The 72,089-nt window shown below is 41.8% G+C and overlaps 2 protein-coding genes across 4 annotated transcripts; both read left to right on the top strand.

The window, feature by feature from the left end:
* Positions 1-28,921: 28,921 nt before the first annotated feature.
* Positions 28,922-62,061, top strand: LOC124257959 (general transcription factor IIE subunit 2-like). 3 transcript variants are annotated; one of them, XM_046692032.1, is made up of 8 exons: positions 28,922-28,946; positions 33,938-34,103; positions 45,102-45,187; positions 50,521-50,628; positions 51,276-51,470; positions 53,326-53,422; positions 54,176-54,291; positions 61,164-62,061. In XM_046692032.1, exons 2-8 carry the CDS (start codon positions 33,956-33,958, stop codon positions 61,281-61,283), a joined length of 870 nt encoding a protein of 289 aa, XP_046547988.1. In that variant the 5' UTR covers positions 28,922-28,946; positions 33,938-33,955; the 3' UTR covers positions 61,284-62,061. The 3 variants fall into 3 exon arrangements, with proteins under 3 accessions (XP_046547988.1, XP_046547986.1, XP_046547987.1); XM_046692030.1 differs by lacking the exon at positions 28,922-28,946 and adding an exon at positions 29,158-29,238; XM_046692031.1 differs by lacking the exon at positions 28,922-28,946 and adding an exon at positions 30,902-30,943.
* A 2,082-nt stretch (positions 62,062-64,143) lies between these two features.
* LOC124257956 (uncharacterized protein K02A2.6-like) lies at positions 64,144-64,734 on the top strand. The gene has a single exon (XM_046692019.1). The coding sequence runs from the start codon at positions 64,144-64,146 to the stop codon at positions 64,732-64,734; it is 591 nt and encodes a 196-aa protein (XP_046547975.1).
* The last annotated feature ends 7,355 nt before the right edge of the window (positions 64,735-72,089 follow it).

The following is a 72,089-nucleotide window of genomic DNA, read 5'->3' as shown; positions in this document are numbered from 1 at the left end:
TTGCTTAAAACAGATTGAATCACTCCACTCACTTATCTAACTTTGCATTATACATTGACTTAAAACAGTATCACTCCAAAACGTTTTTAACTCGGCTTACTCAATTTGCTTAAACAGATTAAATTACTTACTCACTTATCTAATGTTGTATTATACATTTACTTAAAACAGTATTACTCACAGACGTTTTAACACTGCCTTACTTGCTTACACAGATTGAATCACTCACTCACTTATCTAACGTTGCATTATACATTGACTTATAACAGTCTCTACTCACAAACGTTTTAACACTGCCTTACTTGCTTAAACAGATTGAATCAATCACTCACTTATCTAACGTTGCATTATACATTGACTTATAACAGTCTTACTCACAAACGTTTTAACACTGCCTTACTTGCTTAAACTGATTGACTCACTCACTCACTCATCTAATGTTGCATTACACATTAACTTAAAACAGTATGACTCTACAAACGTTTTAACACTGCCTTACTTGCCTATACAGATTGAATCACTCACGCACTTATCTAACTTTGCATTATACATTGACTTATAACGGTATTACTCACATTCGTTTTGACACTGCCTTTACTTGCTTAAACACATTGAATCACTCACTCACTTATCTAACGTTGCATTACACATTAACTTAAAACAGTATGACTCACAAACGTTTTAACACTGCCTTGCTTGCTTAAACAGATTGAATCACTCACTCACTTATCTAACTTTGCATTATACATTGACTTAAAACAGTATCACTCACAAACGTTTTTAACTCGGCTTACTCACTTGCTTAAACAGATTAAATTACTTACTCACTTATCTAATGTTGTATTATACATTTACTTTAAAACAGTATTACTCACAGACGTTTTAACACTGCCTTACTTGCTTAAACAGATTGAATCACTCACTCACTTATCTAACGTTGCATTATACATTGACTTATAACAGTCTTACTCACAAACGTTTTAACACTGCCCAACGTGCTTAAACAGATTGGAATCAATCACTCACTTATCTAACGTTGCATTATACATTGACTTATAACAGTCTTACTCACAAACGTTTTAACACTGCCTTACTTGCTTAAACTGATTGACTCACTCACTCACTCATCTAATGTTGCATTACACATTAACTTAAAACAGTATGACTCACAAACGTTTTAACACTGCCTTACTTGCCTATACAGATTGAATCACTCACGCACTTATCTAACTTTGCATTATACATTGACTTATAACAGTATTACTCACATTCGTTTTGACACTGCCTTACTTGCTTAAACACATTGAATCACTCACTCACTTATCTAACGTTGCATTACACATTAACTTAAAACAGTATGACTCACAAACGTTTTAACACTGCCTTGCTTGCTTAAACAGATTGAATCACTCACTCACTTATCTAACTTTGTATTATAAATTGACTTAAAACAGTATTACTCACAAACGTTTTAACACTGCCTAACGTGCTTAAACAGATTGAATCACTCACTCCACTTATCTAACTTTGCATTATACATTGACTTATAACAGTATTACTCACATTCGTTTTGACACTACCTTACTTGCTTAAACACATTGAATCACTCACTCACTTATCTAACGTTGCATTACACATTAACTTAAAACAGTATGACTCAAAAAACGTTTTAACACTGCCTTGCTTGCTTAAACAGATTGAATCACTCACTCACTTATCTAACTTTGCATTATACATTGACTTAAAACAGTATCACTCACAAACGTTTTAACTCGGCTTACTCACTTGCTTAAACAGATTAAATTACTTACTCACTTATCTAATGTTGTATTATACATTTACTTAAAACAGTATTACTCACAGACGTTTTAACACTGCCTTACTTGCTTACACAGATTGAATCACTCACTCACTTATCTAACGTTGCATTATACATTGACTTATAACAGTCTTACTCACAAACGTTTTAACACTGCCTTACTTGCTTAAACAGATTGAATCAATCACTCACTTATCTAACGTTGCATTATACATTGACTTATAACAGTCTTACTCACAAACGTTTTTAACACTGCCTTACTTGCTTAAACTGATTGACTCACTCACTCACTCATCTAATGTTGCATTACACATTAACTTAAAACAGTATGACTCACAAACGTTTTAACACTGCCTTACTTGCCTATACAGATTGAATCACTCACGCACTTATCTAACTTTGCATTATACATTGACTTATAACAGTATTACTCACATTCGTTTTGACACTGCCTTACTTGCTTAAACACATTGAATCACTCACTCACTTATCTAACGTTGCATTACACATTAACTTAAAACAGTATGACTCACAAACGTTTTAACACTGCCTTGCTTGCTTAAACAGATTGAATCACTCCACCACTCTATCTAACTTTGCATTATACATTGACTTAAAACAGTATCACTCACAAACGTTTTTAACTCGGCTTACTCACTTGCTTAAACAGATTAAATTACTCTACTCACTTATCTAATGTTGTATTATACATTTACTTAAACAGTATTACTCACAGACGTTTTAACACTGCCTTACTTGCTTAAACAGATTGAATCACTCACTCCACTTATCTAACGTTGCATTATACATTGACTTATAACAGTCTTACTCACAAACGTTTTAACACTGCCCAACGTGCTTAAACAGATTGAATCAATCACTCACTTATCTAACGTTGCATTATACATTGACTTATAACAGTCTTACTCACAAACGTTTTAACACTGCCTTACTTGCTTAAACTGATTGACTCACTCACTCACCTCATCTAATGTTGCATTACACATTAACTTAAAACAGTATGACTCTCACAAACGTTTTAACACTGCCTTACTTGCCTATACAGATTGAATCACTCACGCACTTATCTAACTTTGCATTTTAAATTGACTTATAACTGTATTACTCCACAAACGTTTTAACACTTCCCTAACGTGCTTAAACAGATTGAATCACTCACTCACTTATCTAACTTTGCATTATAAATTGACTTTAAAACAGTATTACTCACAAAACGCTTTAACACTGCCTAACGTGCTTAAACAGATTGAATCACTCACTCCGCACTTATCTAACGTTGCATTATACATTGACTTATAACAGTCTTACTCACAAACGTTTTGACACTGCCTTACTTGCTTAAACAGATTGAGATCACTCACTCACTTATCTAACGTTGCATTACACATTAACTTAAAACAGTATTACTCACAAACGTTTTAACACTGCCTAACTTACTTAAACAGATTGAATCACTTACTCACTTATCTCATGTTGCATTATACATTGACTTATAACAGTCTTACTCACAAACGTTTTAACACTGCCTTACTTGCTTATACAGATTGAATCATCACCACGCACTTATCTAACTTTTCATTATAAATTGACTTATAACTGTATTACTCACAAACGTTTTTAACACTGCCTCACTTGCTTAAACAGATTGAATCACTCACTCACTTATCTAACTTTGCATTACACATTAACTTAAAACAGTATGACTCACAAACGCTTTAACACTGCCTTACTTGCCTATACAGATTGAATCACTCACGCACTTATCTAACTTTGCATTATAAATTGACTTATAACTGTATTACTCACAAACGTTTTAACACTGCCTTACTTGCTTAAACAGATTGAATCACTCACTCACTTATCAAACGTTGCATTAAACATTGACTGAGAACAGTATTACTCACAAACGTTTTAACACTGCCCAACGTGCTTAAACAGATTGAATCACTCACTCACTTATCAAACGTTGCATTATACATTGACTTAAATCAGTATTACTCACAAACGTTTTAACACTGCCTAACTTGCTTAAACAGATTAAATCACTCACTCACTTATCTAACGTTGCATTTCGTACATTGACTTAAAACAGTATTACTCATAAACGTTTTAACACTGCCTTACTTGCTTAAACAGATTGAATCACTCACTCACTTATCTAACGTTGCATTAAACATTGACTGAGGAACAGTCTTTACTCACAAACGTTTTAACACTGCCTTACTTGCCTAAACAGATTGAATCACTCACTCACTCATCTAACGTTGCATTATACATTGACTTATAACAGTATTACTCACAAACGTTTTAACACTGCCTTACTTGCTTAAACAGATTGAATCACTCACCTCACTCATCTAATGTTGCATTATACATTTACTTAAAACTGATTTACGTATTTACTTACTCCACATTATTACACCCTTCTTTCACGCTGCATAATTTAGTTGAAATACAGCATTGCTCACTAACGTTTAACGCAGCATTCTTCACTTACTTAAGGCTAAGCGATGCTAAATAAATCATTATTAAGGAAGTTAAAACAGTGTCACCACTCACTTACTCAGCGTTGCAGTTCCCACTTTATGAAAACTCTTTCACCTCTTCAACGCTTCATTGCTCACTTACGTAAAACACAGTATAACGCACTTACATGAACCAGTATCTTTACTTCACGCTGTGTTACTCTCAAAAAAGACATTACTCACTTAAATTACGGTATCACTTATCACCAGCCGCCGCACAGTATCACTCCTCGCTTCTTTACCACTGAATTACTCAGTAACATTAATCAGCAGCCGTCACACAGTATCACTCCACTCACTTCTTTAACACTGGATTACTCAGTAACATTAATCAGCAGCCGTCGCACAGTATCACTTACTCACTTCTTTACCACTGGATTACTCGAGTAACATTAATCAGCAGCCGTCACACAGTATCACTTACTCACTTCTTTAACACTGGATTACTCAGTAACATTAATCAGCAGCCGTCTCACAGTATCACTCCCTCACTTCTTTAACACTGGATTACTCAGTAACATTAATCAGCAGCCGTCGCACAGTATCACTCCTCGCTTCTTTAACACTGGATTACTCAGTAACATTAATCAGCAGCCGTCACACAGTATCACTTACTCACTCGCTTCTTTAACACTGGATTACTCAGTAACATTAATCAGCAGCCGTCACACAGTATCACTTACTCACTCGCTTCTTTAACACTGGATTACTCAGTAACATTAATCAGCAGCCGTCACACAGTATCACTTACTCACTCGCTTCTTTAACACTGAATTACTCAGTAACATTAATCAGCAGTCGTCTCACAGTATCACTTACTCACTTCTTTAACACTGAATTACTCAGTAACATTAATCAGCAGTCGTCTCACAGTATCACTTACTCACTTGCTTATTTAACACTGGATTACTCAGTAACATTAATCAGCAGTCGTCTCACAGTATCACTTACTCACTTGCTTATTTAACACTGGATTACTCGGTAACATTAATCAGCAGCCGTCACACAGTATCACTTACTCACTTGCTTATTTAACACTGGATTACTCAGTAACATTAATCAGCAGTCGTCTCACAGTATCACTCACTCGCTTCTTTAACACTGAATTACTCAGTAACATTAATCAGCAGCCGTCTCACAGTATCACTCACTCGCTTCTTTAACACTGGATTACTCAGTAACATTAATCAGCAGCCGTCACACAGTATCACTCCTCACTTCTTTAACACTGGATTACTCAGTAACATTAATCAGCAGCCGCCGCACAGTATCACTCACTCGCTTCTTTACCACTGGATTACTCAGTAACATTAATCAGCAGCCGTCACACAGTATCACTCCCTCGCTTCTTTACCACTGGATTACTCAGTAACATTAATCAGCAGCCGTCCTGCACAGTATCACTCACTCCTTCTTTAACACTGAGATTACTCAGTAACATTAATCAGCAGCCGCCGCACAGTATCACTTCCTCGCTTCTTTACCACTGAATTACTCAGTAACATTAATCAGCAGCCGTCACACAGTATCACTTACTCACTCGCTTCTTTACCACTGGATTACTCAGTAACATTAATCAGCAGCCGTCACACAGTATCACTCCCTCGCTTCTTTACCACTGAATTACTCAGTAACATTAATCAGCAGCCGTCGCACAGTATCACTCCCTCGCTTCTTTAACACTGAATTACTCAGTAACATTAATCAGCAGTCGTCACACAGTATCACTCCTCGCTTCATTTAACACTGGATTACTCAGTAACATTAATCAGCAGCCGTCGCACAGTATCACTCACTCACTTCTTTTTAACACTGAATTACTCAGTAACATTAATCAGCAGCCGTCACACAGTATCACTACCTCATTTCTCTAACATAAGATTACTCAGTAACATTAATCAGCAGTCGTCTCACAGTATCACTTACTCACTTGCTTATTTAACACTGGATTACTCAGTAACATTAATCAGCAGTCGTCTCACAGTATCACTACCTCATTTCTCTAACATAAGATTACTCAGTAACATTAATCAGCAGTCGTCTCACAGTATCACTTACTCACTTGCTTATTTAACACTGGATTACTCAGTAACATTAATCAGCAGCCGTCACACAGTATCACTCCCTCGCTTCTTTACCACTGAATTACTCAGTAACATTAATCAGCAGCCGTCTCACAGTATCACTTACTCACTTGCTTATTTAACACTGGATTACTCAGTAACATTAATCAGCAGCCGTCGCACAGTATCACTCCCTCGCTTCTTTACCACTGGATTACTCAGTAACATTAATCAGCAGCCGTCTCACAGTATCACTCACTCACTTCTTTAACACTGGATTACTCAGTAACATTAATCAGCAGCCGTCACACAGTATCACTCCCTCGCTTCTTTACCACTGGATTACTCAGTAACATTAATCAGCAGCCGTCACACAGTATCACTTACTCACTTGCTTATTTAACACTGGATTACTCAGTAACATTAATCAGCAGCCGTCGCACAGTATCACTCACTCACTTCTTTAACACTGGATTACTCAGTAACATTAATCAGCAGCCGTCACACAGTATCACTCCTCTCGCTTCTTTACCACTGGATTACTCAGTAACATTAATCAGCAGCCGTCACACAGTATCACTTACTCACTTGCTTATTTAACACTGGATTACTCAGTAACATTAATCAGTAGCCGTCACACAGTATCACTTACTCACTTGCTTATTTAACATTGGATTACTCAGTAACATTAATCAGCAGCCGTCGCACAGTATCACTCCCTCACTTCTTTAACACTGGATTACTCAGTAACATTAATCAGCAGTCGTCGCACAGTATCACTCACTCACTTCTTTACCACTGGATTACTGGGTAACATTAATCAGCAGCCGTCGCACAGTATCACTCACTCACTTCTTTAACACTGGATTACTCAGTAACATTAATCAGCAGCCGTCGCACAGTATCACTCCCTCGCTTCTTTACCACTGGATTACTCAGTAACATTAATCAGCAGCCGTCACACAGTATCACTCCCTCGCTTCTTTACCACTGGATTACTCAGTAACATTAATCAGCAGCCGTCACACAGTATCACTTACTCACTTGCTTATTTAACACTGGATTACTCAGTAACATTAATCAGCAGCCGTCGCACAGTATCACTCCCTCGCTTCTTTACCACTGAATTACTCAGTAACATTAATCAGCAGCCGTCACACAGTATCACTTACTCACTTGCTTATTTAACACTGGATTACTCAGTAACATTAATCAGCAGCCGTCACACAGTATCACTCCCTCGCTTCTTTACCACTGGATTACTCAGTAACATTAATCAGCAGCCGTCGCACAGTATCACTCCCTCGCTTCTTTACCACTGGATTACTCAGTAACATTAATCAGCAGCCGTCACACAGTATCACTTACTCACTTGCTTATTTAACACTGGATTACTCAGTAACATTAATCAGCAGCCGCCGCACAGTATCACTCCCTCGCTTCTTTAAAACTGAATTACTCAGTAACATTAATCAGCAGCCGCCGCACAGTATCACTCCCTCGCTTCTTTACCACTGAATTACTCAGTAACATTAATCAGCAGCCGTCACACAGTATCACTTACTCACTTTGCTTCTTTACCACTAAATTACTCAGTAACATTAATCAGCAACCGTCACACAGTATCACTCACTCGCTTATCTAACACTGGATTACTCAGTAACATTAATCAGCAGCCGTGTCACAGTATCACTTACTCACTTGCTTATTTAACACTGGATTACTCAGTAACATTAATCAGCAGTCGTCTCACAGTATCACTCATTTGCTTGCTTCTTTAACACTGGATTACTCAGTAACATTAATCAGCAGCCGTCACACAGTATCACTCACTCACTTGCTTATTTAACACTGGATTACTCAGTAACATTAATCAGCAGCCGTCACACAGTATCACTCACTCGCTTATCTAACATTGGATTACTCAGTAACATTAATCAGCAGCCGTGTCACAGTATCACTCCCTCACTTCTTTAACACTGGATTACTGGGTAACATTAATCAACAGCCGTATCACAGTATCCCTCACTCACTATTTTTAACACTGGATTTTTACTCAGTAACATTTGAACACCAGCTGTTGCACAGTATCACTCACTCACTTCTCTAACGTTGCATTAAACATTGACTGAGAACAGTATTACTCACAAACGTTTTAACACTGCCCAACGATGCTTAAACAGATTGAATCACTCACTCACTTATCAAACGTTGCATTATACATTGACTTAAATCAGTATTACTCACAAACGTTTTAACACTGCCTAACTTGCTTAAACAGATTAAATTACTCACTCACTTATCTAACGTTGCATTAAACATTGACTTAAAACAGTATTACTCATAAACGTTTTAACACTGCCTTACTTGCTTAAACAGATTGAATCACTCACTCACTTATCTAACGTTGCATTAAACATTGACTGAGAACAGTCTTACTCACAAACGTTTTAACACTGCCTTACTTGCCTAAACAGATTGAATCACTCACTCACACTCATCTAACGTTGCATTATACATTGACTTATAACAGTATTATTACTCACAAACGTTTTAACACTGCCTTACTTGCTTAAACAGATTGAATCACTCACTCACTCATCTAATGTTGCATTATACATTTACTTAAAACTGATTTACGTATTTACTTACTCCACATTATTACACCATTCTTTCACGCTGCATAATTTAGTTGAAATACAGCATTGCTCACTAACGTTTAACGCAGCATTCTTCACTTACTTAAGGCTAAGCGATGCTAAATAAAGCATTATTAAAGGAAGTTAAAACAGTGTCACCACTCACTTACTCAGCGTTGCAGTTCCCACTTTATGAAAACTCTTTCACCTCTTCAACGCTTCATTGCTCACTTACGTAAAACACAGTATAACGCGCCCACATGAACCAGTATCTTTACTTCACGCTGTGTTGCTCTCAAAAGACATTACTCACTTAAATTACGGTATCACTTATCACCAGCCGCCGCACAGTATCACTCCCTCGCTTCTTTACCACTGGATTACTCAGTAACATTAATCAGCAGCCGTCACACAGTATCACTCCACTCACTTCTTTAACACTGGATTACTCAGTAACATTAATCAGCAGCCGTCACACAGTATCACTCACTCACTTCTTTAACACTGGATTACTCAGTAACATTAATCAGCAGCCGTCACACAGTATCACTCACTCACTTCTTTACCACTGGATTACTCAGTAACATTAATCAGCAGCCGTCACACAGTATCACTCACTCACTTCTTTAACACTGGATTACTCAGTAACATTAATCAGCAGCCGTCACACAGTATCACTCCTCACTTCTTTAACACTGGATTACTCAGTAACATTAATCAGCAGCCGTCGCACAGTATCACTCCACTCATTTCTTTAACACTGGATTACTCAGTAACATTAATCAGCAGCCGTCACACAGTATCACTCTCCCTCACTTTCTTTAACACTGGATTACTCAGTAACATTAATCAGCAGCCGTCACACAGTATCACTTACTCACTTGCTTCTTTAACACTGGATTACTCAGTAACATTAATCAGCAGTCGTCTCACAGTATCACTTACTCACTCTGCTTCTTTAACACTGAATTACTCAGTAACATTAATCAGCAGTCGTCACACAGTATCACTTACTCCTTCTTTAACACTGGATTACTCAGTAACATTAATCAGCAGTCGTCTCACAGGTATCACTTACTCACTTGCTTATTTAACACTGGATTACTCAGTAACATTAATCAGCAGTCGTCGTCACACAGTATCACTTACTCACTTATTTAACACTGGATTACTCAGTAACATTAATCAGCAGCCGTCACACAGTATCACTTACTCACTTGCTTATTTAACACTGGATTACTCAGTAACATTAATCAGCAGCCGTCACACAGTATCACTCACTCTTGCTTCTTTAACACTGGATTACTCAGTAACATTAATCAGCAGCCGTCACACAGTATCACTCACTCGCTTCTTTAACACTGGATTACTCAGTAACATTAATCAGCAGCCGTCACACAGTATCACTCCCTCGCTTCTTTACCACTGAATTACTCAGTAACATTAATCAGCAGCCGTCACACAGTATCACTCCCTCGCTTCTTTAACACTGAATTACTCAGTAACATTAATCAGCAGCCGTCGCACAGTATCACTCACTCACTTCTTTAACACTGGATTACTCAGTAACATTAATCAGCAGCCGTCACACAGTATCACTCCCTCACTTCTTTACCACTGGATTACTCAGTAACATTAATCAGCAGCCGTCACACAGTATCACTCCCTCCTTCTTTTTAACACTGGATTACTCAGTAACATTAATCAGCAGCCGTCACACAGTATCACTCCCTCGCTTCTTTAACACTGGATTACTCAGTAACATTAATCAGCAGCCGTCACACAGTATCACTCACTCACTTGCTTATTTAACACTGGATTACTTCAGTAACATTAATCAGCAGCCGTCTCACAGTATCACTCCCTCACTTCTTTACACACTGGATTACTCAGTAACATTAATCAGCAGTCGTCACACAGTATCACTCCTCACTTGCTTCTTTAACACTGGATTACTCAGTAACATTAATCAGCAGCCGTCACACAGTATCACTTACTCACTTGCTTATTTAACACTGGATTACTCAGTAACATTAATCAGCAGCCGTCACACAGTATCACTCCCTCGCTTCTTTACCACTGAATTACTCAGTAACATTAATCAGCAGCCGTCTCACAGTATCACTTACTCACTTGCTTATTTAACACTGGATTACTCAGTAACATTAATCAGCAGCCGTCACACAGTATCACTTACTCACTTGCTTATTTAACACTGGATTACTCAGTAACATTAATCAGCAGCCGTCACACAGTATCACTCCTCGCTTCTTTACCACTGATTACTCAGTAACATTAATCAGCAGCCGTCTCACAGTATCACTTACTCACTTGCTTATTTAACACTGGATTACTCAGTAACATTAATCAGCAGTCGTCTCACAGTATCACTCCCTCGCTTCTTTAACACTGAATTACTCAGTAACATTAATCAGCAGCCGTCACACAGTATCACTTACTCACTTGCTTATTTAACACTGGATTACTCAGTAACATTAATCAGCAGCCGTCACACAGTATCACTCCACTCGCTTCTTTAACACTGGATTACTCAGTAACATTAATCAGCAGCCGTCGCACAGTATCACTCCTCGCTTCTTTAACACTGGATTACTCAGTAACATTAATCAGCAGTCGTCACACAGTATCACTCACTCACTTCTTTTAACACTGGATTACTCAGTAACATTAATCAGCAGCCGTCACACAGTATCACTACTCACTTGCTTTATTTAACACTGGATTACTCAGTAACATTAATCAGCAGTCGTCACACAGTATCACTCACTCACTTTTTCACTTCTTTAACACTGATTACTCAGTAACATTAATCAGCAGTCGTCACACAGTATCACTCACTCGCTTCTTTAACACTGGATTACTCAGTAACATTAATCAGCAGCCGTCACACAGTATCACTCACTCACTTCTTTAACACTGGATTACTCAGTAACATTAATCAGCAGTCGTCACACAGTATCACTCACTCACTCACTTCTTTAACACTGGATTACTCAGTAACATTAATCAGCAGTCGTCTCACAGTATCACTCACTCGCTTTTTTAACACTGGATTACTTCAGTAACATTAATCAGCAGCCGTCGCACAGTATCACTCCCTCACTTCTTTAACACTGGATTACTCAGTAACATTAATCAGCAGCCGTCACACAGTATCACTCACTCACTTCTTTAACACTGGATTACTCAGTAACATTAATCAGCAGCCGTCACACAGTATCACCTCGCTTCTTTAACACTGGATTACTCAGTAACATTAATCAGCAGCCGTCACACAGTATCACTCCCTCGCTTCTTTAACACTGAATTACTCAGTAACATTAATCAGCAGCCGTCACACAGTATCACTCCTCGCTTCTTTAACACTGGATTACTCCAGTAACATTAATCAGCAGCCGTCACACAGTATCACTCACTCACTTCTTTAACACTGGATTACTCAGTAACATTAATCAGCAGCCGTCACACAGTATCACTCACTCGCTTCTTTAACACTGGATTACTCAGTAACATTAATCAGCAGCCGTCGCACAGTATCACTCCTCTCTTCTTTAACACTGGATTACTCAGTAACATTAATCAGCAGCCGTCACACAGTATCACTTACTCACTTCTTTAACACTGGATTACTCCAGTAACATTAATCAGCAGCCGTCTCACAGTATCACTTACTCACTTGCTTATTTAACACTGGATTACTCAGTAACATTAATCAGCAGCCGTCACACAGTATCACTTACTCACTTGCTTATTTAACACTGGATTACTCAGTAACATTAATCAGCAGCCGTCACACAGTATCACTCCTCGCTTCTTTTTAACACTGGATTACACAGTAACATTAATCAGCAGCCGTCACACAGTATCACTCCTCGCTTTAACACTGGATTACTCAGTAACATTAATCAGCAGCCGTCACACAGTATCACTCCTCGCTTCTTTAACACTGGATTACTCAGTAACATTAATCAGCAGCCGTCACAAACTATCACTCACTCGCTTCTTTAACACTGGATTACTCAGTAACATTAATCAGCAGCCGTCACACAGTATCACTCCTCGCTTCTTTAACACTGAATTACTCAGTAACATTAATCAGCAGCCGTCACACAGTATCACTTACTCACTTGCTTATTTAACACTGGATTACTCAGTAACATTAATCAGCAGTCGTCTCACAGTATCACTCCTCGCTTCTTTAACACTGAATTACTCAGTAACATTAATCAGCAGCCGTCACACAGTATCACTCCCTCGCTTCTTTAACACTGAATTACTCAGTAACATTAATCAGCAGCCGTCACACAGTATCACTCCTCGCTTTCTTTAACCACTGGATTACTCAGTAACATTAATCAGCAGCCGTCTCACAGTATCACTCACTCGCTTCTTTAACACTGAATTACTCAGTAACATTAATCAGCAGCCGTCTCACAGTATCACTCCCTCGCTTCTTTAACACTGAATTACTCAGTAACATTAATCAGCAGCCGTCACACAGTATCACTTACTCACTTGCTTATTTAACACTGGATTACTCAGTAACATTAATCAGCAGCCGTCACACAGTATCACTTACTCACTTGCTTATTTAACACTGGATTACTCAGTAACATTAATCAGCAGTCGTCACACAGTATCACTCCTCGCTTCTTTAACACTGGATTACTCAGTAACATTAATCAGCAGCCGTCACACAGTATCACTCCTCGCTTTTTAACACTGGATTACTCAGTAACATTAATCAGCAGCCGTCACACAGTATCACTTCCTCGCTTCTTTTTAACACTGGATTACTCAGTAACATTAATCAGCAGCCGTCACACAGTATCACTCCCTCGCTTCTTTAACACTGAACTACTCAGTAACATTAATCATCAGCCGTCACACAGTATCACTCCCTCGCTTCTTTAACACTGGATTACTCAGTAACATTAATCATCAGCCGTCACACAGTATCACTCACTCACTTCTTTTTAACACTGGATTACTCAGTAACATTAATCAGCAACCGTCACACAGTATCACTTACTCACTTGCTTATTTAACACTGGATTACTCAGTAACATTAATCATCAGCCGTCACACAGTATTACTCCCTCGCTTCTTTAACACTGAATTACTCAGTAACATTAATCAGCAACCGCCGCACAGTATCACTCCCTCGCTTCTTTAACACTGAACTACTCAGTAACATTAATCAGCAGCCGTCACACAGTATCACTCACTTGCTTATTTAACACTGGATTACTCAGTAACATTAATCAGCAGCCGTCACACAGTATCACTTACTCACTTGCTTATTTAACACTGGATTACTCAGTAACATTAATCAGCAGCCGTCACACAGTATCACTCCCTCGCTTCTTTAACACTGAATTACTCAGTAACATTAATCAGCAACCGCCGCACAGTATCACTCCTCGCTTTTTAACACTGGATTACTCAGTAACATTAATCAGCAGCCGTCTCACAGTATCACTCCCTCACTTCTTTAACACTGGATTACTGAGTAACATTAATCAGCAGCCGTCACACAGTATCACTTACTCACTTGCTTATTTAACACTGGATTACTCAGTAACATTAATCAGCAGTCGTCTCACAGAATCACTACCTCACTTCTATAACATAAGATTACTCAGTAACATTAATCAGCAACCATCACACAGTATCACTTACACACTTGCTTATTTAACACTGGATTACTCGGTAACATTAATCAGCAGTCGTCTCACAGAATCACTACCTCACTTCTCTAACATAAGATTACTCAGTAACATTAATCAGCAGTCGTCTCAAAGTATCACTCATTTGCTTGCTTATTTAACACTGGATTACTCAGTAACATTAATCAGCAGCCGTCACACAGTATCACTCACTCACTTGCTTATTTAACACTGGATTACTCAGTAACATTAATCAGCAGCCGTCACACAGTATCACTCACTCACTTGCTTATTTAACACTGGATTACTCAGTAACATTAATCAGCAGCCGTCACACAGTATCACTCACTCACTTGCTTATTTAACACTGGATTACTCAGTAACATTAATCAGCAGCCGTCACACAGTATCACTCACTCGCTTCTCTAACACTGGATTACTCAGTAACATTAATCAGCAGCCGTCTCACTTTCTTAAACACATCATTACTCAATCCTTAACGCTTCATTACTCGCTCACTTAAAACATTTGGATTACTCACTTGCTTAAATCACAATATTACTCACTCAGGCCTTTAGAGCTTCACACATACTACCCATCAAAAGTTTAGACTCGCTTAAATCAATAACTATAAGTTATGTATGTACATATGGTTACAACGAAGATGAATTTCTCCACTAACTTTATATAAACAAATGCAAACCTTAGTTTCATCATTTATTGAACACATGACAATAAACTTTTCAACGTCACGAATTTGCTTTACAATACATCAGCTCATGTATAAACAGTACCTTTAAACTACATGGGTTATTTTACAAAATCCAGTTCAGAACAGTTGACTAGATTTACACTAGTGAGTCTGAACTTTTGATGGGGAGTATATTAAAACACAATATTACTTATCACTCGCTTTATACACAGCATTACCCACTCACATGTAACACAACAACACTCACTCACTTCACAATTTACGTTTTCTACAGAGAATTTAGGTAGCAACGGAAAACACCAGACTGGGTGCCTCTAAGATTGTACTGTTGTCTGAGCTTAGCGACAAAAACTACATCTTGTCAAGGTCAGATAAACACGTTACACAACATGTTGTAAGAACATGTTATTGTGCATTCGCGCTGTTCTTGCAATCTGTTTCATAGATCAGATGCGCCAAGTTACACGTGCCAACATATTTGTGTTGGCAAGTCTCAGGTTTCTCTCACCTTGAGCTTCAGTCACGACAGACCAAGTTGTAGCAGGCGGCTTAATGCGTTGTTCAGAGTTGCGTCGCTTAACTGTACGAAGTATGATCGTGGGCTCGGATTCAACATTTATACTTAATCAGATCTGTAATTGTAAAACAGTATCTGTGATTTCAGTTATGAGGTAGAAATGTACACTGTCGAACACATATTGAGGTTCGAGATGCAGTCATGATTTTGAAAATGTGTTCAGCACTAACTGACACCGGCATGTCAGTCCCGAGGTTGAAATGTAAACTGTGTATAAATAGCTAAGGTTGACTGACAGTTCAGTCTCGAGGTTGAAATATAAACTGTCTATTAATAACTGATTGACAGACATGTCAGTCTCGAGGTTGAAATGTAAACTGTCTATAAATAACTGAGCTTTGAAATGTAAACTGTCTACTATAAATAAACTGGCTGACATGTCAGTCTCGAGGTTGCAGGGATTCTGACTGAGCATGCATGAGTGAGTGGACACTGGCGCTTTACAAATATCCACTATTGTTATTATTATTATTGATACCTCTCGTTTCTCTGACAAACTTTGAAATGGCTTTCACTTTGGCAGTACACTTTCTGCTGTAATTTGTTCTATTGTCTTAACTTTTGAAATCCAAATATTGAGTGATGTTTATTCTCCACTTTCTCTTTCAATTTAACTTAGTTATCACACATAACAAGTGTTTCCTGTGATATTTCATCAATTTTAACTGAAACTATTTTTGTGATGAAAGCGCTTTGTAAAAAATGACAGTAGTTTGTTTTCTGTTCACTAACTTGGAGTGATGTATTCCTAGCCAAAACAAATTATCGTTTTATAATGAGAATGGTAGATTTAATTTTTGGCTTTCTTTGATTTAAGAATGATATTGGATGATAAATATAATCTCACCCTCTTGTCGTTTGTTATCAAATATACCACCACAACTTGAAGCCAAGGAGATTTTTCACTTTCTCACAGGTGTGTCTTTGGTATGATATGTCACCTCAAGCTGATACAAGTGAAAAAAATACTTTATCTGTTAAAAGGCGTTCATCAACTTGTGGTGATATTTCATATCAAAAGACACACGAGTGAGATTCGCTATATAAAGACACTATACACAAATTATACACTGAATACATGTGTGATAACAGTTTCATTTGTTTATTTGCAAATAGCAAATACACAGAGTAATCTATATTTCTGCGTATGAACATAGTACAATGTGAATGTTTAATGACGGCTTAGTTGCAGCTCTTCAATCAGTTTGGCCCTGACCGAGTATAGTTATAGCTTGCGTCCGAGTGATGTAACGTCATTAGGGTTTAGGACAAAAATGTTCTTTGTTACACTATAAATGTAGGTAGAGCGAACTTTATTTCTTTTCTAATATTTGAAACCAAATTCAACACTTTCTGGCGATTATTCTCAGACAGAAAACAAACAGAAACACGATGTTGTCGGTGACCTGAAGTACGTACTAATCTCGTTCAGGGCTGACTGACGTGCTGTTCTATTGACATCTCTGCCCCCCTACGTTAAGACCCCACCAATATAACCAATGGTAAAAAGTTTCCAGACGATTTACGTTCAGGCTAAACATCTTCTCTTTATCATTTCAATTACATTTGTGATTATCGTAAACCACGTTAGGCAACATGAATGTCGCATTTTTATTTCCATTATGATTTTAGATCAGTAAACCAGGTGAATGAATAGTCACATGACATTCTACACCGTGCAGCTGTGGACACAGACTTTTTAATAGGGGTGTCACGATACACCAATCTCACGATCCGACACGTATCACGATTTTAAGGTCACGATACGATACGTATCGCGATACATAATTATCGCGCCTTTTCATAGCATTACCTTACCGGCAACGTACGCGTTCGCTGACTGGTCCATCAAAATAGTCTAGCCAATCACAAAAGCTGTTAGTTTCCAACCTATTTTTTAAGTAAAGCTAGCTACATCTATTTATCGGAGCGGTCTGGTATAATTTTACTATCAAGACTTTGACGGAGATGGATATAGCATAAAAATTTGAATCGATAAAGTTTTAAAATAGGAATCGATACACGCAAGCATGTATCGCGTATCGTATCGTCAGTAAAAATGTATCGATGTATCGATACATTCGCGTATCGCGACACCCCTACTTTTTAACTGTGTTAGGGGACTGTAGCTAGCGAACATTACGGTGTCGCTGTTTAACTGTGTTAGCGGACTGCAGTTAGCGAACATTACGGTGTCGCTGTTTAACTGTGTTAGCGGACTGTAGTTAGCAAACATTACGGTGTCGCTGTTTAACTGTGTTAGCGGACTGTAGTTAGCAAACATTACGGTGTCGCTGTTTAACTGTGTTAGCGGACTGTAGTTAGCGAACATTACGGTGTCGCTGTTTAACTGTGTTAGCGGACTGTAGTTAGCGAACATTACGGTGTCGCTGCCTAACTGTGTTAGCGGATTAGCGAACATTACGGTGTCGCTGTTTAACTGTGTTAGCGGACTGTAGTTAGCGAACATTACGGTGTCGCTGTTTAACTGTGTTAGTGGACTGTAGTTAGCAAACATTACGGTGTCGCTGCTTTAACTGTGTTAGCGGACTGTAGTTAGCGAACATTACGGTGTCGCTGTTTAACTGTGTTAGCGGACTGTAGTTAGCGAACATTACGGTGTCGCTGTTTAACTGTGTTAGCGGACTGTATAGTTAGCGAACATTACGGTGTCGCTGTTTAACTGTGTTAGCGGACTGTAGTTAGCGAAAATTACGGTGTCGCTGCTAACTGTGTTAGCGGATTAGCGAACATTACGGTGTCTCTGTTTAACTGTGTTAGCGGACTGTATAGTTAGCGAACATTACGGTGTCGCTGTTTAACTGTGTTAGCGGACTGTAGTTAGCGAACATTACGGTGTCGCTGTTTAACTGTGTTAGTGGACTGTAGTTAGCAAACATTACGGTGTCGCTGCTTAACTGTGTTAGCGGACTGTATAGTTAGCGAACATTACGGTGTCGCTGTTTAACTGTGTTAGCGGACTGTAGTTAGCGAACATTACGGTGTCGCTGTTTAACTGTGTTAGCGGACTGTAGTTAGCTAACATTACGGTGTCGCTGTTTAACTGTGTTAGCGGACTGTAGTTAGCGAACATTACGGTGTCGCTGTTTAACTGTGTTAGCGGACTGTAGTTAGCTTAACATTACGGTGTCGCTGTTTAACTGTGTTAGCGGACTGTAGTTAGCAAACATTACGGGTGTCGCCGCTTAACTGTGTTAGCGGACTGTAGTTAGCTTAACATTACGGCTATGTCGCTGTTTAACTGTGTTAGCGGACTGTAGTTAGCTTAACAATACAGTGTCGCTGTTTAACTGTGTTAGCGACTGTAGTTAGCAAACATTACGGTGTCGCTGTTTAACTGTGTTAGCGCGACTGTATGTCGCTGTTTAGTTAGCTTAACATTACGGTGTCGCTGTTTAACTGTGTTAACGGACTGTAGTTAGCGAACATTACAGTGTCGCTGTTTAACTGTGTTAGCGGACTGTAGTTAGCAAACATAACGGTGTCGCTGTTTAACTGTGTTAGCTGGACTGTAGTTAGCTTAACATTACAGAAGGACTGTCGCTGTTTAACTGTGTTAGCGACTGTAGTTAGCTTAACATTACGATGTCGCTGTTTAACTGTGTTAGCGGGACTGTATAGTTAGCGAACATTACGGTGTCGCTGTTTAACTGTGTTAGCGGACTGTAGTTAGCTTAACATTACGGTGTCGCTGTTTAACTGTGTTAGCGACTGTAGTTAGCTTAACAATACGGTGTCGCTGTTTAACTGTGTTAGCGGACTGTATAGTTAGCGAACATTATGGTGTCGTTGTTTAACTGTGTCAGCGGACTGTAGTTAGCGAACATAACAGTGTCGCTGTTTAACTGTGTCAGCGGACTGTAGTTAGCTTAACATTACGGTGTCGCTGTTTAACTGTGTTAGCGGACTGTATAGTTAGCTTAACATTACGGTGTCGCTGTTTAACTGTGTTAGCGGACTGTAGTTAGCTTAACATTACAGTGTCGCTGTTTAACTGTGTCAGCGGACTGTAGTTAGCAAACATTACGGTGTCGCTGTTTAACTGTGTTAGCGGACTGTAGTTAGCTTAACATTACAGTGTCGCTGTTTAACTGTGTCAGTGGACTGTAGTTAGCTTAACATTACAGTGTCGCTGTTTAACTGTGTTAGCAGACTGTACTTAGCTTAACATTACGGTGTCGCTGTTTAACTGTGTTAGTGGACTGTATAGTTAGCTTAACATTACGGTGTCGCTGTTTAACTGTGTTAACGGACTGTAGTTAGCTTAACATTACGGTGTAAGCTGTTTAACTGTGTTAGCGGACTGTAGTTAGCGAACATTACGGGTGTCACTGTTTAACTGTGTTAGCGGACTGTAGTTAGCTTAACAATACGGTGTCGCTGTTTAACTGTGTTAGCGGACTGCATAGTTAGCTTAACATTACGGTGTCGCTGTTTAACTGTGTTAGCAGACTGTATAGTTAGCTTAACATAACGGTGTGACGCTGTTTAACTGTGTTAGCAGACTGTATAGTTAGCTTAACATTACGGTGTCGCTGTTTAACTGTGTTAGCGGACTATATAGTTAGCTTAACATTACGGTGTCGCTGTTTAACTGTGTTAGCAGACTGTATAGTTAGCTTAACATTACGGTGACGCTGTTTAACTGTGTTAGCGGACTGTAGTTGAGTTAGCTAACAATACGGTGTCGCTGTTTAACTGTGTTAGTGGACTGTATAGTTAGCTTAACATTATGGTGTCGCTGTTTAACTGTGTTAGCGGTAACTGTAGTTAGCTTAACATAACAGTGTCGCTGTTTAACTGTGTTAGCGGACTGTAGTTAGCGAACATTACGGTGTCGCTGTTTAACTGTGTTAGCGACTGTATGGTTAGCTTAACATTACGGTGTCGCTGTTTAACTGTGTTAGCGGACTGTAGTTAGCGAACATTACAGTGTCGCTGTTTAACTGTGTTAGCGGACTGTAGTTAGCAAACATAACGGTGTCGCTGTTTAACTGTGTTAGCTGACTGTAGTTAGCTTAACATTACAGTGTCGCTGTTTAACTGTGTTAGCGGACTGTATAGTTAGCTTAACATTACGGTGTCGCTGTTTAACTGTGTTAGCGGACTGTAGTTAGCTTAACATTACGGTGTCGCTGTTTAACTGTGTTAGCGGACTGTAGTTAGCTTAACATTACGGTGTCGCTGTTTAACTGTGTTAGCGGACTGTATAGTTAGCTTAACATTATGGTGTCGTTGTTTAACTGTGTTAGCGGATTGTATAGTTAGCTTAACATTACGGTGTGTCGCTGTTTAACTGTGTTAGCGGACTGTAGTTAGCGAACATTACAGTGTCGCTGTTTAACTGTGTCAGCGGACTGTAGTTAGCAAACATTACGGTGTCGCTGTTTAACTGTGTTAGCTGACTGTAGTTAGCGAACATTACGGTGTCGCTGTTTAACTGTGTCAGTGGACTGTAGTTAGCGAACATTACAGGTGTCGCTGTTTAACTGTGTTAGCGGACTGTAGTTAGCAAAACATTACGGTGTCGCTGTTTAACTGTGTTAGCGGACTGTATAGTTAGCGAACATTACGGTGTCGCTGTTTAACTGTGTTAGCGGACTGTAGTTAGCGAACATTACGGTGTCGCTGTTTAACTGTGTTAGCGGACTGTAGTTAGCGAACATTACGGTGTCGCTGTTTAACTGTGTTAGCGGACTGTAGTTAGCGAACATTACGGTGTCGCTGTTTAACTGTGTTAACGGACTGTAGTTAGCGAACATTACGGTGTCGCTGTTTAACTGTGTTAGCGGACTGTAGTTAGCGAACATTACGGTGTCGCTGTTTAACTGTGTTAGCGGACTGTAGTTAGCGAACATTACGGTGTCGCTGTTTAACTGTGTTAGCGGACTGTAGTTAGCGAACATTACGGTGTCGCTGTTTAACTGTGTTAGCGGACTGCAGCAACCGCAAACCATGAAACGTGATGCTAACCGAGCTAGTTGCACTTTAGAAGATGTACAATGACAACTGACGAGAATAGTGACGTCGGTTATCAACTGTACGCTTGATTACGAGGAGGCAGACAAGAATCGCGTAGTGACGTCACTACAGTGTGACGTAATGCAATAAGACTACTTTATTGGTTGATAAGGTACTGTCGGCGCCTTTGATCTTTCAGTGAAACATCTTCGAATACTTAATAATAGTACTAGCTCACGCTCTAACGAAAGTCTGGAGATATATAAATGTTTTGTTTATTATGGCTGCTTTGTTTAATAATGATTTTGTTTATTATGAAATGAAACTTAACGTGCGTCAGCTGGAGCTCGTTTTCTATTCACAAAAAACATTTATAAAACAACCAGTCCGAGTTAACCCGTCTGAACACGCAGACATCCTAATAAAAAGTAGAGTGGATGAGTTGATTTGAGTTTTACGTCACATCGGCATTATTACAGCCATATAGTGACGGGATCAAGTGTGAATTTATAAACGTTTTAAGTTCAAAGTCCAAATGAGTTGTTATTCAAAAGCATATATATTATTTACATTGTTATAGCACCAAATTAGAACGTAAGCAGTTCGTTATTCACATTACACAGTTACAATTTATGATAAAGGTCAACTTCCCTCAGGTAGTTAACAATGAGATGCCCGCTCACGCGGGAGAACAGATCTTTCAGATTTGCCGCGTCATAATGTGAGTCCCTTGCATTCGAACAGTCCACACAGTCAAGCAGTATATGCTTGATGGCGAACACTTCACCGCAAGAGACACACATAGGAGGTCCATCCCCATCCCTTTTCAGCAGATAGTCATGAGTAAACGACTGTGGCCAATACGACATCGTCGTAAAATTACCTCATCTCGTCTTGACTGACAACCCACGTAGGTATAACCAATTGTTGGCTTCAGTTCATGAAGTATATTTCTTCCTACTTGGGTGTCCAATCTTTTTTGCATAAGGTCCCGAGTATAACATTTGATAGTGGGTTTGAAATCACTGTACGGGATTAGCAGTGGAGATGAGGGCTTGTCAAGAGCTGATTTAGCTGCAGCATCAGCTTTTGCGATACCTGCTATGCCGACGTGACCCGGCAACCAGCAGAGGATGATGTCACATTGGCCAGTAGAAAGATCGTTGTAAAGTTCTAAAATGTCTAGGATGATAGGGTGACTTGAAGTAACATTTTGAAGTGCTTGAAGGCAAGATAATGAATCTGTAAAAACGATGAAGTTTTTTGAATGGTTCTGTTGTTTAATATAGGTCAAAGCTGTGAAGATAGCTTTGGCCTCAGCAGTGAAAATGGAACTATTGTCGGGAATTCTGGAGGAGACAGTCATGACTGTAGCACTGGCAACTTGGCCCTCATCCTTGGATCCGTCTGTGAAAATGGATCTATGGGCGTTATATTTGGAACGTAACTGGTTGTATTCCTGTTGGAAGACCAAAGGATTTGTTTCAGACTTTTTTGGTTTGGTGAGGGTAAGGTCGACCTGTGGTTTCACCATCTGCCACGGTGGCGAAGACAGAAGTCTGTAAGGTGCTATGATATCGAGATCAATTTTAGTTGCAGATATGTGTGGTTGAATTCTGATTCCGAGTGGTGGAACCAGGCTTGGCAAATTAGGAAACAGATTTTCGTAGAGAGGGTTGAAAACACAATTGTATGCTGGATTGGACTCATTTGAACGTAATTTAGTTATATACTGCAGTGAAAGTTTAATGCGGCGTTGTTCAAGGGAAGGTTCGTTAGCCTTTGCATATAGACTGTGTTCCGGCGAGGTCCTAAAAGCTCCCAGGCAGAGCCTCGGGCCTTGGTGGTGGATAGAATCTAATTTTCTAAATTGCTTTTGCAGGCTCCACCATAAACAATGGAGCCATAGTCTAGTTTAGAGCGAACCAAAGATATGTACAAGTGAAGGAGGGTAGTCTGATCAGTCTGTTTGAAACGACTTTTAGTAAGTCCAGAGCCTTCAAGCACTTGGTTTTCAAATATTTTATGTGTAGTAAGAATGCCAAGTGACGGTCGAATGTGAGTCCCAGGAATTTGGCCTCTTCTACTACCTTGATGGGAGTACCATCTAAAGATAGGTGTGGTTTGTATTTACGACAAAAGTGAATACAATTTGTTTTGGATTTTGAAAACTTAAAGCCATTTTCATTGGCCCACTTTTGGATTTTGTTTAGGTAGAGCTGTAGCTGCCTTTCTATTGCGTGTATGTTCTTACCACGGCATGAAATATTGAAATCATCCACGAAAAGGGACCCATCAACACAACTGTTCAAGACGTTAGTGAGGCTGTTAATTTTGATGCTGAAAAGGGTGACAGATAGAATGCTGCCTTGAGGGACGCCATGATCTTGGTGGATATATTCAGACAATGTGGAACCAACCCGTACTTGAAATTGTCTGTTGTTTAAAAAATGAGATATGAACTAAGGTAATCTACCCCTCAATCCAAAGTCGAAAAGATAGATACAGTATGTTGTTTGTTGACAATGGAATTTTTGATAAATGATTCCAGACGCACCAGATGGTCAATGGTACTTCGGTTCTTTCGGAACCACATTGGAGGTCACTAAGGAGGTTATTGGTGTCCAAGTACCAGATTAATCGATTGTCGACCATGCGCTCCATGGTTTTACAAACACAGCTAGTTAGTGATATAGGACGGTAGTTTGAGGGATCAGTATGATCCCGGCCAGGCTTTGGTATAGGGATGATAATGTCATTGTGCCACGAAGGAGGAAAGTTGATTTTGGACACATATTTCCTCCATGATCGACGTTTAGTTTGTTTGAAGGTATGTCTTGCCCTGGCATGTGTCAGTTTAACTGCATTCAGGTTATGTACAGTAGGATGTTGTCGGAAGTATTTTTCCGCCTTCTTCCTATTTTTTCTAGCTTGTTTACAGTTTGTATCAAACCATGGTTTGCGTATGTGCGGTTTTGCAGAGGACTTAGGGATGGTTTCGTCCCCAATAGCTTTTAAGATATCAGAAAATAGTTCCATGGGATCAGGAACATTCCTGAAGTTGTCCGGTATAAGTTTTTCAGAGCAGAGAGTTTGGAATAATGGCCAATTGGCCTTAATAAAATTTCATCTTGTTGAAGAGGGTTCATCCGCGGGATTGATAGGAGTAAGAATAGTTCGGAAGTGGTCACTTCCACAAAGGTCATCGTGGACTGACCATTCAAACTCGTTTAAGAGATTAGAATCCGTAAATGATAGATCAAGTGCAGCGTATGTTCCAGTGGCAGGATGGAGATAGGTGTTTGATCCATCGTTGAAGATGCATAGATCAATATTGGAGAAAATATCTTCAAGGACCTTTCCCTTGTTGTTTGTATCGGTACTCCCCCATAGGGGGTATGACCGTTCAAGTCGTCCATGATTATGCAGGGTTTCGGGAGTTGGTCATACAAGTTCTGAAGATCTGATAGGTGGATAGTTGAGGAAGGAGGAAGATAGAGTGAACATAGTGTAAACCCTATGTTCAGAGTCATGCTAGCAACAGTTTGAAGGGGGGTGTTTAGTGGAACAGGGCTATGGAGGATGCCCAGCCTCACCAGGATAGAAGTGCCTCATGTAGCTTTACCGGGGGGAGAAAGGGAGTGGTAGGAACTGTACCAACGGATGTCAAATTTCTCAATTCTTTTCAGGTAGGTTTCTTGGAGACAAAACGCGGATGGTTTCAAGTCTTGGATCAATAACTGTAGTTCATTAAAATTATTCTTAAGTCCTCTGCAATTCCATTGAATCATGTTTTGTGGATTCATGGTGCTTCCACTGGTGACATGTCACGTGAACGTGAGGAAGCGTTTGAAGTACTCCTATTGGTGTCAGGTGGAGATGGAGTGACCTCCATATCCAGAGGACCAAAGGAGTTATGGACCTCGACAGGGACCTCTGAAGGAGAGGTGGCCTTTGTTTTTTGGTTTGGCAGTTGCTCAAGCTGCTTTAGTCACTGTAGTTTCTTTTCTTTTCTTTTTTGGCGCACAGTTTCCGTTTCTGGCTTTGGCATTGGTTCTGGTGTTTGTGATTCAGAAGTTTTGACTTTTGGTTTTGGAGATGAAGGGGTTGAGACAGGTTGAGAAGATTTTGACCGATGTCAGATCCGTTTGACATGAGATAGTTGCAGTAGTGGGAGAAGGGCGAGAGACGGCAGAAGAGTAAGTGATGGTTGAAGGGATACAGTTAAACGTGCAACCCTCTGCTTAGCTTCATGAAATGAGACATTTTCTTTGTGCTTGATCTTTATGATTCCTGATTCGCGTTGCCACACGGGACAAGATTTGGAAGAGGTCATATGGTTGCCACCGCAGTTTGCACACTTCACTTCCATAGTACAGTCATTGCCCTCATGCTTGTCACCACAGCTGTAACAAACAGCAGAGGAACGACAGGACTTGGATCCATGTCCAAACTTTTGGCAGTTGTAGCACCGGAGTGGATTGGGGACATACACCTCCACACCAATGCTACAATAACCAGCTCTAATCGATTCAGAAATCTTCGATCGGGCGAACGTAAACAGATAGGTGTTTGTTGGTTGAACAACACCGTCCTTCTTGATGGTGAATCTCTTCACAGCTGTGACAGGCTGCTGGGAAGGTCCCTGGACAATTTGTTCCTCAGTCATGTCAGACAGGCATCGAGCTCTGTCCCGTACAATGCCAGTACTCGTGTTCAGTGTTTTGTGCGCCGAGACAGCAACCTTTACAGTGACAAACTCTTGTTATTTCAGTAGATTCAAGGATTGCTATCTCCAAGCACATTCTACAAGGAGAGAACCGGACCGAAGCTTTGTTACATTGGCAACCTCTCCGCAGATACCTTGGAGACAGCAAATGGGTTCAATTGCAGTGGTTGCTTGTGACACGTTTCAATGATTAAGAAACGTGGCCAGTAATCAGGTCGAGGGGGCGTACTCTCGTCACACGAGGAATTGTCAGAATCCATATGTCTTCGTTTAGAACCGGGGTGTTGGGAAGCCATTTCGTAAGGAATGTGATTCGGCATCCCCTCTCCCAAACCACCATGGCGTGTCAACAAGGACGATCTTATACTTCAGCGGATCTCCAAGCTGCAAAGACCGAGGATAAGGGGGTGTTATACTCCAGCGAATTTGACATGAAATACCGTAGCTGTCTACCAGATTAAAGGTCAGGATGGTTCGGTCCATGACAAATAATTGGAGACGTGCAGAAATCGGAGGTCAGCATCACCAGATTGGCCCATGAGCCGGGTCTGCAATGCTATTGGTTTGGGCAGAATATCAGTTAAAATTTTGAACATGTCCAAAAGCGTTTTATAGTACCAAATTTTGTGGAAACATTCCGTGCACAGGGCAAGGCGTGACCAGCCGATTGGTAGAATCGGACCTATTCTACCATCCGTCTAGGCAAAGTCTGGTTCCGTCATCCTCAACCACCAGACTCCCTTCCTCTGCCGACACAGGGGCGCAACTGGAGTAAACAGATCGATATTTTGTGATAAAACGTTCTCAAACCTTCACTGAAATCAATTTCTAACTTTACTTTAATTGCGTGACTGTAACTATCACTGCCCAGAGCTGTTTATCAGGTGTGTATCGTAGCAGGACGTGGAGTCATCCGATAGAGGGCCATCCTTACCCCGGTAGCTTGCTGATGGGTTTAACCTCTTTAGTCATGTGGACAAGGCATCTGACTTCGGATCAGAAGGTCAATGGTTCGAATCCTTGCATGGGACTCGGATTTGTATGGTATCTACACATTGAAACACAGATCCCGTGTGTCGTCAAAAATCATGACAACAGCAGTGGTCTCCGTGAGGTGGCCACATTCAATCTGGCGATTAACATAAACTCACCCAGATCTTATATCAATGAACCTATTAACTATTAGTCGGCCAGCAATGTGCTTGGGGTAATCCACCAACCCACCCAGCCACGCATGCACGCATACACACATACACACACAGCCAGACAGAGGCGCCAGCGCACACACAAACACACATACGCGAACGCAAGGACACGCACACACACACGCGCACACACACACACACACACACACACACACACGCACGCGCACACACACACACACACACACACACACACACCGCCCATAAACTGACGCTGTTTGGGGTGTCCATGATTGTACTGTATGCACTACTTTCACATTGAAACATGAAAACACTCTGATCATAGGCGGATCCAAAGTGGGGGTTAATTAAATGACCTTTGAAAATCTCGTGAATACGGGTGAAAATTAACTATGCAACACCCTTTCTGAACTGTGCACACTCCCTCTTCCCCCCACTGCCGATGCGATGTAAAATTTTAACTCACTTACTTACTTTAATGTGAAGCTAAACGATATACAGTTTTTCCACAGCACGAGATGTTGGTCACGTGACCGGCGAATCTGACGTTCATGAAGCTTAGTGTTGAGGCCTGAACAACATTCATACGTTTACCACGAGACTGTATTCTGGAAAGGACGTAAATACAGACGGACTACTTTCACATTGCAGAGTAATCCCAAGGATGCCTAAATGTATACATGGAAAACCGCACCTATGATTTCTAAGCGAAATTAGCGCCAAGCAGAACTTGCCATAAGGCAAACCGGTTGAAAGTATATTAAGCAAAACGATCCATATTTCAATGGTTTATACTTGGGAGTTTTGTTTCCATAAAATAGGATAATCCAGGACATAAACATACTTATTACACAGCATAAAGGGGGAAACAGCAAATATAATGATAGAGGTTCATGATCATTCGTGAATAGAATCCTCGGGATGCGTACGTAAAATCATTTTATTTCTGCTGGGGAATGTAAGGGAAGTAACTCGTTACACTTCCTGTACAGGACCCAAGGATTCACAATATTGTTTGATTCACTGGTGGGTATGTGGTTTGTATCAAGATGTTTTAGTGAGAACTCAGTCTGTTCAGGTGATCACGTAACACCTGTTTGGACTGCTTGATAAATGTACCATATACTAAAGCGTCAGCAAACAGTAACAGACTGGTTTTGCTAGCGATGACTTAGGGAAATGGTATTATCACCATTGATCACAGTTGAAGGGGTCGTCGTCGGCACGCGATGCTGTGCTATACAGTCAAGACATGACACTGCATCATGACTGTATAGAACCGCAACGCGGCTCTCGGGTATACAGGTGTGTACCCAAGGTATGTTTCTGTATTTTGACTTTGTTTAGGTTATATTTCTGTAGATACAAATACGTACCTGGGTACTGACAATGACCCCTTGAGCGCATCTGTATCTTTACATCACACGTTTAAAATACAGTCAAATCCCGATGAGTCGAATGCCGGTGTCTCGAATATTATGCATAACTCGAAGTACCTGTCGGTCCCGACCATTCCCTGTTATAGTTGTCATCATTTGAATACCGGTTACACAAATTCGTCTCATAAATACACACGATGACTCGAAAAGGAAATTTGGTCCCATGAGATTCAAACAACAGCAATCTTGTATACATAAGCCGAAGTCAGTCAATGAGAAGTTGATTGGTGTAGCAAACTGATCCAATTAACAAACCAGCACGGCTCACACCTTTCCGTCATTGACGGGTGAGTTCAAAAGGCAGATTAGTGCTAATCAGACTGGAACTGATAAGGTGCCCCTATTAGTTATATGGAAATCATTAAATAAACAAATGCTTAGGCAGAGAAATTAGGACTGGATCATCTTTTTTCTAACCTCATAGGCATACTTATGTCTCGAATACATCGATAAGTCGAATTTATAACTTTGTCCCCAGCGATTCGACTCATCGGGATTTGACTGTATGTTATATTTGGGATTTCAAACCATATTGAACTTTTGTGCTGGCTATAAATGGTAATATCGATAAAGTTTTGTGTGAACCAATCCTACTGATAATTGTTTAACTGTCTGTACTTTACAGCATGTCACAAAAACAAACGCTTAATCTGAACATGCAAAAGGAAGGCATAAGAGTGTAAGTTACACCATGTATTATTTGTTGTCTGACTACGGTTGGGGTTGGGGTGGGGATAGAGATATCAGCTAAGATAAGATAATCCTTTAGGGGAACTGTACCGGGGAAGTACCCAGCTTGTCATAACAATTTACAAATAATATCCAGTCCTGTCGATCTTCATGTGGTCATGCCACCTATATATTTTGAGACATTTAATACGATGCTTTTCTATGGTTATCAGGTGTCATACTCTTTTACATATCTCAACATAAACTTCATGAAAGAAAGACACTTAAGACATGAATTTATAGATGAGACATATTCAACACACAAGAAAAAGCACAAAATATCTTTGACATGACCCCTTGTGCCTGAAGGCAGCACATGCATTTCATGCCAGGTGAGTCGACGGTCCGTCATCATACCTGGCTGAGCGACCTAATTGCCATCTATTGTCTGATCTATTGTTTTCAGCAGCTATTCGTAGTTTTTCTAAGTTTTGCCCAATTTTACGAGTAAACATGCTCTTTTGGATACCCTCTTACACATCCCTCTGAATGCCCAGTTAGGCTGAAGTGGGTTATTTCAACATATGCTATTTGCAGTTGTGTAAATTAAAAAAAAAGTTGTTTAACAAACGATCATTATTTTGTTGTCACTTTTCGCTATTTCTTACGAGAGAGGACCACTTGCTGGTAGAACGGCCAGGTGTGCGAGTTGTATGTGTGAAATTGAAATTTCACTGCACCGGCTTGTTGATTACCTGGCTGTTTGACAGTTCCATACGGCACAAGGTGGAATGGACTTGTCCAAGGTAGCACATCTGTAGTACCTGTGCTGACAACAACCCCTTTTACAGCATTAGAAGTTGGTGTAATGAACAAGGGGATACTTCAATGGACATACAACTTCATTATTACAATGTATGTAATATTTCAGTGTACATTCTAACTCCTTTATCAAGCATGTGATAATTTTTCAACATCAGGAGTACGTACTCCTTATTTTTTCAACTTAAGAGTACATTTAGAGTACTGAATGGAATTTAATGGAGTATCAGTAATATTGTGTTTCGTTTCATATATGCACCACATCATTGCTAGGCTTGTGTAAACAGGTCAATAAACAATAAAACAATACTTTTTCAGATAAATACGTCTGTAAATGATGTTAAGACCGTACACCATTGTTGTGGAGCGTATCTGCTACATTTCCTAAATTATTTCCTATCATATCGTGCATATTTTGTATCCATACATAGGCCGATACGGCCTTTATCTGGAGCCCTGATGTGGTAATTCGATCACTTGCTTGGGAATGGTGTTAGCATCTACACCAAAACGCCACATATATTGTGATGTAGAAGCTGTATATACAGAGAACTATCCCCCCATGTTCGTCATGTAGATTTATTGATAATGATTAGCCATATAACCCTCCAGCATGTCCTGTCTACTCAACAATCCACTTGTCAAATAAGGCTGTTAGGATTTACTTGTGTATTCAGTGAATCGAACCATATCCCTTCATGAACCCCTTTTATTCACGATCACCCACCGCCTCCGTGGTTTAGTGGTTAGAGCCTCCCCCGGGGAGCGGAAGGTCGCGGGTTCGATCCCCAGCTGCGTCATACCGAAAGACGTTAAAATATGGTACTTGTTGGTCCCTGCCTGGCGCTCGACATAAAGGGTACAGTTTAATGTACAGGGCTACAGATAAGGGGCGTACAGGCGTAATGTACGCCTCAAAATGAATTAAGTACGACATAATATAAGATTTCAAGTGTATCGTGTACGCACATAAATACCTTTGTACGTCTAACATTTAATTTCCGTACGTATCGTGCAAATGGAAATCTATTTCGGATAAATACTTGGCAAGTTTCCTTTGCGAAACACGATTTGACACATGAGGAAACCCCGACAGTAGGAATCACTTGCGTTGCCACGCAACGATATGCATCACTATTTTTCGATTGGCTAAAAACTACACTGTTCCTATTTATATCCAGTCGGACCGGACATTTCGTTCATCACACGGTCGCTCAGTTATTTCTCACGCGTCTTCCAATACAAATACATGGTTGGAAATAGTGTCGATGAATCATCCAGACAAACCTTCATCACCAACTCGCTCACATAAAAACATGTCAGTACAAAATTCTCAGTACACCTCCACTTGCAATATGATGTGTAAGTACACTCGCACCCCCAAAAGTTATCTGGAGCCCTGGTGTATCTGAGTGGGGTATTCATGCTTCACTGCGGTGTGGTGTCTCAGTGAGCTAGAGTGGGGTATTCATACTTAACTGCGGCATGGTGTCTCAGTGAGCTAGAGTGGGGTATTCATACTTAACTGCGGCATGGTGTCTCAGTGAGCTAGCACTGAGTACTAGCACTATAAAACAAGCTTAATTCTGGGCTGGTACAAGCAGCCGCACATACACACGCATTCAGGTCGTTATATGAACGAAATATTACGATGTACATACTATCAAGTACAGCGTTAAACCCCATGTCACCTCACCTCACCTCACGATCACTGGTATGGAATATTCAAGAATATTTTATATAGGTGATTTGGGTTGATATTGACCCAAATTAAATATATCCAAGGTAGGCATGATAATACTCAACACTCTTTATATACGTATATATGTATTCTATTTGACAGTAATGTGATCATTGTCATGATAAAGTAACAATGTCAACATGGTCAAACATGTCATATAGTCTTTTTTAAATTGTTTGATTATAGCAGATCAGTTCTGAACAACAATGGCAAGGCAATATTAATTTAGCACTGAGGTGATTGTAAACCGCTGTTAGTGTATGGGAGATAGATCACCTTAGCACTGAGGTGATTGTAATCCGATGTTAGAGTATGGGAGACAGATCATCTTAGCACTGAGGTGATTGTAAACCGATGTTAGTGTATGGGAGATAGATCACCTTAGCACTGAGGTGATTGTAATCCGATGTTAGAGTATGGGAGACAGATCATCTTAGCACTGAGGTGATTGTAAACCGATGTTAGTGTATGGGAGATAGATCACCTTAGCACTGAGGTGATTGTAAACCGATGTTAGTGTATGGGAGACAGATCACCTTAGCACTGAGGTGATTGTAAACCTATGTTAGTGTATGGGAGATAGATTATCTTAGCACTGAGGTGATTGTAAACCGATGTTAGTGTATGGGAGATAGATCACCTTAGCACTGAGGTGATTGTAAACCGATGTTAGTGTATGGGAGATAGATCACCTTAGCACTGAGGTGATTGTAAACCGTATGTTAGTGTATGGGAGATAGATTATCTTAGCACTGAGGTGATTGTAAACCGATGTTAGTGTATGGGAGATAGATCACCTTAGCACTGAGGTGATTGTAAACCTATGTTAGTGTATGGGAGTTCAGGTCACCTTAGCACTGAGGTGATTGTAAACCTATGTTAGTGTATGGGAGATAGATTATCTTAGCACTGAGGTGATTGTAAACCGATGTTAGTGTATGGGAGATAGATTATCTTAGCACTGAGGTGATTGTAAACCGATGTTAGTGTATGGGAGATAGATCACCTTGGCACTGAGGTGATTGTAAACCGATGTTAGTGTATGGGAGATAGATCACCTTAGCACTGAGATCGCTTTGTGGAGTAGGGCCCTGTACATCATTGAACCCATGATATGGGTCTTGTTGCACACCTATCTTAGCACTAAGGTAATCCCATTGGCATTCTTTAAAATAGGCTTGTGACAGTTGCAGCACAACGGGCTTTTCTTCATCCTGTCTTGTTGATGGGGTATTAACAGAACACTGTCATGCTACTGGAATATTGGACTGTGGGGCTAATCCAGATGCAACAAACTTGTCTTTTTCCATTGTTAAACAATTGTTGATGTGTTGCCATGGTTTCAGATACATCTGACCAGAGCCATGGATCCTGAGCTGCTCAAGGGAAGGACTAAGTTTCTTCAACGAGCCAAGGCTCAGCCATCTGTAGAGAAGAGAAAGCACAAGGCTGATGAAAATGAACACAAGTCCAAAAAGCAGAAGATCAAATCATCGACGCCCAAACCCAAACGTAAGCAGTGTTAATTCAACAGCTTCTTTGTTCTTCCATTAAGTTACAATCTAATACATCCTGTAACGCTGGCTAGTTCCGGTTCCTCACTACTCGCTCAAGAGATGTTCCCAGCAGCCCCAGTGCCCAAGGAACCAGCCTAGCAAATGATACATTATCGACAAGTAGGGGCAGTGGGTTAGTCTAGTGGTTAAAGCGTTCACTTGTCATGCCAAAGACCCGGGTTCGATTCATGGGTACAATGTTTGAAACCCAGCGGTATTGCTGGAATATTGCTAAAAGCGGTGTACGATACGCACTCATTCATTGCTTCACTCTGGAATTAGACACCACTAACCAATGGCAAATAAAGCGCCCGTAAACTATATTGAAGGAGGCTTGTGGAAGCAGTATTCTTCCATTGGAGTTTATCGACCCATTTCCAGGGATACAGTTGACTTAATTCTTAATTCTTTGCGACAATTTGAATGTGTGCTGTATATGATCGAAGCAGATCAGTGATGAAATCATTCACCACTCGCTCAAGAGACGTTCCCTGCAGCCCCAGTGCCCGAGGGTCCAGCCTAGCAGACGATACCTTATCAACAAGTAGGGGCGGTAGCCTGGTAGTCACGCCTAACACCTGGGTTCGAAACCCTGCATGGGTACAAGGTGTGAAGCCCATTTCTGGTGTCCCCTGCGTAATATTGCTGGAAAATTGCTAAAAGCAACATAAAACCAAACACACTCACCCACCCCCATTCACTCACTCACCTCCATTCACTCACCCCCATTCACTCACCCAACCACCCATTCACTCACCCACCCCCCATTCACTCCCACCCACCCACCCACTCCCCACCCACCCATCCATTCACACCCACCCACCCCACCCATTCACTCACCCACCCACCCATTCACTCACCCACACCCATTCACTCACCCACACCCATTCACTCACTCCACACCCATTCACTCCCCACCCCCATTCACTCACCCACCCACCCACCCATTCACTCCCCCATCCATTCACTCACCCACCCATTCATTCACTCACCCACCCATTCACTCCACCCACCCCACCCCCACCCATTCACTCACCCACCCAATCACTCACCCACCCATTCACTCACCCACCCCCATTCACTCACCCACCCACCCATTCACTCACTCAGGAAAAAACGTAAATATTGATTATTCCTCCCTGTCCCTGATACACACTCTGGAAGTTCCAGGTAAAAGCAGGGCCCCGTTTCTCAAAGCTCTCATAAGCCTAAGATCTCTTTTCTCGTAGCATTCATACTTCCTATACTAAAACATTGACTTATGATAGTCGTAGCGTTATTAGAACTTGGTGAATTGGGGCCCAGGTCCACAGCAATATGTGCTTGTCATAAGAGAAAGCTATATGGTTCTGGTGGAGCATCGCTCATGATATCTGTCACTGGCTTGTGTGGTCCAGACTCGATTGTTGACAGTTTGTCATCGTATAGCTGGGATATGTGACTGTCAATAGTGTAAGCATGATGGCTATGCAAGCCGAAACAGGTTTTCTCTCTCATGACTTTTAGTCAAGACAGACTGGATCAACTACGGATAGGAAGGGAAGATTTCCACTTGATCACATTCATAATGCTTCAGTTGGATGAATCATAAACAAGACGTTCTTATAACTTTACTCAGGTAGCTAGACATAATTGTCTTTATGCTTCAACGTTTCGCTGCTTTGGTAATTTGTTTTCCCAAACCAGAGGTGATGTTACAAAACAGAAAGTGCAGTTAGTTCTCTAGAAGTATCCGGGTTAGAATTGGTTTTCAGCAACCCATGCTTGTCTCCCTGTGATGATTTGGGTTAGAATTGGTCTTCAGCAACCAATACATGTCTGCCTGTGAAGATCTAGGTTAGAATTGGTTTTCAGCAACCCATGCTTGTCTCCCTGTGAAGATACAGGTTAGAATAGAATTTGTCTCCCTGTGAGTCTTCAGCAACCCATACTTGTCAGGTCTTCAACTGTCTCCCTGTGAAGATACAGGTTAGAATTGGTCTTCAGCAACCCATACTTGTCTCCCCTGTGAAGATACAGGTTAGAATTGGTCTTCAGCAGCAACCCATACTACTTGTCTCCCTGTGAAGATGTTAGAAGATACAGTCTGCTTAGAATTGGTCTTCAGCAACCCATACTTGTCTCCCTGTGAAGATACAGGTTAGAATTGGTCTTCAGCAACCCATACTTGTCTCCCTGTGAAGATACAGGTTAGAATTGGTCTTCAGCAACCCATACTTGTCTCCCTGTGAAGATACAGGTTAGAATTGGTCTTCAGCAACCCATACTTGTCTCCCTGTGAAGATACAGGTTAGAATTGGTCTTCAGCAACCCATACTTGTCTCCCTGTGAAGATCCAGGTTAGAATTGGTCTTCAGCAACCCATACTTGTCGTAAGGGGCAACAAACCGGATCATGTGGTCAGACTCACTGACTTAGTTGACACATGTCATTGTATCCCAATTGCGTAGATCGATGCTTATGATGTTGATCACTGGATTGTGTGGTCCAGACTTATTATTTACAGACCGCCGCCATATAGCTGGAATATTGCTGAGTGTGGCGTTAAACATCAAACAACCGACCTGAAGCAGGGTTTACATTGATCAACAAAATCAGGTGTCCCTAGAACGACCGCTTGCTAATTTCCGTGAAATACGGGGGTCCTGTAGAATGATGGAATGATGTACCAGACTCTACTGTAAGGTTTAATGAATACATTATTTTTCCTTATCCTGACTCATGCTCTTTTGCTTTTGCAAACATAGTGGAACACTTGTATCTCCCTAATTGAAGCTCCCTTCAATGTAAAATCACTAATTAGTACACACCAAGAGTTGCCTCCCTTTGCCTTTGCGCGGGAAAGGCGGCGCCACCTTCTGGCCTCATGCTTCACTCTCTCCTTCTTCGCCCAGTGAGCAGGATGTGAGAGCGCCTGTGTCTCCCTACACACTATATCCTTTGGTTATTCTTAGTTAGTTACCTCTTATAGTTTACTATAGAGGTGTAGCTAGTATCCTTCATTAATATGTATTGATAATTATTCATATTTCTACTGTTTATTCACGGGATTTCGTGATTGTTCAGCTAGTTTACGTTGATGAAAATCTGTACTATTTGTAGATTACGTTTTTCTGCTGCTGACCCGCATTTAATATGCCCTAGCTGTACTACGCCTTGTGCGTTTTCTTCACGTTGCAGTTACTGTATTAATCTATCTAATTCTGCATTTAATAAATATCATCTTTGCGTCTTGAGACGTGCAGCAGATAGGTCACGCAAACAAGGTTTAGACATGGCCGATACATCGGACCCCCTAGCCAGTCAGCTGCTGTCGGACGACCCCCTCCCGTCTGGTGTTCCGCTAGAGTTTCCCTCGGAGGAGGGGCGTGGGATGCAGTCCGCCGTCTCCAAGAAGCGTCCTGCTTCCCCAGACATCCCGTCATCGCAGCCAAAGTCTAAGAGGGCCTCGACATCTACTCAACGCAGACTCCGTACCCCCAGGGAAGCGTCTACCTCCAAGGGGAAATCTACGAAGTCTTCAAGAACCTTCTCAGCCGAGATTGTTCCAGCGGCTGAACTGGGCCTGTATGATGATCAGCCGATCATCATACCCGATCTACGCCACAAGAGACGACCGGTGTCGGCAACAGTTACGTCAGCACAGATCGCGATGCAGCCTGATGTGTCTACACCGATGTCGGACGATCTTCCTGAGGGCCCCGTCGCTAACATCGCAGAGAGGGCACCGACTACATCATCACAGACCGTCCCAGACGACCTGATGCGGCAGATCATGAAGATGATGGAGGACCGTTACAGACTGGAGAGACAACCAGCCCAGAACCTGAGCCTTCACGAAGGCTCCAACGTAGACGACATCCCAGAGGGACCCCCCGTCAACGTAGCGGCCACGACTAAGCCACCTCCGCGAAGGAAGTCACAGACCACCTCGACGAAGGACCCAGATGTACAGCCTGCGCGAAGGGCTTCTAGATCATCACCTACCTCGGACTCTGATGATCAACACTCACATAAAGGCTCGAGAAGGAAGATCACCTCATCCCTGGATTCGGACTCAGACCCCCAGACTTCACGAAAGCCTTCGCGAAGGTCAAGTCGTCGCTCCCCAGGACCGGACGCAGATGAAGCTTCGCGAAGGTCTTCACGAAGGGCACCAGTAACAGGCTCTAAGTCATCTTCGTCCAGAAGGTCATCCAGGGATTCCACAAGGGCTTCGCGAAGCTATCAACATTCACCTCACAGATCTCCGCGAAGGTCAACCTTTAGACGCAGCTCGTCAGGCCGTTCACCAAGACGATCTCCTCGCCATTCTCCATGCCGATCACCTCGCCGTTCGCCTCGCCGATCTCCTCGTAGATCACCACGTCGATCTCCTCGCAGGTCACCACACAAGTCTTCACAGAAGTCCCAAGTCAGGTCTCCTTTAACGTCACCCTGTACAGCGGTAGAAGCATATAGCCCACCATCAGAAGAGCATCAACCTCTTATCAGCGATCCCATTGTAGAAGATGATGGAGGCATCATTTTCTCAGACGCTGAGATACGTTATTAGATGGTTAACAACCTAGACCTATCTTCACCTTCCAAGAGTGGTAACTCGGCGCATACTTACCTGATGAAGGAGGACGATGCAGACGCCATCACCTTACCTCCGATCGACCCGATTGCTACGGTGCCACAGAATTTGGACACAGCCTTCCATAAAGCCACTAAAGTCCAAACGCCACACCTACCGCAGTTTCACCCTAAGAAGTTCTCAACCCATAATATGGACCCCTTCCTCAAGGCACAAGACATCGATGATAATTACACAAAGTGATCAACGATGTCAAGAATAAGAACTATAAGATTGACGATCGCAAGCTGGTTCAGATAGAAACCATGACAAGGCGAATGTTCTTTGACATTAATAGATCTAGAACGATCAATGAGACTCTTATCACCAGATTTCGAGACACGACATCTGAGGATGATAGAATGGTCTACTCGGCCCTACTTATGCAGAAGAAGGACCAGCAGTTCCTAACGGATCATCTCACATCAGTCTCAGCAGCGCTAACCTCGCTTCCTCGCTTCCTGCAGCTGGGGTGAGCAGTTTACAGCTCCACTCTATACAGCCCCGTGGTCTTCACCATCCATCTTTGACGGAGGAATAGAGAAAGTCTCCAAGGAAGTCACTAAGGATTCTAGAGAAGTCCTTATGATTAAGTCGATGGACACGCTAGCCAGCGTCATCAGGCAGACTTCACAAAGATATTCACGGAAATCTAAATTCACTGGATTACAGAGAGCACGGGATAGGAAGATGGCCAGCTCCAGGGGAAAAGATTCTTTTCGTCGCCCATATGGCAACTACAGAGGAGGATCAGGAAGAGGCAGGGCACCCAGAGGTTCCCGCAACTATAAACGATGAATGACAGGTTCGGAACGACTGGAGTCTTCCACCCCCAGCCGTTCCAGTACAACCGTCACAAGTGGGTGGACGCCTTCAACTGCACTGGGAGAACTGGGGAATGTTACAAGACCAATATGTCTCCAACATTCTTCAGCACGGATATCGTATCCAACTACAGGCCACGCCTCCGCTGACAGTCAACCCTCACAAGTTCGACTTCCAGGCACAACAACTACCAAAGTTAAGAGAGGCTGTTACTTCTCTCCTAACCAAGCAGGCCATAGAAGTACTAGATCAAGTAAACGTCGAACCAGGCTTCTATTCCCCAGTTTTCCTAGTACCCAAGAAAAACTCCAAGGAGAAATACAGACTCATTTACAACATGAGCACATTCAACAGAGATTATCTACGCAAACCGCCAACGTTTCGCATGATACATCTACCTCAATTACGGCACTTAATTCGTCCCATGGATTACATGGCCAGTATAGATCTGCAAGACGCATATCTACAAATCCCGATACATCCCAAATCCAGGAAATACCTACGGTTTACACTAGACGGGCTGCATTACCAATGGAAAGTACTCCCATTCGGAATATCATCGGCCCCCTGGTTATTCACAAGAGTAACAAACCTATCGTCACTTACCTACATCGTCTAGGGCTACGCAGTGCGTTCTACCTCGACGACGGGATACAAGTAGATCAAGATCCACAGCGTCTCAAACTACAGTTAAACTACATCATCAAGCTACTAACACAGCTAGGATGGTTAGTAAATTTACTCAAGTCGGACCTAGTACCCTCGCAAGATCTGCAATTTCTAGGCATTCGATTTATCACGACTCTCAACCGTATCGTCGTACCAGAAGACCGATGGCTCAAGATCCAACAGACCATTCCTCTATCCCTACTCTCTCCGTTACCACTACGACATTGGCAGAGTCTGTTGGGTCTCCTCACGTCAGCCCAAGACATGACAGTCAGAGGCAGACTAAAGTTACGTCCGTTACAGGTCTTCATCAATGCTCATCTCGACGACCTACAACCATTCAGTCTACCGAAACACCTCAGACCTCATCTACTATGGTGGACCAGGAGGTCGAATGTCTGGGAAGGCATTTATTTAACAGAGCCGGAATTCAAAACCCATCTCTATGTAGACGCGTCGCTCCAAGGTTGGGGAGCTCATCTCGCCAACCGGACGGCTTCAGGGTTATGGAATCAGCAAGAAAGCAAGCTCCATATAAACATGTTAGCGATGAAAGCGGTAATCAACGCCATACTTCATTGGAGCACCATTCTGCAAAAAGGCGCATCTGATTCATACCGACAACTCAACAGTGGCGTTTTATGTGAACAAACAAGGCTCAACGAGATCACTGAACCTATTGACTTTATGCTTTCAACTGTTCGATCTAATCGACGATCTCAACTTACATGTCAGAGCATGTCACATTCCCGGAGCCAAGAATGTACTAGCAGACGCACTCTCTCGGCCACATCTACCGTCACCGACAGAATGGATGCTCCATACAGAAATTTTTGCACAGATTATCAAGCAAATAGGAGCTCCTCTAGTAGATCTATTCGCCACTCGCTTCAACAATCAGCTAACGACATTCGTATCACCAGTCCCGGATCCACGAGCGTGGGCAACGGACGCTCTAAGCATATCCTGGGATAGCACTAATCCCTAAAGTGTTACAGAAAATCAGACAAACACAGAGCCTCCAACTGACTTTGGTCATGCCCTACTGGCCAGCCAGAACGTGGTTTCCCATTCTAATTCAAGAAATCGGACAACCAACACTAGAGCTACCAAAGCGCGCTCGAATCTATTAGTACATCCTCACACCAAACAGGTGCACGGAAGCCCAGAAGTATTCCAACTTCACGTATGGACTGTATTAAAGTGTGTTTAAACAAGAGAGGTTATTCAACCAGAGCGGCAAAAGCAGTCACGCTTGCCTTACGCTATTCTACACGTAACTTGTACGACGACAAGTGGCTCAGTTCTGAAAATTACGCAGCAAAAAAGGGATTTACAGCGAGAAATGCTACACATCCACAAGTGGCTGATTATCTGTGTTACCTACGCCACAATAAACATTTAAAAGGCTCGACATTGTCAACATATCTTGCCGCTCTTAGTTCTGTGATAACTATGAGAACGGGTGTCAAGCTAACCAAGACGCCAAAGTTACTGGCCTTACTACGTTCATTCCGATTGGAAGATCAGAAACGGAAGTTCCGCGCTCCAGCTTGGGATCTAAATATAGTGCTCCAACACCTCACAAGTGAGGCTTATGAACCGTTGGAATCAACAACCTTTGAATTTCTCTCACAGAAAACCTTGTTCCTGTTATCTCTAGCGACGGCAGCCAGGATGTCAGAAATTCACGCACTAGATTATGAGAGGATACAGTTTGATGACAATCAAAACACAGTGCACTTGGGACTACGATGGGATTTCATCGCCAAAAATCAATTGTCAGGTCAACCAGACAGATTATTCCATATTCCTGCACTCTCCTCGATTCTCGGATCTCAAGATAACGCTGGACCTATCTCTATGCCCAGTCAGAGCTCTCAAAATCTATCTACGACGTTCCAAAACGAGTCGACGACATCTCAAACGGTTATTCATCCCTTTATCGGCAACGACTCAGACCGAAGTCTCTCGTACCACCATATCTATATGGATAAGAACTGCCATACTTCGCGCCTACAAGGCTGCAGGACTCGACCCTCCAAGAGCATCTAATCCCCATGAGATCAGAGCATTGGCTTCCACACTCGCTCTACATGGTAACTGTTCATTAAATACCATCATGGAGGGCTGCTTTTGGAAATCCGACATGGTGTTTGCTAATCACTATCTGAGAGATATCACCACCGAGGACGTCTCAGGTATTCACCATTTCGGTCCCATGGTCCTCGCACAGCAGTTGACAGTCCCTCGTAGACGATAAGACATAGTCTTACGAGATTATTATGTATAATTCATACCAGTATTATCTAGCTTATAACTCTACGGAGTTTTAGGGCTATTTATATACCTAGCTTAAGTCTACTTAGCCTTAAGCCCAGTACTGATGGTTATGTACAGTTGGGTAGCTTCTCCATGTTGGAGTCGCTTTTTATACTTGTATTGCTATTATCATAGTATATTATTATTGTAATACCCCATCTATGGCAGCGTATAAACTTATGGTTTATAGTAGCAGGAATTATCCTAATTCAGTGCCATTATAAAGTTCCCGTTAAGGGGGTTATTACAGATATATATATATAAATCACTAATTAATTGTATAAATCCAAAGTATTCTGGTCTTTCCCACCTCCGTTTCCGTAGGATTCTACAAGCAAAAGAGCATGAGTCAGGATAAGGAAAAATATGTAATTTTCTGAGTAAAATTGATATTTTATACTTATCCTGACTCATGAGGTAAGCCCTCCCATCCTCCCCACATAACACTTTGGATTTCCCTGTAAATTCAAGTGTTGGGCTCGCTATATCAGGAGAGAGTGAAGCATGAGGCCAGAAGGTGGCGCCGCCTTTCCCGTGCAAAGGCAAAGGGAGGCAACTCTTGGTGAGTACTAATTAGTGATTTTACATTGAAGGGAGCTTCAATTAGGGAGATACAAGTGTTCCACTATGTTCGCAAGAAGAAGAAGACAAGCAAAAGAGCATGAGTCAGGATAAGTATAAAATATCAATTTTACTCAGAAAATTACATAATTACAACAATTTCATATTTCATGTCACAAGTTTTGAACAGTGGTCATTATTGTGCATCCAAGGTGACACAGTATTTGTATTTTTCTGCATCCATTCCGTACATTAATGCATATTGGATACACATTTCTGTGTCATGTAAAACCCTGCTGCAGAAGTCATTGCCGCCCTACTAAACACTGTTGTTCCCCTACACAGAGGCAGTTCTCCTGGCCGCCCTACTAAACATTGTTCCCCTACACAGAGGCAGCTCTCCTGGCCGCCCTACTAAACACTGTTGTTCCCCTACACAGAGGCAGCTCTCCTGGCCGCCCTACTAAACACTGTTGTTCCCCTACACAGAGGCAGCTCTCCAGGCCACCCTACTAAACATTGTTGTTCCCCTAAACAGAGGCAGCTCCCCTGGCTGTCCTACTAAACATTGTTGTTCCTCCACACAGAGGCAGCTCTCCTGGCCGCCCTACTAAACACTGTTGTTTCTCTACACAGAGGCAGCTCTCCTGGCCGCCCTACTAAACACTGTTGTTTCTCTACACAGAGGCAGCTCTCCTGGCCACCCTACTAAACACTGTTGTTCCCCTACACAGAGGCAGCTCTCCTGGCCGCCCTACTAAACATTGTTGTTTCTCTACACAGAGGCAGCTCTCCTGGCCGCCCTACTAAACACTGTTGTTTCTCTACACAGAGGCAGCTCCCCTGGCTGTCCTACTAAACATTGTTGTTCCCCTACACAGAGGCAGCTCTCCTGGCCGCCCTACTAAACACTGTTGTTTCTCTACACAGAGGCAGCTCTCCTGGCCACCCTACTAAACACTGTTGTTCCCCTACACAGAGGCAGCTCTCCTGGCCGCCCTACTAAACATTGTTGTTTCTCTACACAGAGGCAGCTCTCCTGGCCGCCCTACTAAACACTGTTGTTTCTCTACACAGAGGCAGCTCCCCTGGCTGTCCTACTAAACATTGTTGTTCCCCTACACAGAGGCAGCTCTCCTGGCTGCCCTACTAAACATTGTTGTTCCTCCACACAGAGGCAGCTCTCCTGGCCGCCCTACTAAACATTGTTGTTCCCCTACACAGAGGCAGCTCTCCTGGCCGCCCTACTAAACATTGTTGTTTCTCTACACAGAGGCAGCTCTCCTGGCCGCCCTACTAAACACTGTTGTTCCCCTACACAGAGGCAGCTCTCCTGTCCGCCCTACTAAACATTGTTGTTTCTCTACACAGAGGCAGCTCTCCTGGCCGCCCTACTAAACACTGTTGTTCCCCTACACAGAGGCAGCTCTCCTGGCCGCCCTGCTAAACACTGTTGTTCCTCCACACAGAGGCAGCTCTCTTTACCACCCTACTAAACATTGTTGTTTCTCCACACAGAGGCAGCTCTCCTGGCCACCCTACTAAACACTGTTGTTCCCCTACACAGAGGCAGCTCTCCTGGCCGCCCTACTAAACATTGTTGTTTCTCTACACAGAGGCAGCTCTCCTGGCCGCCCTACTAAACATTGTTGTTTCTCCACACAGAGGCAGCTCTCCTGGCCGCCCTACTAAACACTGTTGTTCCTCCACACAGAGGCAGCTCTCCTGGCCACCCTACTAAACACTGTTGTTCCCCTACACAAAGGCAGCTCTCCTGGCCACCCTACTAAACACTGTTGTTCCCCTACACAAAGGCAGCTCTCCTGGCCACCCTACTTAACATTGTTGTTTCTCTACACAAAGGCAGCTCTCCTGGCCACCCTACTAAACACTGTTGTTTCTCTACACAGAGGCAGCTCTCCTGGCCGCCCTACTAAACATTGTTGTTTCTCTACACAGAGGCAGCACCCCTGGACTACAAGACGGCACAAGGCAGTTCGCAGTTCAAGTTTGGTGTCCTGGCTAAAATAGTCAAGCACATGAAGGTAATCCTGTACAACAAACTCAGACACTAGTGAGTCAGTCTGGCATAGATGTTAACATTGAACTGCAGATTCACAGACCTAATGATATCTATTCACACACATTCTGAGTCTATAAGACCCATGAAGGTCCGGGTTAGAATATTGATGTTCATTAACCCATGCTTGTCGTAAGAGGCGACTTACAGGATCTGGTGGTCAGGCTCGCCGACTTGGTGGACACATGTCATCATATCCCAACTGCGTAGATCGATACTCATGCGGTTTGCCACTGGATTGTCTGGTCCAGACTCGATTATTTACAGACTGCTGCCATGTAGCTGGAATATTGCTGAGTGCGGCGTTAAACAACAAATGGACAAACAAATCTGAGTCTGTATGGAAGAGTGAGTGAGTGAGTTAAAATTTAACGTCACCTCAGCAATATTTCAGCCATAGAGTGACGAGAAAGGTTTCACATAGACAATAACTCACATGGAAGGAACTGTGGAATAGTGAAATGTTTGATAGTGGATATCTAGGGGTGTCATAGAAGTAAACTGTGGAATAGTGAACTGTTTGATAGTGGAGATCTAGGGGTGTCATAGAAGTAAACTGTGGAATAGTGAACTGTTTGATAGTGGATATCTAGGGGTGTCATAGAAGTACAGTAAACTGTGGAATAGTGAACTGTTTGATAGTGGAGATCTAGGGGTGTCATAGAAATACAGTAAACTGTGGAATAGTGAACTGTTTGATAGTGGAGATCTAGGGGTGTCATAGAAGTACAGTAAACTGTGGAATAGTGAACTGTTTGATAGTGGAGATCTAGGGGTGTCATAGAAGTACAGTCAACTGTGGAATAGTGAACTGTTTGATAGTGGAGATCTAGGGGTGTCATAGAAGTACTGTGGAATAGTGAACTGTTTGAACTGTGTCATAGAATAGTGAACTGTTTGATAGTGGAGATCTAGGGTGTCATAGAAGTACAGTCAACTGTGGAATAGTGAACTGTTTGATAGTGGAGATCTAGGGGTGTCATAGAAGTAAACTGTGGAATAGTGAACTGTTTGATAGTGGAGATCTAGGGGTGTCATAGAAGTACAGTAAACTGTGGAATAGTGAACTGTTTGATAGTGGAGATCTAGGGGTGTCATAGAAGTAAACTGTGGAATAGTGAACTGTTTGATAGTGGAGATCTAGGGGTGTCATAGAAGTAAAGTAAACTGTGGAATAGTGAACTGTTTGATAGTGGATATCTAGGGGTGTCATAGAAGTAAACTGTGGAATAGTGAACTGTTTGATAGTGGAGATCTAGGGGTGTCATAGAAGTACAGTAAACTGTGGAATAGTGAACTGTTTGATAGTGGAGATCTAGGGGTGTCATAGAAGTACAGTAAACTGTGGAATAGTGGAACTGTTTGATAGTGGAGATCTAGGGGTGTCATAGAAGTACAGTCAACTGTGGAATAGTGAACTGTTTGATAGTGGATATCTAGGGGTGTCATAGAAGTAAACTGTGGAATAGTGAACTGTTTGATAGTGGAGATCTAGGGGTGTCATAGAAGTACAGTAAACTGTGGAATAGTGAACTGTTTGATAGTGGATATCTAGGGGTGTCATAGAAGTAAACTGTGGAATAGTGAACTGTTTGATAGTGGAGATCTAGGGGTGTCATAGAAATACAGTAAACTGTGGAATAGTGAACTGTTTGATAGTGGATATCTAGGGGTGTCATAGAAATACAGTAAACTGTGGAATAGTGAACTGTTTGATAGTGGAGATCTAGGGGTGTCATAGAAGTACAGTAAACTGTGGAATAGTGAACTGTTTGATAGTGGAGATCTAGGGTGTCATAGAAGTAAACTGTGGAATAGTGAACTGTTTGATAGTGGAACTATCTAGAGGAATGTCATAGAAGTAAGTCAACTGTGGAACTGTGGAATAGTGAACTGTTTGATAGTGGATATCTAGGGGTGTCATAGAAGTACAGTAAACTGTGGAATAGTGAACTGTTTGATAGTGGATATCTAGGGGTGTCATAGAAGTACAGTAAACTGTGGAATAGTGAACTGTTTGATAGTGGAGATCTAGGGGTGTCATAGAAGTACAGTAAACTGTGGAATAGTGAACTGTTTGATAGTGGAGATCTAGGGGTGTCATAGAAGTACAGTAAACTGTGGAATAGTGAACTGTTTGATAGTGGAGATCTAGGGGTGTCATAGAAGTACAGTAAACTGTGGAATAGTGAACTGTTTGATAGTGGAGATCTAGGGGTGTCATAGAAGTACAGTAAACTGTGGAATAGTGAACTGTTTGATAGTGGAGATCTAGGGGTGTCATAGAAGTAAACTGTGGAATAGTGAACTGTTTGATAGTGGAGATCTAGGGGTGTCATAGAAGTACAGTAAACTGTGGAATAGTGAACTGTTTGATAGTGGAGATCTAGGGGTGTCATAGAAGTACAGTAAACTGTGGAATAGTGAACTGTTTGATAGTGGAGATCTAGGGGTGTCATAGAAGTACAGTAAACTGTGGAATAGTGAACTGTTTGATAGTGGAGATCTAGGGGTGTCATAGAAGTACAACTGTGGAATAGTGAACTGTTTGATAGTGGAGATCTAGGGGTGTCATAGAAGTACAGTAAACTGTGGAATAGTGAACTGTTTGATAGTGGATATCTAGGGGTGTCATAGAAGTAAACTGTGGAATAGTGAACTGTTTGATAGTGGAGATCTAGGGGTGTCATAGAAGTACAGTAAACTGTGGAATAGTGAACTGTTTGATAGTGGAGATCTAGGGGTGTCATAGAAGTAAACTGTGGAATAGTGAACTGTTTGATAGTGGAGATCTAGGGGTGTCATAGAAGTACAGTAAACTGTGGAATAGTGAACTGTTTGATAGTGGATATCTAGGGGTGTCATAGAAGTAAACTGTGGAATAGTGAACTGTTTGATAGTGGAGATCTAGGGGTGTCATAGAAGTACAGTAAACTGTGGAATAGTGAACTGTTTGATAGTGGAGATCTAGGGGTGTCATAGAAATAAACTGTGGAATAGTGAACTGTTTGATAGTGGAGATCTAGGGGTGTCATAGAAGTAAACTGTGGAATAGTGAACTGTTTGATAGTGGAGATAAACTGTTTGATAGTGGAGATCTAGGGTGTCATAGAAGTACAGTAAACTGTGGAATAGTGAACTGTTTGATAGTGGAGATCTAGGGGTGTCATAGAAGTACAGTAAACTGTGGAATAGTGAACTGTTTGATAGTGGAGATCTAGGGGTGTCATAGAAGTACAGTAAACTGTGGAATAGTGAACTGTTTGATAGTGGATATCTAGGGGTGTCATAGAAAGTACAGTAAACTGTGGAATAGTGAACTGTTTGATAGTGGAGATCTAGGGGTGTCATAGAAGTACAGTAAACTGTGGAATAGTGAACTGTTTGATAGTGGAGATCTAGGGGTGTGTCATAGAAGTACAGTAAACTGTGGAATAGTGAACTGTTTGATAGTGGAGATCTAGGGGTGTCATAGAAGTACAGTAAACTGTGGAATAGTGAACTGTTTGATAGTGGAGATCTAGGGGTGTCATAGAAGTAAACTGTGGAATAGTGAACTGTTTGATAGTGGAGATCTAGGGGTGTCATAGAAGTAAACTGTGGAATAGTGAACTGTTTGATAGTGGAGATCTAGGGGTGTCATAGAAGTACAGTAAACTGTGGAATAGTGAACTGTTTGATAGTGGAGATCTAGGGGTGTCATAGAAGTAAGTAAACTGTGGAATAGTGAACTGTTTGATAGTGGATATCTAGGGGTGTCATAGAAGTAAACTGTGGAATAGTGGAATGTTTGATAGTGGAGATCTAGGGGTGTCATAGAAGTACAGTAAACTGTGGAATAGTGAACTGTTTGATAGTGGATATCTAGGGGTGTCATAGAAGTAAACTGTGGAATAGTGAACTGTTTGATAGTGGAGATCTAGGGGTGTGATAGAAGTACAGTAAACTGTGGAATAGTGAACTGTTTGATAGTGGAGATCTAGGGGTGTCATAGAAGTACAGTAAACTGTGGAATAGTGGAATGTTTGATAGTGGATATCTAGGGGTGTCATAGAAGTAAACTGTGGAATAGTGGAATGTTTGATAGTGGAGATCTAGGGGTGTCATAGAAGTACAGTAAACTGTGGATGTAATGGACTCAAGGGGACCAAGAATTTTGTCAGTTTCGATCAATGGTCAAGAACCATCAGATTCCGCAATATTCTCATATACTGCTTTATCATATTTATTCTGTGACACTTATCAAGCAGTAAGACATGGCACAAGTTTGTAGTGTTGCTGGAAAATACTGTCAGTATTCCACATGAATCAGGTTACAGCTGAAACCATATAACAAACCTACTTGAATGCCCTCATGTCCGAAACAACGCTGTTCACATTACTAACTCACTTTGTGAAATAATCCGAAGTAATAACAATGTAATAACAAAATAATAACGTGCACGCACCACAACACGGAGGTAACTCTCAACCGATTTTTGCTTTAAATGAGCCTTTTCTATGAATTACTCTTTCATGAATGCATATATCATGCATGCATATGAAAATATATCACTAACAAATTTCATAGCAAAGTCAAAGCGTTCCCAAACAGCCATACACAGTGTAGGAAAGATAGCCCGTCCCAACGTCCCAGACGGGTGAATTTTGTGGAGGACGGGTTAAAAAAATATCTAGTCCGTCCTCATGTCGGGTCAATTTTAGCAAACCAATGACATATATATAATGATTATAACCTTTTTGAATATTTACTGCCGAAGGTGTTTTATTTATATTTGGAGGACAGGCCAGATTTTGGCAGGACTGGTAAAAAATTTGACCTGCCAGTCCTGTGGACAGGCTAGATTTTCTACATCTTTCCTACACTGCCATACATCAGTTTTCCCGCTCACAGCGATGCACACTTTTTAAAGTTCACGCCAAACTGCATGCTTTTGTTGTTTTATGCCAGAGACCTCAAAGACTTGCATCTCTTCATGGTTTCAGGGCTAGTGGGGTAGCCTACTGGTTAAAGCGTTTGCTTGTCACGCCGAAGACCCCGGTTCAATTAACCACATGGGTACAATATGTGAAGCACATTTCTTGTGTCCACCACTATGATATTGCTGGAATATTGCAAAAAGCAGTATGAAATTAAAACTCACTCACTCACTCACCCACCCAAACTCACTCACTCACTCACTCACTCACTCACTCACTCACTCACTCACTCACTCACTCACTCACTCATTTCAAGTTGACAGCCATGGTATAACTGTTGTTCAGACAGCCAAGTTCATTGAAATGATCTGGTTCTAGATTCGACATCAGAATGGCGAGCCAGAGCCGCTGGACATCGAGGAAATACTAGACGAGACAAACCAGCTGGACATCGGCAGCAGGATGAGACACTGGCTCCACACAGAGGTGAACTGGGGCATTGTGTTACCATGGTAACATGCAGAGGGTAAATGGGGGTTGGGCATTGTGTTACCATGGTAACATGCAGAGGGTAAATGGGGGTTGCATGTTACCATAGAACACTGACTCCACACACAGGTTAACTTGGGTATAAGATGTTACCATGGTAACATATAGGGGTGAACTGGGGTATTACATGTTACTATGGTAACATGCAGAGCGTAAATGTGGGGTTGCATGTTACCATAGCAATATCGGCTCCACACAGAGGTGAACTGGGGCATTGTGTTACCATGGTAACAGGCAGAGGGTGAATGGGGTTTGCCATAGTAACGCTGGCTCCACACAGAGGTGAACATGGGTATTACACTTTACCATGGTAACATATTGGAAATATTGGTATTTGCTATTGGGTCTATCATCATGATAAGTAACAAGAAGAAACATACTGACGCTTGGATACTGATAGAAATTTAATTTTGAGTCAATACGTTCTCTGTTAGTTACAACTAGAAGTCTTTTTGTAAATATTTTTTTCTTATTATATGCATATGACTCCCTTGAAGACAGAGACAGAAATCAGATGACTTCCAGAGGACAATCTCTCATAATTATGCAGTTTTATCTCTTAAATGTCTTAACTGATATTTCAGGCTCTTATAAACAATCCGAAGATTATCGTTGTTGAAGAACGGAACTTGAAGAAGTTCCTGTTTAAGCCTAAGTATGAGGTGAGAGACCGAAAAAGCCTGATGAAGCTGTTAAAGAGCTACGACCTGCACGGACGAGGCGGAATTCTTATGGAAGACATTGAGGAGTCGTTGCCTGATGCAGCCAAAGTCTTCAAAGTAAGGGGTGAACATGTGCACGTGGGCGTACCTACCGTCCAACTGCCACAAACAATCTGTGGTTGTCACAAATTTGCCCGAAATGATATGTAAATATGTAAATATGCTTTCTGCCATTAAGCTGTGATGCTATCTATGAATGAGTTTGATACTAACTTGTAAATACACAGACCTGTGCAGTGATAGTGTCATTTAACAGAGAGGTGTTTCATGCCTTGTATAGCCACAGTCAATATCAAAATCTGTTATAGAGAGCAGCTTAACAGCAGGTTACTATGGCTAATTCCTAATCTACAGAAAACAAACATTTTCAGCTGAGGTCAGAATTGCATGTGTGTATTGTACTGAAGACAATTCATATGAACAGTTTGTAAGTTTGTTTAAGAATTGCCTCTGTTCACCCAGCAGTGCATGGGTACCCGGTCGGATAAGTCTCATGACTGGTGACCTTCTAGCTCTTCACGTTCAGTTTCGGCTATCTGGGGTAGTAATATCTTACTGTTAGCGCCTTGAGCATGCACAAGTGACAGATGCTTTATTATTATTATTATTATTATTATTTACAGATTAAAAATTGTATGCAGCAGAGAGGGTTCGGGTGATCCTGGCACAGTCAGGCTGGTAAGGCTCATCATCAGCTCAGGGCCCTTGCCCCCTCTACACGCAGCCCAGACAGCGAATGGGACTTCTCCCAGGAAACGCTGCCTAGTCGAACCCACCAAGAACTTTCCGGAGAATATGAAGGCTCCCCAACACTGCAGCCTTCTGCATTACCCAGAGTGTCAGAAGGGCTGTACTCCCGGTGGAGAACCCGGGCACTCTCCTGATCTGCGCCAAGAGATCAGGAGGTACCAAACCAAGGGCACCGAGAACAATGGGGAGCCTGATGACAGTGTACTTGGGATGCAAGCGAGACATTTCAAAGGCGAGGTCCGCATATTTATCATGCTTTTCCTTAATCTTGCCAATCACATTGGTGTCAAAAGGGACAGAAAATTCAATGATATAAATAAATTCATTGGCTTTATCAAAAAGGACAAGATCAGGTTTGTTAGCTGGAATTCTTCTGAGGCTGTATATGGGCCTATTCCACAGAAGTTTGAAAGCATCATTTTCCATGATGCCCTGGACATGTTCAGGGTCGTACCATGGATGGACCTCGGAGTCAAAGCCACAGGCATGTCGGAGACGGTAGTAAAAACAGCGAGCCATGCCATCATGTCGTTTAAGATATGCTGTTTGTGCCAAGGAAGGGCATCCACTGACAAGGTGTTGGACAGTCTCTGTAAATTCATTGCAAAGTCGACATATTATTATTATTATTATTATTATTATTATTACTAAGAACAGTAACAATATTCCAGCACTGTCATAGCAGGGAATACCAAAAATGTGTTTCACACATTGTACCCATTATATAGAGGCGGCAACATCATCTTTAGCAAGGGTTTGACCGAGGAATTAAACTGGTATAATGCTACAAGTGCTTTGAAAAATATAACAGAAAAAAACAGCAAGATTTCTGTGTCGTGAACTGGAGTGAAAAGGTACAGCAAGTACATAAGTATTGCTACGCACATCACGTTGAAACTTCTTGAAATTTTCTTATTATATAAAACAAACTTTATGGATAACAACTTCTTTTATTCGTAAGTGCGACGTGTTGATACAGATTCTTGTACCGTTGTCAAGCAGGAATGAGACAGGAATTCTATTATTGCAAACAGTTTAAAAGGATCAGCTAGCTGAGGACGCAAGTTCCTATCCGCTAGTGAAAGAAGTACTATGTCCTACCTTGTGAAACTGTGGACTGAAAGTCACGGTACTGACATGTATCTGGTGTGTATGTTTGCAGCAACTCGGTGAACATATCATCTACGTGACAAGACCCATGGACAAGAAGAAGGTGCTATATTACAACGACAAGTACTGCCAGTTTAAGATAGACGAAGGTAAACCCTCAAATGACATCTGACAGATTTCTCGATCTTCCTTCAATCTTCTCTGTGAAAGCTTCAGATAAAACAACTGATTCTGATTTGAATTAGCAGAACGTTTCTGAAAGTCAAGGGAGACAACTCTGTTTGTCATAACACTTCAGTTTTATGAAATTTCTGTTATTTCATAAATCTTTGCATAAATGGTACCATGAAAACTTTAGCCACAATCCAAACTATTATTTTGTTAGGACTAGTACATGTATATACTTTATCAACCATGTTACCAGTCAAATAGATGCGCTTTCAGGCACTGTTTGTTTGTTTGGAAACCCAACCTATTTATGATAAAAATATAAGATTAATATTGTTTTTTAGAAACCATATTTTCCTTAACCTGACTCATGCTTATTTGCTTGTCTCCTTAAGCAAATAAGCATGAGTCAGGATAAGTATAGAATATCAATTTTATTCAGAAAATTACATATTTTTCCTTATCCTGACTCTTGTTTATTTGCTTAAGGAGACAAGCAAATAAGCATGAGTCAGGATAAGTATAAAATATCAATTTTATTCAGAAAATTACATATTTAGTTTTACTCCTTGGAATTCTGTGTGTAAATTGGACCCCAGCAACTCATGCTGACTTTGAAAGTATCCAGTGTCATCATGGCAGAAGATGATAAATTAAGTACAAAATACCAATTTAATAAAGATAATGAAAGAAAATAAAGGGAAACACGTTGAATAATTGTATGATTGATGCAGAATTCCAGAAGATGTGGCGGAGTGTTGCGGTGGACGGTCTGGATGAGAAGAAGATCGAGGAATACCTGGACAAGCATGGCATCACCTCCATGCAAGACCTCGGACCCAAACCTGTTGTATGTACAATTCCTTCACCTTTATGACGATGTTAGGATGGAGTTAAACGATGTGTGCAGTCTGATCGGAATATGTCCCAAAGCACCCCCATGTTTGATGTAAGATGAAAAAGAAGGAGTAATATGTTGGTCAAATGATGGCTGTGGCTTGGTAACCCCATATTGGTACCCAAATGAGCTGGTACCCCAGTGACATCCCACCCCGGCTACTTGGTACCCCTGTGGTTTGGTACCCTGGTAAGATGGTACCCAAATGAGCTGGTACCCCAGTGACATCCCACCCCAGCTACTTGGTACCCCTGTGGCTTGGTACCCAGGTAAGATGATACCCAAATGAGCTGGTACCTCAGTGACATCCCATCCCAGCTACTTGGTACCCCTGTGGCTTGGTACCCTGGTAAGATGATACCCAAATGGGCTGGTACCCCAGTGACATCCCACCCCGGCTACTTGGTACCCCTGTGGTTTGGTACCCTGGTAAGATGATACCCAAATGAGCTGGTACCCCAGTGACATCCCACCCCAGCTACTTGGTACACCTGTGGTTTGGTACCCTGGTAGGATGGTAACCAAATGAGCTGGTACCCAGTGACATCCCACCCCAGCTACTTGGTACACCTGTGGTTTGGTACCCTGGTAGGATGGTAACCAAATGAGCTGGTACACCAGGAACACCCCACCCTAGTTACTTGGTACCTTGGTAGGACAGTACCCATATGAGCTGGTACCCAGTGACATCCCACCCCAGCTACTTGGTACCCTGGTAGGATGATACCCAAATGAGTTGGTACCCAGTGACACCCCACCTTAGTTACTTGGTACCCTGGTAGGATAGTACCCACATGAGCTGGTACCCCAGGGACCTCCCAACCCAGTTACTTGCTACCCTGGCAAGTTGGTATCCCAGTGCCTTGGTAACTCTGTGGCTTGTTACCCTTTTTTCTCTCTTTTTTTAAAGTTTTTTATTCCCAAGAGATACATTTTACATACAACAGGCACTTATTGAATAAATACATGCATACATACAAACCGGCTTTTTAAGTCGCCGTCATCTTGAAAGTATTCAGTAGTCATAATATGTGATTAATAATGGTACATCATCATGAAATTATTCCATGTGGGACCACAGTAAGCCTAGGTAGACTTATATATAACAGGTAATTTGTAGTCAAATACGTACCTATATCCATACAAACGGGTTTCAAGTCACGGTCATCATGGAAGTGTACAGTAATCATTATCTCCCTAATGATAATATCTGATTGATAAGAGTACAATACTACATCATTATATAATTACTCCTTGTGGGACTACATTAGGTGAGTGAGTGAGTGAGTTTAGTTTTACGCCGCACTCAGCAATATTCCAGCTATATGGCGGCGGTCTGTAAATAATCGAGTCTGGACCAGACAATCCAGTGATCAACAGCATGAGCATCGATCTGCGCAATTGGGAACCGATGACATGTGTCAACCAAGTCAGCGAAACTGACCACCCGATCCCGTTAGTCACCTCTTACGACAAGATAGTCACTTTTTATGGCAAGCACATGGGTTGCTGAAGACCTATTCTACCCCGGATCTTCACGGGTCGACTACATTAGGTCAAGGTAGAGTTACATATAGCAGGTAATTTGTAGTCAAATACATACCTATATCCATACAAACCGGCTTTCAGATCACAGTCATCATGGAAGTGTACAAAAATCATTCTCCGAGTAATGACAATATCTGATTTGTACTAGTACATTATCATATAATAATTCCATGTGAAACCACAGTAGGTCTAAGTAAGCTTACATGTAACAGGCAATTTGTATCAAATGTATAGATACATACATCCATAAAAACCAGCTTTCCAGTCACAGTCATTCTGGAAGTGTACAGTAATCATTATCTGAGTAATGATAATATCTGATTAATGATAATATCTGAATAATGATAATACAATAATGATAATACAACGTCATATAATTATTCCATGTGAGACCACACTGAATCTGGGTAAACTTTGCATATTGCGTATTATTGTGCTAGGAGAGTGTGGAGAGATGACCAAAATGTAAAACATTTAGCTGGTCAGCGTGTGTAAAGGCTAGGAGAGTGTGGAGAGATGACCAAAATGTAAGACATTTAGCTGGTCAGCGTGTGTAAAGGCTAGGAGAGTGTGGAGAGATGACCAAAATGTAAGACATTTAGCTGGTCAGCGTGTGTAAAGGCTAGGAGAGTGTGGAGAGATGACCAAAATGTAAGACATTTAGCTGGTCAGCGTGTGTAAAGGCTAGGAGAGTGTGGAGAGATGACCAAAATGTAAGACATTTAGCTGGGCAGCGTGTGTAAAGGCAATATATTTACATGATTTATAGTATCTTTGATCTCACTTTTGATCTGATGAAAGTTTGGTTTAACATCTTTTCTGCTCATCCTGTAAATACTCTTCTTTACTATTAGGCAGATAATGTTTAGAGGGTTGTTATTTTTCCCCTTAAGAGCAAATAACATATTTTTTTTAGTGTTAATTCAATTTGTCCTTCGCCCAATATCTCGAGCCATGAGGACAGTTCCACCCACACTCCCTCTGCCACCCAATATCTCGAGCCATGAGGACAGTTCCACCCACACTCCTTCTGCCACCCAATATCTCGAGCCATGAGGACAGTTCCACCCACACTCCCTCTGCTGCCCAATATCTCGAGCCATGAGGACAGTTCCACCCACACTCCCTCTGCCGCCCAATATCTCGAGCCATGAGGACAGTTCCACCCACACTCCCTCTGCCACCCAATATCTCGAGCCATGAGGACAGTTCCACCCACTCTCCCTCTGCCACCCAATATCTCGAGCCATGAGGACAGTTCCACCCACTCTCCCTCTGCCACCCAATATCTCGAGCCATGAGGACAGTTCCACCCACACTCCCTCTGCCACCCAATATCTCGAGCCATGAGGACAGATCCACCCACGCTCCCTCTGCCCCCCAATATCTCGAGCCATGAGGACAGTTCCACCCACACTCCCTCTGCTGCCCAATATCTCGAGCCATGAGGACAGTTCCACCCACGCTCCCTCTGCCGCCCAATATCTCGAGCCATGAGGACAGTTCCACCCACACTCCCTCTGCCCCCCAATATCTCGAGCCATGAGGACAGTTCCACCCACACTCCCTCTGCCACCCAATATCTCGAGCCATGAGGACAGATCCACCCACACTCCCTCTGCCCCCAATATCTCGAGCCATGAGGACAGTTCCACCCACGCTCCCTCTGCCACCCAATATCTCGAGCCATGAGGACAGTTCCACCCACACTCCCTCTGCCGCCCAATATCTCGAGCCATGAGGACAGTTCCACCCACACTCCTCTGCCGCCCAATATCTCGAGCCATGAGGACAGTTCCACCCACACTCCCTCTGCCACCCAATATCTCGAGCCATGAGGACAGTTCCACCCACATCTCCCTCTGCCGCCTAATATCTCGAGCCATGAGGACAGAGTTCCACCCACTCCTCCCTCTGCCATTCCAATATCTCGAGCCATGAGGACAGTTCCATGAGGACCCAGTATCCACCATGAGGACAGTTCACTCCCTCTGCCACCCAAGCTGCCCAATATCTCGAGCCCATGAGGACAGTTCCACCCACACTCCCTCTGCCACCCAATATCTCGAGCCATGAGGACAGTTCCACCCATCTCGAGCCATGAGGACAGTTCCCACCCACACTCCACCTCTCTGCCAGCCAATATCTCGAGCCATGAGGACAGTTCCACCCACACTCCCTCTGCCAGCCCAATATCTCGAGCCATGAGGGACAGTTCCACCCACACTCTCTCTGCCCCCTGCCATATCTCGAGCCATGAGGACAGTTCCACCCACACTCCTCTGCCACCCAATATCTCGAGCCATGAGGACAGTTCCACCCACACTCCCCTCTGCCACCCAATATCTCGAGAGCCATGAGGACAGTTCCACCCACACTCCCTCTGCCACCCAATATCTCGAGCCATGAGGACAGTTCCACCCACACTCCCTCTGCCACCCAATATCTCGAGCCATGAGGACAGTTCCACCCACACTCCCTCTGCCACCCAATATCTCGAGCCATGAGGACAGTTCCACCCACGCTCCCTCTGCCACCCCAATATCTCGAAGCCATGAGGACAGTTCCACCCACACTCCCTCTGCCGCCCAATATCTCGAGCCATGAGGACAGTTCCACCCACACTCCCTCTGCCGCCCAATATCTCGAGCCATGAGGACAGTTCCACCCACACTCCCTCTGCCCCCAATATCTCGAGCCATGAGGACAGTTCCACCCACACTCCCCTCTCTGCCTTCCAATATCTCGAGCCATGAGGACAGTTCCACCCACACTCCCTCTGCCACCCAATATCTCGAGCCATGAGGACAGTTCCACCCACGCTCCCTCTGCCACCCAATATCTCGAGCCATGAGGACAGTTCCACCCACACTCCCTCTGCCCCCCAATATCTCGAGCCATGAGGACAGTTCCACCCACGCTCCCTCTGCCGCCCAATATCTCGAGCCATGAGGACAGATCCACCAACGCTCCCTCTGCCCCCAATATCTCGAGCCATGAGGACAGTTCCACCCACACTCCCTCTCTGCTGCCCAATATCTCGAGCCATGAGGACAGTTCCACCCACGCTCCTCTGCCGCCCAATATCTCGAGCCATGAGGACAGCTCCACCCACACTCCCTCTGCCCCCCAATATCTCGAGCCATGAGGAGGACAGTTCCACCCACACTCCTCTGCCACCCAATATCTCGAGCCATGAGGACAGATCCACCAACACTCCCTCTGCCCCCCAATATCTCGAGCCATGAGGACAGTTCCACCCACGCTCCCTCTGCCGCCCAATATCTCGAGCCATGAGGACAGTTCCACCCACACTCCCTCTGCCGCCCAATATCTCGAGCCATGAGGACAGCTCCACCCACACTTCCTCTGCCGCCCAATATCTCGAGCCATGAGGACAGTTCCACCCACACTCCCTCTGCCACCCAATATCTCGAGCCATGAGGACAGTTCCACCCACACCCTCTGCCACCCAATATCTCGAGCCATGAGGACAGTTCCACCCACACTCCCTCTGCCGCCCAATATCTCGAACCATGAGGACAGATCCACCCACACTCCCTCTGCCGCCCAATATCTCGAGCCATGAGGACAGTTCCACCCACACTCCCTCTGCCCCCCAATATCTCGAGCCATGAGGACAGTTCCACCCACACTCCCTCTGCCGCCCAATATCTCGAGCCATGAGGACAGTTCCACCCACACTCCCTCTGCCGCCCAATATCTCGAGCCATGAGGACAGTTCCACCCACACTCCCTCCTCTGCCCCCAATATCTCGAGCCATGAGGACAGTTCCACCCACACTCCCTCTGCCGCCCAATATCTCGAGCCATGAGGACAGTTCCACCCACACTCCCTCTGCCGCCCAATATCTCGAGCCATGAGGACAGTTCCACCCACTCTCCCTTTACTAAACTACACTCAAACAGTAGATGCCGTACAGACTCTCGTGTCTGTTTACAGAGTGTGCATAGTGGTGTTTCTCTAATTCCAATCTTATGTAAGTAAGTATTAGTTGTTAAAATATTCTGAGTAATCTTATACCCGACAAAAGTTTGGCATTTTTTGTGTCTGGAGTAAATACTCATCATTATAAATTAAGGTCTGATGTGGCAAATGTATTAATCTTATGTAATGTGCGCATGGAAGTGCAGTAAGAGGAATTATCAGTTGAGTTACAAAACAAACATTGATCCAAGGATTAATGGATAACACGCTGATTGATTAATTGCTTTTATCCTGCACAGCGGATTTGTCAAATTGTAGTGTTTGTGTATGGAGATTTACTAATCTATACTGAATACACCCTGTCGTAAAGTCTCTTTGTAAAAACAATGTCCTTCCTTCAAAGGATTAACCTCCAATACATTGATTGATTGCTCATTATTGGCTAACAAAATTTACTTTTTTTATAGAGTGGCGGACATCATGCAATTAGTTGCCAGGTGTGCTATCTTGGGTTCCCAATGGGACTATACACTAATGTGAAAAACCTGAAACAATAGATCACATTTTTTCGCATATTAGGCTGTTTAAAGACACATGACATGTAAAAAAGAGTTCATCTTTGTTGATCAATTTATACTTATGCTATCAATTGTGCATGAGGGTGGCGCAGTCATGAATTCTGGGATATCATCCGGGTACTCACCAGAGAAAAACAATAATAAAAACAACAACCTGTCTACGGAAATTGCTCTGGATCAGTGCCCCTTTAAACAGCTTTTAATTAATTATTTTTGTAGTCATTCTAATATGGACATGTGAAGTCAGGTGTATAGGTGTGCTCCTTCTTTGCCAGAATCAGTAACCTATGCTTGTCATAGGACGGGATAAGCTGTCAGTTTCAGGACTGTTTTTATGATATAATGTTTTAACATCAGGGTATGAAACTCTCAAAAATTTCAGCCAGATCACAGGGCTGGTTTAGATGTAAAACTTGCCAGCCCTGACCAAAACTTACCTGCCCTCAAATACTTTAGGTTTGACAAGCGACATAGTTTATCATCCAATTAGAATTCATCATTTATTTTCACGATACATGTCTAAATTTTAACCCCACCGTCGGGCAGGTGAATTTGAGAATCTGGCAGTCCATGCTGCAAATAACCCGTCCCGGGCGGTCTCGCAGACAGGTATTTTGAACGCTGTTAGTGTTAACATCCAATGTATTTCCCCAGGCTGGAGTCAAATGCTGTCCATCAGTAGTTTGATCCATGCTCTCTCTCTCCCTTCCCTCCCTCACTCACTCACTCACATGACTCTCTGTTTCCAGATGGCTGTCAAACGGAAGAAGGGAGGAAGTCGGAAAGGGAAACAGTTCAAGAAGCACAACGACCATCTTGACAATGTCCTGGAAGACTATACCCACGGCATAGCTAACAAGAAGACGTGACACCAAGGTCACCTTGACCAGAGGAGATCATAGAGTGAAAAAGGATTTTAATTCATTCTCATACCTGTGAAGGACAACAGTTTGAATGAAACTTAGTCTGCCTGACAGTCCTTGAACCAAATTATTTGTTTCTGTCAAAAATATATATTTTCAAAGACTAAGCATCATTCTAAATGAAAGTGTACTTTGTAATATTTTATTCTCTTTGAACATGTGAAGATCTACTATTTTGTATAATCTTCAGGGTCATCTTGTAATGTCAAGGTCAGTTATTATTACTTTTTTGTGTGGCGGTGGGGTAGCCTAATGGTTAAAGCGTTGGCTCGTCACGCCGAAGAGCCGGGTTCGAATCCCCACATGGGCACAATGTGTGAAGCCCAGTTCTGGTGTCCCCTGCCGTGATGTTGCTGGAATATTGCTAAAAGCGGCGTAAAATCAAACTCAGTCAGTCAGTATTATTACTTTTGGTTGTTCTGGTATGTTGTGGCAACCTCTAGGTCACAAACCAGAACTAGTCCCTGTCTGTGCTGATCGGGAGAGACGAACAAATTGATTGTCCTGTTGTTGACTTGGTTGTCTGTTCCAGACTTGATTATTTACAACCACCACAACCAGACAAGAATTGTTACCATGGTTTCAACATATACACATCAGTTTAAATAATGTCTTGATGGTATGAAGCTACACTGTTCATAGGAATCGGATTATAAATCATAAGATGTTGATGTACTTGAATCCGTTCATATAACTGGCATGAAGCGTATTATGTGGAACATTAGTTCAACCATTGTTTGATTTTCATTTTTTTTTATCATAATTGTGTCATCACATGTGTTACCACCAGTTGCATGTTACCATTGATCTCACAGGCATTGTATTGTCATTGGAGTGATTTTAGTTTTAAGCCGCACTCAGCAATATTCCAGCTGTATGGCGGTATGCCAGAGGACATTGTGTCGGCATGAAATTTTGAAGTTTGTGTTGTCATGACTCAGAAGTAGCGGTGGCTGAGCGGGTTAGACGGCTGACTTTGTGTGCTGGCAGGTAGGTGCTGGCAACTCTGAGGGTGTGGGTTCGAATCCCACATGGGACTCAACCCAACAAAAGCACCAGAATCTGTACTTTACTAAGAAAGTGTAATCCCAAATATAACATATGTTACATTTGACCACTTTCTAAATGGCATTGTTTCATCATGACTCAGACATTGTACATCGAACATTGTTAGATCATGCAAGTTTCAGACATTATGTCATGATGACATCTTGAATACTGTGACATCGTGTCTTCAGACATTGTGTCTTGAGGACACCATGAATACTGTGACATCTTGTGTTCAGACATTGTGTCTTGGTGACACCTTGAATACTGTGACATCTTGTGTTCAGACATTGTCTTGATAACAGCTTGAATACTGTGACATCTTGTCTTCAGACATTGTGTCTTGATGACACCATGAATACTGTGATATCTTGTGTTCAGACATTATGTCTTGATATGGGCACAATGTGTTAAGCCCATTTCTGGTGTCCCCCGCGGTGATATTGCTGGAATATTGCTAAAAGCGTCGTAAAACTAAACTCAGTCAGTCAGTTATGTCTTGATAACAGCTTGGATACTGTGACATCTTGTCTTCAGACATTGTGTCTTGATGACACCTTGAATACTGTGACATCTTGTGTTCAGACATTGTGTCACTGGACCAGTCTTGTTGTTGAGAGACTCTTCAGGAGATGTGTTAGAAGATGGATGTGACATGTGTTGCCCATTCGGAAAGCCAGAGTTCGAAATTCAGATCGTTGTTCATTTTTCCTGTTATGTCCTGTTTCTTGATCATCAACTATCAGCTTGAGTCTTTTGTAACCAGTTGGCTTTTCATTTATTTGTCCTTTAACACCACATTTGAGGAACCAACACAATCTGAAAAAGGAGCATAATTCAAAAGGAAGTAAAAATCAGATTCCGGGTAATGCTATTTTCCATTGATGACAATGAATTTATATTATTTTGAAATCAAAACAAAACAAAGAAATTGTGCATTTCATCAAAGCTGAAAGTGTTCACTATCCACATTAAATTGATCCTTACCTGCTGGATTTCTTTACAGTACTCATTATTTGTAATAAATAATATCAATGCTCTTTCAGATTTCTGTGTGATTTCTTAGGAAACCTAAGACATAGATGTGAGACAAACAAGTTGGGGGAGTCAGTCCTGAAAGACAAATCATGAAACTTTTCATTGTTGTTTCACCTCGTCACAGATAGAGTTTTTGCACTGTACATTTCCTGGTCAAATGTAGAACATAGCTGGGTGGGATACAATGATATACATAGATGCATTAATGGAGCATGGGGCATGGATAACACAGCTTTCACTCACTCCATGAGAGCCTAGGTAACTGATCAGCTACATCTAGCTGTTGATAACACACCTCTCACTCTGCCTACAGAAGTATCATTTAGAGGCAAAATTCAAGCCAGGGAAACAAATACCAGTCGCTGATGCACTGAAAGAGACATGGAAGATCTCGACACACAAATACACATGGTCCTATCATCCTTGCCAGTGTCCGACAACAGACTTACAGAACAAACAAGTGAAGACAAACAAATGAAGGCACTCGCACAGATCATCACAACTTGATGGCCAATCAACAAGTCCAGCTGCCCCAAATTCATCGCAGATGTCTGGTCTGTATGTGATGAGCTGTCGTATGGAGAAGGCATAATTCTTCGCGGAGACAGAATAGTGATACCCAGCACAATGAGGAAAGAAATGCTCTCCAAAGTACACGCCTGGACACATGGACATGGAGAAAACCAAACGTCGTGCACGAGGTGTATTATATTGGCCAGGAATGTGCTCCCAGATAGACAACCTAGTGTCAAGCTGTGGAATCTGTCAAGAAAAGCAAATGTCAAACACTAAAGAACCGCTCAAACCTCATGAAATACCATCACAACCCTGGCAGATGATAGGCACAGATCTATTCCAACTAGAAGGCTGCCACTACATCATAGCAGTGGATTACTACAGCAGGTTCTTCGAAGTCACAAGTCTCCAGGACACAACATCTTACACAGTGATCCAGAAGCTAAAAGGTTTCTTTGCTCGTCATGGCATCCCGGAGGTAGTTAAATCAGATAACGACCCCCAGTACAGCTCTGGTGAATTCAAGAATTGCTCTAAAGCCTGGAACTTTAACCATGTCACCTGCAGCCCAGGTTACCCAACATTCAATGGCCTGGCAGAGAAAACAGTCCAAACTGCTAAAAGACTATTCTCCAAGTCCAAACAAGATAAACAAGCCCCATACCTAGCACTGTTGGAGTACAGGAACACCCCAATTGACAACATAGCATCACCAGCACAAAAGAGCATGAGTCGCCGCCTCGCAACCCACAAACAGCTACAGTCCCAGACCACCAATTGCTCGGATGCCCAATAGAAACTACTCAACAAACTGCTGAAACAAAAACTCTTCTATGATAAGAAGGCACAAGTTCTTGCCCGTCTTAAAGGACGTGATGTTGTTCGCATGCAAACCCCTCGGGCAAGTGACAACCAGCCAGAATAGTTCAACAGATGGACACCCCAAGATCATATCTAGTCCGAACATAAATGACAAGGTCTACCGTCGAAACCGCAGACACCTTTCCAATCCCATCAAGAGATGCATGTTCACTAAGAGGGTGAGGCCAATCACCCCATACAGGCAGATGAACAACAGCAGCAAGAACACAACATCAACCACCAACACCAACACAACAACAACCACCAACACCAACACAACAACGACCACCAACACCAACACAACACCACCAACACCAACACAACAACGACCACCAACACCAACACCACAACCAACACCAACACAACAACGACACCAACCAACACCAAACACCACCAACACCAACACAACAACGACCACCAAACACAACACCACAACCACCAACACCAACACAACAACGACCACCAACACAACAACAGCAACCACCACACCAACAACAACAACACCACCAACACCAACACAACATCACAACACAACCAACAACCACCACCAACACAACACAACAACGACCACCAACCAACACAGCAACAACCAGCACCAACAACTGCAGTACCAACACCAACAACACTCAACAACGATCACCAACACAACACACCCACCAACACCAACACACGCAACACCACAAACACAACAGACCAGGCAACCCACAACAACAACCACCAACACCAACCACACAGCAACACAACAGACCACCAACACAACAACCCCTGTAGTAACACAGCTGAATCCTTCACACACAATGCAAGTGGCAGACCAGTTTTCAAGCCATCAAGATACGATGACTGAATAAAAGACCCTAAAAGTTCAATTCTAGTGTGTATCCACGAACTGTAAATATGTTTATCTCGTAACTGCACAGTGTTTGATGCAGCATTATTAGGTTGTGTACTCTGTTAAAGTACAAAAAGTTAGCGTTAAAGTTAAAGACAATCCAAGTTCAACATGACTCCGGAGTGCCAAAGAACTTTATTCCCTTCAAGTTACTAACATGATGACATCAAGCTGATTATCACATGAAACAACGTAAACTGTATTAACAAGATGCGTTATATTTCACATCAAAAGAGGGATGCAATGAGTTTAATGCATGCTATTTATAGCCCTTCTGTATATGGCCATATGACCATCATAGAGAGCCTCGTTCTGATATAGAAACATGGCGCCTAGGTAACGCTACATGTGTTTAACCTTGGAATGAATTAATGTCACTATGTGCACAGTTTCATGAAGGAAAAAAACATTACATATGTGTTGCAGTGGGGCTTTGATGGTATTGGTTGCAGTGGGGCTTTGATGGTATGGGTTGCAGTGGGGCTTTGATGGTATGGGTTGCAGTGGGGTGCAGTGGGGCTTTGATGGTATGGGTTGCAGTGGGGCTTTGATGGTGTGGGTTGCAGTGGGGCTTTGATGGTGTGGGTTGCAGTCGGGCTTTGATGGTGTGGGGCTTTGATGGTATGGGTTGCAGTGGGGCTTTGATGGTATGGGTTGCAGTGGGGCTTTGATGGTATGGGTTGCAGTGGGGCTTTGATGGTATGGGTTGCAGTGGGGCTTTGATGGTATGGGTTGCAGTGGGGCTTTGATGGTATGGGTTGTATTGTATTTTAAGAAAACAAATTTCTGATCTTGAGACAAAACAAGATAGTTTAGAAGCACAATCCAGGCGATGTTACCTCATTTTCCATGGATTGACAGAGGGACGAAATGAGACGTGGCGTGAAACAGAGAAAGTAGTGCGAGATTTTATGAGCTCGTCACTTGACATCGACTCATCTGGTTCAGTGAGCATTGAACGTGCTCATCGGTTGCATGCTCGTAATGGGAATAGACCTGTGATTGTCAAGTTCACGTTCTTCAAAGACGAAAGAGATATATTAGAAGTAGCAAAGAAAACTTTGAAAGGAAATAAACAGTTCAGAGTGTCCGAGGACTTTACAGAGCGTGTCCGACATACCAGATTTCCCTTTATGATGAGAGCAAGGGATGACAAGAAAGTGTCATACATGAGCTATGACAAGCTCATTATAGATGGCCTGGTGTATGTCTATGACCATAAACTCTCGGATTTGAGACAGGTAGGAAAGCGTCGTAACTGGGTCTCATCAAATCGTGCTACAGACGAGACTAGCCATCACACTGGATAGGAATACGGTTATGGTCTCAGTGAAACTGACTTTCTGAATATCAAAGTTGCATATAGTAATAACGATAGTAATCTAAATAGCGACTTAAATTCCAAACCACACTCTGCTGGAGATCCAACCAACTTCCCTTCTGACGTCCCAAGTCAGTGTGTTACTCCAGACGCTGGGGTCCCCCCTTGGTGACCTCGCTAATACACTCAACAACATTCAGTCTCAGGTGTCATCGTCAAATGACGAGTTTAACGAGTTTCGTAACGACGTCAGGGAAAATTTGCCACATTTCCGGAAGAAAATGCCATGTTAAGAAAACAAATTCCTGATTTAGAGTCAAAACAAAAGAACTCAGAAGCACAATCCAGGCAAGGTAACCGCATTTTCCATGGTTTGACAGGGAAGAAATGAGACGTGGAGTGGGACAGAGAAGGTGGTGCGAGATTTTATGAGCTCGTCAACTGACATCGACTCAGCTGGTTCAGTGGACATCGAACGTGATGATACTCAAGATATCGACTTTAATTCAAAACCAAAGTCTGCTGGAGATGCAACAAACTTCTCTCCTGACGTCACACTTGATACTCCACTCTCGTCATCTACTCTGTATGATGATGAACCAGATATGCATGTTAGTGACGTCATAACTGGCGACACACCAAATGACACTGATGTCATAACGTCCATATGCTCTTGGAATATAAATGGGCTTATATCAAAAGTTGAGTATTCTGATTTTATATTATTCTGTAAAAAGTTTAACATTTTCTGTTTCATTGAAACAATGTGTCCAAATGCACATAATATTTTAAATGACATTGTCGGTGAATATGATATTTACACTAGTAATCCTAGAAGATATAAAACCCGGGGAAGGTTTTCTGGTGGATTAGCAGTTTGTATTAAAATAGATATTGCATCTTATTTTGAGAGAATTTACTGCCAAGCAAAAAATGCTCTCTTTTTCAGAATAAGAAGCGAGTTGTCCCCCTTTCAACTCTTCCTAGTGTTTGTTTACATTAACCCCGAGGGGTCACCGGCGTACACAGACAGTGAAGAGAGTGGGACTGACATGCTAGAGCGACAACTGCTTGATATTATTAATGATTATGGCGAGTTGTCGGAATTCATAATGTGTGGCGACTTTAATGCCAGAACTGGAAGTGAATTAGATTACATCATAGATACTGTCGTTAATAATTATGGTTTAAACCTACTACATATCTGTAAGGTACTTGGTATCCATATTGTTAATGGAAGAACTAAATCAGATAACGTTGGAAACATGTCATATATATCCCATTCTGGATGTAGTGTTGTTGACTATTGTATTCTTTCTTCAAATATATTCGATAATATTGTAGATATGAAAGTTTGTCAACGCACCGAGTCGGACCACCTACCATTGGTGTGCTATTTTAAGAATATTATCCCATCAGTAAGTAAAAATGAGATTCCGAATTAACAAAAAACTGAATCATATTCAAGGATGAGTTACAGGCTTCCTCCGGATTGTCAAATTCCATATCAAAATTATCTCCGCAGTAAAGATGTGATAGATATGTTTAACACTGCTGTAAGACATCTAAGTGATATATTAATTCACTGTGCAGTGACCGCAGGAGCCTATGATACAGTCACCCGGAAATCTCATTCACAGCAACCACCTTGGTTTGATAAGGATTGTAGTAAATTAAAAACGAGAAAATATTTTCTATTGAACAAGTTCAGAAGATTTGAATGTTACTTAAACTTAAAGTTGTATGTGGATGCCAAAACTGAATATAAGAGATGTTGTGATAAGAAGAAGCGTTCTTATAATACCAAAATATGTGATGATATAAAGAGGTCTGCTGAACATGGAGATTGGAAGAGTTTTTGGAAGACATTAAAGAAAGTTATACGTGGAAATGTTTCAAGTTATTCGATGTCTCCTGATACTTGGTACGATTATTTCAATAATTTGTTAAATCCGAAAGTTGCAATTCAAAATATTGATGTAAACGATTTTGATTGTTTTGTCTCTCAATATATTAACTCACACTCTTGTGAGGACTGTAACAATTTGCCTTTCACGGATGATCTTTTGTCAGGTGAAATAACCGATAAGGAAATAGTCGATGCTCTGAAGAGTTTAAAAAGTGGTAAATCTGCAGGTGAGGATGAAATACCCCCTGAAGTTTTCAAGATGTCGGGAAATTTTATTGTACCTTATTTGAAACTTCTTTTTAATAGAGTCTTAATTACTGGCGATTTTCCAGAATCATGGAATATAGTAATGATTTTGCCTTTGTTTAAGTCGGGTAAACGTTCCGACCCCAACAATTATAGAGGTATTTCTATTCTGAATGTCACAGGTACATTGTTCACTATTGTCATAGAAAAGCGCCTTAGAATTGAGTTAGATATAAATGATCTTTTATCAGAATGTCAAGCCGGTTTCCGCCAAAATTACTCAACAGTTGATAACCTATTCATATTGCAAGCATTGTGTTCAAAATATTTATGGAAGCCGAAAGGTAGATTCTATTGTGCTTTTATCGATTTTAAAAAAGCTTTTGATTACGTTGATAGAAAGAAATTGTTATATGTACTGCTTACTAAAGGTTGTCATGGAAACTTGTTTAACGTCATTCGTAATATGTACTCTTCTGTAAAGGCTTGTATTAAAACTTCATCTGGTAGAACAGAAGAGTTTTCCACTTCTAGTGGTGTGAGACAGGGTTGCATAGTAAGCCCAGCTTTATTTGTCTTCTTCATTAATGAACTTGTAACAGAAGTATATAAAGAGTGTAGTTATGGTGTATTTGTGACACAGGATATTGTTGATTTAATGTTACTTCGAATTTTTTTTGCTGATGATGTTGTCATGTTTTCATATACTGTTAATGGCCTGCAGAAACAATTAAATGTACTGTCTTCCTTTTGTAAGAAATGGGGTTTAGAAGTCAACTTACAAAAGACAAATGTCATTGTATTCAGAAATGGAGGTAAAATTGCTAAGCATGAACACTGGGCATATGACAATGTTCCTTTAGAAATTAAGACATATTATAAGTATTTAGGATTAGTTATTTCTTCTAGATTGTCATGGTCAGTATCTTGTAAACAATTAGCATGTCAAGCCTCTAAAGCTGTCATTCCAGTTTATACATTTTTCAAAAAACTTGTAAATGTTCCGTTTTCCACAGCATGTTCTATTTTTGATGGTAAAATTGCGCCGATTTTGTTATATGGGGCTGAGATATGGGGCACAAAATATAATGAGGCAATAAAGAAAGTCCAATCATCTTATTTTAAATGCTTTTTACGGGTTGGGAAGTTTGCTTCCAATAAGGCCATTTTAGGCGATACAGGGCGTTATCCTCTTTTTATTCTCAGCCAAGTTAGAGTGGTTAAATATTGGTGTAAATTACTAAAGATGGAACGACAACGATATCCTTATCAATGCTATAATTTATTAAAGGTCACATGCAACGTAAAACACAACTTTGCAGATTCTGATGCCTTTCGGTATGGACTTACCGAAACAAAGCGTCAAAAATGCAAATTCAACTTATAAAGTTGAAAAATAACGCGATGAAAAAAAACGCGCGAAATCGGAGTTCAAACGTTTAACTAATTTTCCCCAGACTTTTCTGGGGAATACGGGTTTCAACAGCTGGGCTGCGCTCATAGCACGTGCGCAGTGAAATAGGTTCGCGCAACTTGGAAGCGGGCTGTCTGGTGAATACTCGGTGAAGGCTTTGGTGTGAGCTATTTTCATAATGTTTTGTTGATATCTCACAGGCGCTAGCTTTTTATATGTTATGACAGTAAATAAACTGTTTATATAATTTCATTTTTTTTTCACCACACGTTCTTCTTACCGAGTCACTTTCTCAGTTCGATACTTAAAAGCGATGTCATTATTTAGCGTTGACAGAATTTCTAACTGTGATATAGATATGTCGCTGTCACAGAAAAAACTCAATGTCTTGTTTTATTGACACCTGTGTATCTGCCTACCTGTCTGCTAATGACAATATTCAATACACAGCTGCGATCACTGACCACATGCAATTTGAACTTAACACCAATCAGGCTATACACCATAAACAAAACGCATTGATTTATGGCCCGAGTTCGGTCTCTGTCACATTATGTAATTACACAGACAGGCAGGTGTGATACTTGAACACATGACATGTTATGATGTCTGTTGATTGCAAAATGTTATACACAAAAAATGAGCATGTATTTTCAAAACCCATCATCTCTATATATACACACACAATGAGCCGTGAAGGAGGCATCTGCTAATGAACCAGCCGTTACACTTGAGTGCACACCCACCCGCTCTGACTGGGTTCGGTATCCGGCTGCTTCGTTTCGAGGGAGGTAAACCCAAGTACAAAATATTGCACTTTTGATTTGCGATCATACGCTTATAATTTTGTTTATTTGTTTTTTCATAGTCAGCAATGCATATTATATGTCATGAATAAGTGATAATTGTGTTTTAATTATGTTTGATTTTTTGTTTGCATGTGACCTTTAAAAACTCTTGATGATAATGGTAAGACCAGTTGTAACTGGGTTTCAAATGTTAGATCTTTGCTGCTTACTTGTGGGTATTCTTTTGTTTGGGTTGGGCAAGACTTTGGTGATGAAGAGTTATTTCTATTTTCATTAAAACAAAGATTACAAGATATGTATTATCAAACCTGGCACAATAGTATTTCATCTTCATCCTTTTTATGTCATTATAATTCGATTAAGTCAGCGATAGAACCAGAGAAGTATTTAACATCATTAGAAAATAAGGATTTGATAAGAGCCATGAGTAAATTTAGACTTTCTCTACACAATTTTAATGTCAATGTTTCCAGAAGGTATAAACAAGACAATATTGACCTAATTAAATATGCAAACTGTAAATTGGGTTTTATTGAAGATGAATTCCATGTATTATTAGTTTGTGATAAATATAAAGATCTGAGAGAGAAATATCTTCCACACATAAAACATGTCCATAAAAACAATATGTTAATGGTAAATTTATTACTCTCACAATCCTCTTGTTATACATGCAGTTGCAACATTGTTAAAACATATATT

Source organism: Haliotis rubra, unplaced genomic scaffold (assembly GCF_003918875.1).
Source record: "Haliotis rubra isolate DU_JTF1 unplaced genomic scaffold, ASM391887v1 Scf678, whole genome shotgun sequence".
NCBI classification, from domain to species: Eukaryota; Metazoa; Mollusca; class Gastropoda; order Lepetellida; family Haliotidae; genus Haliotis; species Haliotis rubra.
This window is presented reverse-complemented; position numbering and strand designations above follow the sequence as displayed.

Coding starts and splice junctions, on each gene's coding strand:
- LOC124257956 (XM_046692019.1), top strand. CDS start 64,144: ATGTGCTCCCAGATAGACAACCTAGTGTCAAGCTGTGGAATCTGTCAA.
- LOC124257959 (XM_046692030.1), top strand. CDS start 29,173: ATGACACTGCATCATGACTGTATAGAACCGCAACGCGGCTCTCGGGTA. Junction 53,423..54,175: donor CCAGTTTAAGATAGACGAAG/GTAAACCCTCAA, acceptor TGATTGATGCAG/AATTCCAGAAGATGTGGCGG. Junction 54,292..61,163: donor ACCTCGGACCCAAACCTGTT/GTATGTACAATT, acceptor CTCTGTTTCCAG/ATGGCTGTCAAACGGAAGAA.